At 40.3% G+C, this 60948-nt stretch overlaps 1 protein-coding gene and 1 non-coding gene across 2 annotated transcripts; both read right to left on the reverse strand.

Annotated features, from left to right (window-relative positions):
• Positions 1-23513: 23513 nt before the first annotated feature.
• On the reverse strand, positions 23514-41584 carry ImpE3 (Ecdysone-inducible gene E3). The gene is made up of 3 exons (XM_067159561.2): positions 41537-41584; positions 26070-26237; positions 23514-23845 (listed from the first exon to the last, which is right to left on the reverse strand). Exons 1-3 carry the CDS (start codon positions 41582-41584, stop codon positions 23624-23626), a joined length of 438 nt encoding a protein of 145 aa, XP_067015662.2. The 3' UTR covers positions 23514-23623.
• On the reverse strand, positions 38086-38204 carry LOC137503404 (5S ribosomal RNA). Its single transcript, XR_011019122.1, has one exon. It is a non-coding gene; the product is annotated as a 5S ribosomal RNA (ribosomal RNA).
• Positions 41585-60948: the final 19364 nt, after the last annotated feature.

The raw sequence follows: 60948 nt of genomic DNA on the forward strand, positions 1-60948 counted from the left end.
CATCTTTCAGTGTATTAAGTACATAGCAGGAGGCGGGAAGCGCCTCTTTCCTCGGCAGCGATCTACTACCAGGTAATGGCCTATTAATATCTTCTTTTCTTGCTAGGTCGGCAGTTTAACTCTCGCGGCGGGTTCGAAGCGTTTTCCATCATGTAACCTTTTCCTAAAATGTAACTACTCTTTTCTTCTATTCTCTTGTAAAGATACATTATGGGATAGAGAGTGCTAACCCTCTCGAGTTCCCACTCACATCGTCTTGAGGTGAACTTATTTTTCTCAACCAATTCTCCCGTAATGTAATGTAAATTGCCATTAAGTCACCTCTGTAGTATGGGATTAGCCCTTGTATTAACGGCCTAGTGCCAAGTAGGTCTTAAGCAAAGTGTATTAGGAGTGCAAGTTCGCCTCCTCTCAAGTTGTATTTTGAGGTCATGTATTAATCTTTTCTCACCTAATAGACCTCAGTAGGTTGGGTATTTTACCCCTGTGTATATGTCCTTTGAGGACAACTTGAAAGTTGAGTTTGGTGTGGCCTGGGAGAGGCTTAACTTTAAGAGCGAGTGGCTCGTTTCTAAGACTGAGAGTTGTATGCCTCGAGGAGGCTTTGCTGTGTAATTTGGAGCAAGGGCTCCAGGGTTTGATTGGGGTCTTCTGCCCCTTTTGTTGAAATTGGTATATCGTAAAGTTGAGCTAGTTGCTCAAGAATTGTGTTTTCAGGGCTCGAAGCCCAAATTCTTTAATCCCTGTAATTGTACATTTCAAGTTGTATTTCGGCTACTAAGTACCTGTTCTATTTGTTGTTACCTAATTTTGAAAAGAAAATATAACCTAATTAAATTTTAAAATTTAATTTCTCTTTAGTAGCTTGAGACCTATTCACCACCCAGCACCTTCTTTCATGCTTAACTACCACAAAACCCGGTAACAAGTGGTAGCAGAGCGTGGTTGAATGGGTCTCAATTTAGCCCCTTTTGACGGCTAAACATTGCTTTGATTCGAACTCTAATAATTGTCTCAGTTGCTGGAATTTTTTGAGTTTTTCAAAATTGTTCTGTCATCATGCCCGGCCCTCGCGATGTTCTCCTACTTAACTATTTGCGCAAAGAGGAGTTGATATACGAGTTAACTATCAGAAATGTGCAATCTGGAGGCACGGTTGCAATCGACACCAACAAGCTTAGAGAGTCCCTTGATTTGCCCATTTCCATCCCCAATTTGGGAGAGAAAGAAATTGATGATTCTCTTTCCACGATCGTCGAGAATATTACTGGGCTAGCATCTGTAGTCAGCTTTTTTGATGAAAACGATCCGTCTCCTAATCAAATTAAGCGTGTGCAAGGCAGGCTATATCACTTTTCAAATAGAGTTAATGATCTGTTGTCTCTGAAGGTGAATGACGTTCAGAGGAAGCAAGCTAATACGCTCCTTGAAACTATCTCTGAATTGTCTAGTAAAGTCACTCAATTGTTAACTGGGGAAGTTCCTCCCAAATCTGATCAGCCCACCGTTGTGAATGTAAGTAGTGAGGAAGATCCTGCTAAGGGAGAAGGCAATAGGATAACCGTTGCTGCTCAAACTATCTCTGCCCCATTGGACAACGAGTCTGAACGCCGCACATCGTTGAACAATGTACGTGCTGAATTAACTTCCTTGCCATTGAAACCTTTACCTACTATGTCGCCCGGGTTTAGCAGCTTGCCTCATCCATTGGCAATGTTGCTCAGAGGTATATCCAAGTTTTCCGTTAATACCACCAGTGACGTAATTTCATTTTTAAGATTTCTAGTGGAATTTCAGGATCATGCTCTTGTTTTTTCTCTTTCGCCATGTCAAATTTTGCAAATTATCTATCCGTATGCTATTGGTATTCTCTCTGATAAAATCGTAAGAGCCATTGCCGAGCAATCATCTATTGAGGATTTCCATGCCCATTTGCTAGCTAACTTCATCCCGGCTAGGGCCAGGTCCTCCCTGATTCAGAAGTACTATTACCGTGTACAGCGCTTGGATGAAAACTTGGCTGACTTCATCCAAGACATTAAGTTTTATACTAGGGTGTTTGCTCTTCACTTCCCTGAGGATCAAATTGTACAAGCTATTGTGGAAGGTATTTCACCATCCTATAGGTCATATTTGTGTTTCGCGGCGTGCCCGCAAACGTTCTCGGAACTTGAAGCATTGGCAGTCTCAGCGGAAGGAGTTAGATACGCCGATTCTTTGCGTGTCGCGAAAGAACCCCCGCCTTCCTTTAGTAACACTCGGCCTCCACCTCGCCGACCAGTCAATCCCCGTAAATGTTATGCTTGCGGGTCGCCTGACCATCTGCGGAATAAGTGTCCTCTGATCAAGTCAAGTGGGACAAGGAATGGAGCAGGGTCATCACAAGGCTGTTTTAAGTGTGGGGCCTTCTCACATATCGCCAAGAATTGCCCAAACTCAAATAGCACCCCCTCCTGCTCAACTTCTGGTGCAAATTCCAGCTATGCCAATAATAAAAAGTGACTAGTGGCGTCGGCTGAGCCGACTAATCCATCTTCCCGAGACTCAGCCCCTAGTAAACAGGTTGTAAATGCAGAGAACGACCAGCCTTCAAATTCATCGTTTGAATGCCCTAAAGAGTGTCTTAGGATTGCGGCGGATACCCCCGCACCTGTTCCTTTTCTTAAGATTGAGTTAAATAACGAGCCTATAACAGCTCTCTTAGATTCAGGCAGTGTTTGTTCCATTATTTCGGCTGATTGGTATTCTAAATTGAAATCTGTTTGTAAACTCCCTGACTATGTCTCTTCTCCTGTTCAATACGTTTCGGCTAATTCATCTCCATTAGAAATTCTAGGTTCCTTACTGGTCAAAATTCGTGTTTTTAAGTTTACATGGAAAGTTAAATTGTTTGTGGCTAAGCAATTGTCTTGCCCCATTATATTGGGAGCTGACTTTATTTCTCACACTGGTCTTGTGCTCGATCTGCAGTCTAGGTCGTGCACATTCAAATTTGCTTCTAGTTGTAAAATCCCACTATTAAAGTGTAATTCTGTGTCATGTTCATCTATTTCGCCTACCCAGGATGAGATGTTGTTAGACCTTAGACATCTACCTGAGGAGCAGGCTGATAGTATTCGCAAACTGTGTCAGTCGTTTCCCGAGGTGTTCTCTGATACTCTTGGTGTTACTGACCTTATTGAATACAAAATTGAGGTCACGGATTCTATTCCTGTCCGTTTTCCACCGTATAGGCTATCTCCACCTAAAATGAAGGCTCTGAAAGAAATCATCGATCAGATGTTGAAGGATGGTATTATTAGGCCCTCTAAGTCAGCGTATTCTTCGCCTATTTTTCTAGTACCGAAACCTCAAGGAGGCTTCAGGCCTGTCATTGATTACAGGGCTCTCAATCGGAAGGTGGTGTTGCAATCTGTGCCCCTTCCCGACCTTCATTCTTGCTTTTCATGGTTTCGTAAGGCCAAGTTCTTCACCATCTTGGACTTGAATCAGGCCTATAATCAAATTCCCCTTGCCGAAGAGTCTAAACATCTTACAGCGTTTGCCACGGACTGGAATTTATATGAATACAACCGCGTGCCTTTCGGGCTCCCCACGGGGGCAGCTGTGCTCACTAGGCTACTAGATAGGGTCTTCTCCGACATCAAATTTGAGTACTTATATCACTACTTGGATGATGTCGTCGTATTTTCCGAAACCTTTGAAGAACATCTAGATCATTTGCGAGAAGTTCTCAATCGCCTTCGTAAGGCTGGGTTAACTGTTAAGTTGTCCAAGGTTGCCTTTGCTAAGCCCTCTATGTCATTCCTAGGGCATATTGTGTCACCTGATGGTGTAGCAGTCGATCATTCTAGAACACAGGCCATCCGTGATTTTAAACCTCCCAAGGACATTAAAGGTATCGCCAGGTTCATTGGCATGGTGAATTTCTTCAGGAAGTTCATTCCTAATTTTGCTAATAGAGCGGCGCCCTTAAACCTTCTTCGTAGGAAAGGCATCAAATTCGAGTGGGGACCTTCTCAACAAGCCGCTTTCGAAGATCTTAAATTAGCTCTCTGTAATGCCCCTGTACTTGCTATGCCGGATTTCTCGAAGAAATTCATCGTCCAAACGGACGCGTCGTCGTCAGCTGTAGCTGCAGTCCTTCTTCAAGAGACTGAACTAGGGAGGCGTCCCATCGCCTATGCATCTAGGACTCTATCGGTTCAAGAAGCAAAGTACTCCATATATGAGCTTGAAGGTTTGGCAGTCTTATTCGCCTTAGAAAAGTTCCGTCTCTATCTGGAACACGTCAAATTCGATCTGGAGACAGATAATCAAGCCTTAAGCTGGGTCTTAGGTAGGCCGCGTCGTACAGGTCGTATAGCCCGTTGGGCCATCCGTATTTCTGCCTTCCAATTCGATGTACGGCATATCAGAGGTACTGAAAATGTGGTTGCTGATGGACTCAGCCGTATGTTTTCAAACGACGTTGAGAACCATGAACCGGTCGACCGTTCATCTCCTCCCGAGTCCACACTATTTGATGTTAATGCCATTTTAACTGATGCCCCCATGCTCTTTAGGGATATCGAGAAATACCAACGTGAAGATCCGACGCTGGCTCCGATAATGGAAACCCTTTCTTCTGGGGAGCATGTCATCCCTTATGTTCTGAGGAATGGTGTTTTATGTTGCCCTTCGAGGCATGACAAGATGATGAAAGTTGTCGTTCCAGCTGTTCTCGTGCCTATGATCTTCAAATACTATCATGAGACCCCATTGGGGGGGCATCTGGGTATCTTTAAAACTCGTGAAAAGATTCGTGAAATGTTCATCTGGAAAGGTATGGACGGTGAAATTCGGGAACTTGTAAAAGCTTGTAAATCTTGTTTGATCAGTAAACCCACCATGTCCACTAAAGTAGGCCTTTTGTCTTCTCATCAAGCGTCGCGCCCCATGGAACGCCTGTATATCGATTATGTGGGACCCTTCCCCCAGTCAAAGGGTAATGCCAACAAGTTTATCTTTGTATGTGTAGATGGTTTTACTAGATTTTCCTGGTTATTTCCGACTAAGCTGGCTACCGCTCAGTCCACCATTACCTGCTTAAATTCTATTTTTGCTTCTTTTGGTCCGTGTCAATATATCGTATCTGATAATGCTAAGGCTTTTACATCTAATTTATTTCGTAAATTCTGTTTTGACTTATCAATATCTCATGTAACTACTTCTGCTTATTACCCGCAACCATCTCTGGCTGAACGAGTTAACCGTAATCTCAGGTCCGCACTCATTGCCTATCATCATGAAGATCCTTCCAGGTGGGACACGTCCCTGCATTGGATAGCTTTTGCTTTGAATTCGGCGGTTCATGAATCTCACAAGTTTACTCCAGCTTCCTTGATGTTCAAGTTTGTTCCCAACTCGCCGCTCTCTAACCTCTGGTCTTTGAATGACATTCTACCCGAGACAATAGATCCGGATAACATTAAAGATCTTTGGAAGAAGGCTAAAGCCAATCTTAAAGTGTCTCATGAAAAGGTTAGGGAAAGGTATGATCGTGGACGGAGACCCACCACTTTGAAGGTAGGTGACCAGGTTATGGTCAAAAATTTTGTTCCCGCGGGCAAGCTTGCCCCCAGATTTCATGGGCCTTGTATCATTCTCGATTTTCTTACGCCGGTTACCTTATTGTTAAGTAATCCAGCCACCGAGAGGATATTTAGAGTTCACCTGTCCCAGGTGAAACCGGTGTAATTTCTGTGTTAACTTGCTTCATAGTATTTTGAAAGGATATGAAGGTTATATTTTTTTTTTGAGTTTCACTTTTAAGGCATTCTGCCCCTTCTGTAATATTTTGGTTTTAGATGTAAGCCTTATGTAAAACCTGCCCCGACCCGTTAAACTGCCATCCTGTTCTTGCCACGGCCATTACCACGATCCCGTCTCCTGCTCCACCTTACACTGTGGCTTCATAATAGTAAATGCCATAGATATCTACACGCCGCTGGCCCCTCAACCTCTCCACAAGCCTGTACCCTCAAAGAAGATGATTGTCCAACACAATTCTGCCGCCTAGCTTTAATGTTTCAGCGCCCCCGCAGCCGCGCAGCGCCGTGCAGCGACTGGGGAGGGGGATGGGCCCCCTCCTCTCCAGCGAGGACGACATGTGCACGGCGAGCCGGAGCTCACCTCCCGGCCAAGGCTGATGTGCGGCGCACGACCTGCTACATGCCCGCAGCCTGTATCTGTTCACCGCGGGCGCGGCGTACTTCAACACCTCTGCTCCCCTCATAGTGCGGGCGAGCGGTATCTCAGGGTACTTGAGGGGTCCGAGCGGCCCCCGTTGGACGCAAGCTGCAATGGCCGGTCCGGCCATTCGACTCAATCTACATCAACTACATGGACAGTCACCTTAAGCGATAACTACATATGGGAATTTAACAACAATATTTGGTGGACATTGCAAAACTTTTCTTCACTTTTAAGCATTAAAGGTTTATCTTCAGAAATTCAACTACTACAACAGAAAAACTTTACTGCACCTGCAACAACAAATTTTGAAATTGCAACCAACCAAATTACTAAAATCTTATAAATGCTTCCGCAATTAATCTTAATATACACATCAAAACTTGGACCTTATTTTGGAAACAAAGCTTATGTTCTTCTGTGTTACCCCTTGGAGGAACTTTTGGGGGGGGAGGTCTGTACCGGGCGGTACACCTCTACACCGTTTATTTAAAAGTTGCGCCAGTTGAAACTCCTCTTCTGGAGGAAGGTTGAACTTTATCTATTCTATTAATTCTCTACTTACTCAGAAGATGTCACCACATGGAAAATTTTGAGTTTTTGAACTGTGTCACTTTTGAGGTGTTTTTGTTCCGCTTGAAGTAAGAAGTGCGAACTTTCTCTTCTAGAGGACACTACTGAAGATCAACAATAGTGCGACCTAGTGCGAAATCAAAGAACTATTTTGTTGGAGAAATTTTTATTTCAAAAGTTTGTTTCTTGTTAAATTTCTTTCTGTCATGGTTTAAGTTGGCTGTATACCCCTCTTTTTCCCCTTATTTTGGATCTAGCCAATCCCGAATTTCTTTAATTAATTTTCCACCAATAATGTGTTTCTTTTTCCTCTATGTAGGGGTTTCTTTTCCCGAACCAATAAAAACTTTGAGGGAGGGTGTTTTATTTCCCCTAACGCCTAGAATCTTCCGCGAGAGGTTATAAACTGCTGATTTTGGGGTCTCCGGGCCACTTCTGTTCCATCTTTCAGTGTATTAAGTACATAGCAGGAGGCGGGAAGCGCCTCTTTCCTCGGCAGCGATCTACTACCAGGTAATGGCCTATTAATATCTTCTTTTCTTGCTAGGTCGGCAGTTTAACTCTCGCGGCGGGTTCGAAGCGTTTTCCATCATGTAACCTTTTCCTAAAATGTAACTACTCTTTTCTTCTATTCTCTTGTAAAGATACATTATGGGATAGAGAGTGCTAACCCTCTCGAGTTCCCACTCACATCGTCTTGAGGTGAACTTATTTTTCTCAACCAATTCTCCCGTAATGTAATGTAAATTGCCATTAAGTCACCTCTGTAGTATGGGATTAGCCCTTGTATTAACGGCCTAGTGCCAAGTAGGTCTTAAGCAAAGTGTATTAGGAGTGCAAGTTCGCCTCCTCTCAAGTTGTATTTTGAGGTCATGTATTAATCTTTTCTCACCTAATAGACCTCAGTAGGTTGGGTATTTTACCCCTGTGTATATGTCCTTTGAGGACAACTTGAAAGTTGAGTTTGGTGTGGCCTGGGAGAGGCTTAACTTTAAGAGCGAGTGGCTCGTTTCTAAGACTGAGAGTTGTATGCCTCGAGGAGGCTTTGCTGTGTAATTTGGAGCAAGGGCTCCAGGGTTTGATTGGGGTCTTCTGCCCCTTTTGTTGAAATTGGTATATCGTAAAGTTGAGCTAGTTGCTCAAGAATTGTGTTTTCAGGGCTCGAAGCCCAAATTCTTTAATCCCTGTAATTGTACATTTCAAGTTGTATTTCGGCTACTAAGTACCTGTTCTATTTGTTGTTACCTAATTTTGAAAAGAAAATATAACCTAATTAAATTTTAAAATTTAATTTCTCTTTAGTAGCTTGAGACCTATTCACCACCCAGCACCTTCTTTCATGCTTAACTACCACAAAACCCGGTAACAATTATTATGATTATTATTATTATTATTTTACTTTATTTCCTGTTCTTGGCTGAATGATCAATGCAAAGGCCTTCGATCGTGAATTTTAATCTTACATTGTTAATACCATTGAGTCGAGGATTTCGTACTTGTGCTCTTTCCAACATCCATGCAACTCATACATCACACACAGCATTATCCTTCATCACAAATAACGCACACCTTGCTGTACACGACAGATGCCGCCCACCTTTGTCGGAGGTTCTGCCGTACAAGGCTAGCAATAGCAATAATTAGAATAGCGAGAATGATAGCTGGTACAAAAAGATGGGAACAATGCCAGGATGTTACTCGGTATGAGGAGATGAAGGCTAAGTTAGGAATGAACTTGACTTCTGAAGCATTATGCATTAACCGGCCTCGGTGGTGGTGTGACGTGGGGCGAATGGAGGAGGAAAGGTTACCGAGGAGAACAACGGGCTCGGCCATGGATGGTAAGAGAAGTAGAGGGAGACCAAGAAGACGAGGGTTAGACTCAGTGTCTAACGATTTAGAGAAAAGAGGTTTAGAACTAACTGAGGTCACAAAGCTAGTTACAAATAGAGGATTGTGGAGGCGTTTAGTAAATTTTCATAGGTTTGCAGACTGAACGCTGAAAAGCATGAGACTATTTATAATATGTATGTATTGAACCCGTTAGCAAATAGGTGCCGTAGGTGTAGAACTAAACAAGGCTACAGAGCTAGTTACAAACAGAGGATTGTGGTGGCATTTTTAAATGCACGGAGGCTTGCAGACTGAACGCTAAAAGGCGTAACAGTCAATAATGAAGATTTATGTATGTACAGGATGGTCGGAAACACCGTGATCCTGGCATATGAGCGTTAGAAGGTTCGTCATACTGATAAATAATTTGAAAGAAATAAGACAGTATCTCGCACCATTGTCATACTATCAGCTGCTGAAGTTAGCCAATCAGATCATTTCGCGGGCGAATTCAAATGGGCACTGCTGCTAAATCTGCACGTGACTTAAGAACGGCGCGAGTACTATTCCACCACCACCACCACCACCACCACCACCTGTTGTAAGGGGTGACTTAAAGTACGGGGCTCTCATCTTGGTTAGCGAGCACGGTTGCTGTGGTTCCACTTACTTGTGTAAGACTCCCCAGTTTCATATTTCCTATCTGACCTCCTTGGTAATCTGTTCTCCTACTGTGCGGTTAGGGGTACGCAGCTGTAAGCCTGCATCCGGGAGATAGTGGGTTCGAACCCCACTGTCGGCAGCCCTGAAGGTGGTTTTCTATGGTTACTCATTTTCACAACAGGCAAATGCTGGGGCTGTATTATCGGCACACTTTTTCTGGATAGATTTACACCCTAGTGCTGAATCGGTCAACCTCGGCAATCTTCGAGATTCGTACTGGCAACCTTTGAAACACAACCATGAATCGTTTATGTATCGCTGTGCGACGTCTGGCGTACACTTTACGTACTAGTACTGTTGTTGTTTACACAGCAAAGCCCAACTATAGAATTTATTTATTTATTTATTTATTTATTTATTTATTTATTTATTTATTTATTTATTTATTTATTTATTCCTGACTTACATTTGTGGCGAAGTTAGGGCTCACGGCCCTCTCTTACACTTAACCACTATAAACGGAATTTAAAAATGTAATCATAAAAGTAAGACATAGAAATTCTAAAAAGAAATAATACTACAGACAGATAATTCTAAGACTACCGGTAAGTTAGGCCTACATATCAGTACAGCAATTAATGTGATAATTACTAGTACTAATAATAATAACAACAATATTATTATTATTATTAATAATAATAATAATAATAAATGAAGAAAACCCATTCACACAACATACACACAATGACTCACACAACTCAGTTTTATGTTACCAGGAAAAACTTTCTGCAGGCAGATTTGAATTTATGAGGGGAAGTAAGGTGCTAGGAACAAGATTCGCATCGAGAAATGTTATGTAATGTGTGTGTGACACAGTTGTTGGCTTAAGGTAATTACGGTTTAGAAACTTCGTATCGATCGATCATATTATCAGTTCAATTCGGATTTCATTTCCATTCAGTTGGCAGCACTACCGGAACCGGGAGAACTCACTCCTTACTCCTCAGCCACATACACAAATCTATCCAGGAAAAGTGTGCCGATAATACCTTAATTAAGGCCACGGCCGCTTCCTTCCCACTGCTACGCCTTTCCTATCCCATCGTCGCCATAAGACCTATCTGTATCGGTGCGACGTAGTTAAATTCTTAAAAAAATAAAAAAAATCTTGTTCTCCTCGGACCCCGACGGCATTTGGTTTGCGAGACGTAGGGAGTCTTTCACTTTCGCGTTCTTCGTAGCCCTTAATTTTACCGATACCTTCATTTCTCCAATGACCGAGCGAGTTGGCTGTTCGGTTAGGGGCGCGCAGCTATGAGCTTGCATTCGGCGGATAGTGGGTTCGAGCCCCACTGTCCGCAGCCCGGAAGATTTTTCCCGTGGTTTCCCATTTTCACATCAGGCAAATGTTGGGGCTGTACCACGGACGCTTCCTTCCCACTCCTAGCCCTTTCCGATCCCACTGTCGCAATAAGAACTGTCTGTGTCAGTGTGACGTAGAGCAAATTATACATTTAAAAAAAAAATCCAATGGTGCATGGTCTCCGGAAAGGCGTGGTGCAGGTCTTTCGAGTTGACCCCTAATAGGTGACCTGTGCGTCTGTGAGAATGGAACCATATCTAGGATGAATTCCAATGCTGAAGACGGCGTACACACACCCACCTTGCCCACATGCCATCAGAATTACAAATAAAGGTTAAAATCCCCGACCAGACCGGGAATCGCACCCGTTACCCCTTGGGCCAAAGATCAGCACGATAACCATTTAGCCATGGAGCCGGACATTTTTCGAAAAGTCAGGTCTCTTCCGTCAGGATCATGTCTGGTCCACTTCTTGACCTTCGACCTCGGGTTCTGGGTTCGATTCCCGGTCAGGTCATGGGATTTGAATTCTGAACGGTTAATTCACTTGGCTCGGGAACTGGATTTTTACTGCCCCCAACATTCCTGTAACCCACACACCACACGCAATACATTTTTTGTCGTTGTTACCATTAACTTTACGTCGTACCGACACAGGTAGGTCTATGGCGACGATGGTACAGGTACACTACTATGACACCAGCTGAATCGCTCGGTGTGGCTGTGTTTGTTTGATGCTGATTTATCTGCCTGCATTTGGGAAATAGTAGGTTCGAACCGCACTGTTGGCAGGCAGGCCTCACCTGCTATGCTGAACAGGCGCCTTATTGGTGATGAAAAGATTGGAAGCGATAGGCAAAGAAGAGGGAAGGAAGCAGCCTTGGCCGTAAATTAGGTATCATACCGGCATTTGCCTGGAGAAGGCAAACCACTTCGAGGATGGCTGAGGTGGGAATCGAATCCCGCTCTACTCAGTTGATCACCCGAGGATGAGCGGTCCCCTACCATACTTTACAAATTTCGTGACAGAGCTGAGAATCGAACCCGGGCCTCCGGGGGTGACAGCTAATTACACTAACCACAACACAACTGTAATTATTATACTACTGTAATCAATCAATCAATCAATCAATCAATCAATCAATCAATCAATCAATCAATCAATCAATCAATCAATCAATCAATCAATCAATCAATCAATCAATCAATCAATCAATCAATCAATCAATCAATCAATCAATCAATCAATCAATCAATCAATCAATCAATCAATCAATCAATCAATCAATCAATCAATCAATCAATCAATCAATCAATCAATCAATCAATCAATCAATCAATCAATCAATCAATCAATCGATCGATCAATCAATCAATCAATCAATCAATCAATCAATCAATCAATCAATCACTACCGATCTACATTTAAGCCAGTCGTCCAGGTGGCAGATTCCATATCTGTTGCTTTCCTAGCCTTTCCTTAAATGATTGCAAAGAAATTGGAAATTAATTGAACATCTCACTTGGTAAGGTGTTCCAATCCCTAACTCTCCTTCCTATGAAAGAACATTTACCCCAATTTGTACTCTTGAATTCCAACTTTATCTTCATATTGTGATCTTTCCTATTTTGAAAGACACCACTCAAACTTATTCGTCTATTAATATAATTCCACGCCATCTCTCTACTGACAGCTCGGAACATAGCACCTAGTCGACCAGCTCGTCTCTTTTCTCCCAAATCTCCCAGCCCAAACTTTGCAACGCTCCCCTTTTGTCGGAAATCATCCAGAACAAATCGAGCTGCTGTTTATAGGGATGGATGCACCTTAAACTGTAATGAACAGTTTGTAAATTAATACGTAGGTCGAGTCATAAGTCATGGTAGCTATTTTTTTTCCTCGCGAACAGTAGACAACACAGAAAATCTAAGATATGCATTTGGAAACGTACGAGATGATGCCACTAGATGGTGTATGTAAACAACAGTGTAGGTCTAAGGATGCCCCCAAGTTCAGTGTGTGAGTGAGAGCATCAGAAAATGGAAGTCAACAAACAGGAGGAACGATCGTATATTAAAATAGCAGTTCTCCGCGGCAGAAATGCACGCCAATGCCAAGAAGCCATTACGTGGACAACGGTTTGCTAACGGAGAGGACATCGTGACAGCATTTCGGAGAGAGGTGTCACACGTTAGCGATACACATGCAGCGAATGGTATTCAGCGCCTGCCCCACCGCTGGCAACGCACAGTGGAAACCTTTGGTGATTATTTCGAAGGTCTGTAACCCGTGGAGACTTGTCCTTTGTACATAGTCTTGTGTATTTGCCGTCTATACCATAATAAAACAATATTTACCAATAATGGCCTATGTTCTGTCACTTTCCTACGAGAATCTCCTGAAGTCAGAATTTGTCTTCAGGCACTATGCATAAGTACATGCCCTTTATTTCCAAATGCATATCTTAGATTTTCCATGTTGTCTTCTGTTCGCGAGAAAAAAATAGTTGTCATGACTTATGACTCGACCCTTGTACATAAATGAATAATATATTCATACATTTTCTTGTCCAGTGTGAACACAGAACTGTGCAAATCTGACTGTTATCATGACTAGAGCCCGGATTTTTATGCATTAAGAGGTTAGAATGCAAACTTACTGAAGCGAGTAACAAGTATAGTCTACCTTCACAACGATTATGCTATAGGGTTTGCATAAACATTAGGGATACGGCCCATCAGAACCCCTATAATTTATGTTACTCTTGCTATATTACGGACGAGCGGGTGGCCGACACTTCCTACTAACCACATTAATTTGCAGTCTAACCTGTTACTGCATAAAAATCCGGGCTTTAATCATAACTCTAGCCCAAAGTATAGTACCCACTATTTCCATACAGTAGATGTTAACTCATACTTGTTTTTCATAGTTCAGTGTTCATATGTGAACTTGTTTCATTCCTTTCTTCTAGATATCGCACGCTTCAAGTGAGCCTCCTAAAGTGCCGTTCGTGTTGACGCTGACGCTGCGAATAGTAGAGCCCCCTGAAACATCACAAGATAACATGAGAAGCGATGGTCATGATAATGAAGAAGGCCGTGGTTCCGTCATACTTAACGATACAGCAGTGCCAGATAGATCTACAAACCCATCTTCTGAACCTCGGTTTGATCATTCAACGATGTTAAAAGCAGTCGAGTCATTGAATGAAACTTTCCAGTCTTTAAAGGAGCTTGTAGACGTGAGAATGGTGTCCCAGAGTGTGATGTCACATCCGGAAAGTGGTATGGTTATTGAGGAAGTCGTGTTGGAAGGTGCAGTTTCTAGGAATCGTCGATCATTGAAATCTGTAGACCTTTCCCCTTCTTCTCTTGGTGTATTCTTCCTGGAACTTGCTGGAAGTTTCGTCGGTCTTGCATGGGGAGCGTATAGCCACTGGATGACTGGTTAAGTATGAGTGAAGCATTGGGCAGTATCATTTTGCGTCTATATTCGGCTATGAAATTGAAAAATAAATACGTATATAGGAAAGAAATACTTTAAGCATTAAAAAGTGTATGCCTTAGACTATTGAAAAAAAAATCACAAACGCCATTTCTTTAAAATAACTCTTATTTCAATTGTGATGATTCCTACAAATTTCTGGGGAAATTACCTCTAAATGTGTATACACATTTTGTTTGTTATTGTTGTTATTTAGTAAATAAGAAGAAATAAAGACATTTTATGAAATAATGTTTATAATTCTTTTATTTATTTATTTATTTATTTATTTATTTATTTATTTATTTATTTATTTATTTATTTATTTATTTATTTATTGATCTTGTTTTACTTGGCAAAGGTGTCCGACACGTTGGCTGAACGGTCAGCGTACTGGCCTTCGGTTCAGAGGGTCCCAGGTTCGATTCCCGGCCGGGTCGGGGATTTTAACGTTAATTGGTTAATTCCAATGGCACGGGGGCTGGATGTATGTGCTGTCTTCATCATCATTTCATCCTCATCACGACGCGCAGGTCGCCTACGGGAGTCAAATAGAAAGACCTGCACCTGGCGAGCCGAACCCGTCTTGGGATATCCCGGCACTAAAAGCCATACGACATTTCATTTCACTTGGCAAAGGTAAGAATTACATGTGATAAATTTCTTAGTACGATTCGTATTGACTTACAATATCAACAAAAGCAAACCAAACACCATGGCGCCAAGAGCCCCGAAGGGCCATGGCTTGTCAAGCCCGAAGGCCTGCAGATTGCAAGGTGTCTTGTGGTCAGCACGACGAATCCTCTCGGTCGTTTCTCTTGGCTTTCTTAACTGGGGCCGCTATCTCTCCGTCAGATAACTCCTCAATTGTAATCACGTAGCTGAGTGGACCACGAACCAGCCCTCAGATCCAGGTAAAAATCCCTAACCTGGCCGGAATAGAATCCGGGGCCTCCGGATAAGAGGCTTGCGTGCTATCCCTAGACCGCGGGCCCGACGACTTAAAATATAGTTTGGCAGAACTTCTTATAAAGAGATCACAAAACGGCATCCACGTGTTCAATACAGTATATATGACAGTACATGTTACAACCCTAACTGGGCTTTCTTCAGCTGAATAATTTGGACAAAGATAATAGATAAGACAAACTTCTGAAAAATAAACAGAATTGATAGTCACCAGCGTATTAATATTGGTCAACAAATCCGAATATATTAGGATCCTAAAATGGCACAATTGAACTAGAAAGCATAAAACTTCATTTCCTCCAGGCAGCATTTAAACAAGAAAAGCATTCACGATTTCATATTCTTCCGTTCATTGCTTTTTTAAAAGAACTATACAATTTAATTATTTTAAAACGACTTGTGGGCTATTCTGTGTCTATTATTGTTAGAATAAATAAATAAGTAAGTAAATAAATAAATAAATAAATAAATAAATAAATAAATAAATAAATAAATAAATATGTAGAATGGGACATTAACATTTTTATACTGGATATAAATATGTTAATGTCCTATTTTATAGAATACTGTTAAATGGTATCATTTTATGATTCTAATATATTTGGACATATTGAACAACATTAATATATTGGTGATATTCTTCTTTGCCTTATTCCATTCAGACGGGGTCGGATTTTCTGGTAACTCTACTCCAGTAACTTCGATCTTGTGCTGTACTCTATTGATACTATTCAAGTTCTTCCTGATGCAGGTTTTCCATCTTAATTTAGGTCTTCCCAGAGCTGGCTGGCCTGCCTGCCTCTCCACTGTGAGAGCCACATGATCTTCTGGTTTCGCTGAAGGTGACCGAACCCTTTCAGTCGATTTTCCCTCAGTTCCTTAGAGATTTGTGTTCCTCTCAGACGCTGGCCAATGGTGTAATTAGAAATGTTGTCTAACCTGGTTACTCCACGGGTCCATAGGAACATCTTCATCTCAGCCACATGACATTTCTGTTAACCCGCCCCCCCCCCCACTTCACCCAGCCATTGTTGACTCTGTCAGAACGGTTGATTCGGCAACACTGGCTACATACAACGCTGCACCTGCGTACGAGCAGGTTTTGACCACCTGCTCCTAACGTTGTTCAGTTGAGCATCGTGTGTGTGCCGTGTAAGACCTGTTTGACAAAGTGCGTGTTTAGTGCGTTGGTTCTGAACTGCGAACAGGAACATGAACGACCAAAAGATCAATGTATAGTTTTGTTTTAAGCTTGGCAAGACACCGAAAGAAACGCATGCGATGCTGGTACGTGTTTATGAGGATCAAGCACTGTCCTTGAAGTGTGTGTACGAGTGGTTCGTCCGTTTTCGAGGAGGCCGGGAAAGTGTTTCTGACAACCCCCGTAGCGGAAGATCGGCGACCGCCGTCAGTGACGAAAACATTGAGAAGATGAGGACATTAATCACGAACGATCGGCGTTTATCTGTGCGCATGATAGCGGATGAACTGCAGATTAACATTGAATCCATGCGACAAATCGTTACCCAGAAGTTAGGGAAGAGGAAAACGTGTTCTCGTCTTGTGCCATTTCAATTGTCTGACGATTAGAAGCAGGCACGTTTAGAGGCTTCACAGGATTTTGTCGAAACGGCGGATGCGACACCGAATTTCTTGAACTGCTTTGTCAGTGAGGATGAAACCTGGTATCTCAGGTACGACCCTAAAACGAAACGGCAAATAATAGGATGGCGTTCTCCGGAATCCGCTCGTCGGAAAAAGGTCAGAGGCGAAAAGTCACGCACCAAGTTCGCTTTGAAAGGAAAGAGATTTGACGACATTCTTGACATCCAATGAAACGTGATAAGGTTTTTGAACACCATCCCAAAGGAAGCCTTCCTGCAAAGTTTCCAGGACATGTATCGCCGATCTCAGCAGTACATAGTTATGGGAGGGGACTATTTCGTAGGACAGTAAGATCACTCTCGTGCATTGTTCATCTATGTTGATAGTACAGGACTATTCACCGAACTTTATTGTCACAGGTTATATATGATGATAATGGTGATCAATTACTAATTGTCTACTTTTAACATGCTTGTTTTGACTATTAACTTTGTCTACATTATTTAAAGGAAGGAGGCCCATTTAGGGTGAAAACATGTATTGATTGTGAGTGTCATATACAGTGAGGTCAGAAACGACGTGAACCGGGCATATGAGCATTCAAGGGTTGGTCATACTGGTGCATAATTTGAAAAAAATAATATTAGACATTTCGCGCCGTGGTCATTTTGTCAGCTGCTGAAGTTAACCAATCAGATCGCTTCGCGGGTGAATTCAAATGAGCTTTGCGAGGCGGTGTTGCTAAATCTGTTCGTGGCTTGAGAGCTATGCTGAGGAATCAGCATCAAATACAAACACACCGTGGGTTTCAGCCAGTGCGTCCGTAGCGTGCTTGCTGTGGGCTGCCATGTTTTATTACTACCTGTCAGGCTAGAGAGTATAAACTTCCTCTGATCATGGAAGAATATTATTCTGTGCTATATAGTCTTTGATTCTCTGACCTTCTCCAGCTTCTAAATATATTCAACAGATGGAGGAACTTTCCTCATAACTTACATCCTGCTAATAGAGAAAACATCGACGTACTGACAGACGGAAAGGTATTAAGTCGACTAGTCTTTTGTATGACCATTGCCAGTAAAAAAAGCTCTAGGACAACCTCTTGAAAAAGTGGGTGTCTACTGTCACGGCCAATTGTATGTTGCACTATCTAGGGCAAGATCGTTTGAAAATGATAAAATCCAGAAAATCATTTTCAGGGCTACCGAAAGTGGTGTTCGAACCCACCACCTCCCGAATACAAGCTGATTTCTCATCACTGATGATAGCGATGATGATGAAGAAAAGTAAGGAACCTGTCGATGGTTCTAATCAATCAATCAATCAATCAATCAATCAATCAATCAATCAATCAATCAATCAATCAATCAATCAATCAATCAATCAATCAATCAATCAATCAATCAATCAATCAATCAATCAATCAATCAATCAATCAATCAATCAATCAATCAATCAATCAATCAATCGTGATCTGCATTTAGGACAGTTAGCCAGGTGGCAGATTCCCTATCAGTTGGAAATTTATCAGACATCTCCTTTGGTTAAATAATTTCAAACCCTAACTCCAAAAAATTGCCCATGCCAGTATTCGAACTCCGGACCTCCTAGTTTTTAACATTAACCCTGACTTCTTTTCATTATTATTACTTCAAATACACTCCAAGGAATACTAATGTATGTGTATCGCTAGTCCCGCTTCTCTGCGGGGTGTTGTATGAAGTGAGATGAATCTTCGTAGTCTGGTTTTACGACCGGATGCCCTTCCTGACGTCAACCTCATCACAGGAGTTACTGAAATGAAATGAATTACGTGATATATGATAGAAGGAAGTGAAAGGTGGGAGGGGGGCTGTGCTGGCACATAGCCTACTTCTGTCGAAGGACACTAAGGGATCTGTTCAATGCTTAACGTATCCATCCGAAGTACGAATCACCATCAACAGCGTTATATGCCCTCACTCCATATAAACACCACGGAGGGGTTTAGAATTGAAACTAGGCTTTTGTCACGCAATCTAGTGATTAGAAATACCTCTCCTACCCTCCCGGCCAATATTCTGATGAAATTGTTTCGACCAAAGGGACAGGAACTGGTTAACCATAATTTCCACCAGGCGGTCACTCCAAAAAGTACTAACACGCCTATAATCCTATACCCGCTAAGTGGCACCTGTGCTTCTACACGTTCTCTGAAAGCTGATAGCACTAAACATTCCTCAAGCCAGCTGGAGGAAGGCGGGTAAACACACTTCCTCGATAACCGTTCGGTATGTTATCTGATGAAACTGCATTTCTCTTGTAATGCATTCGGAAATATAAAGCTTTTACAGGGCAGATAAGAGAGCTGCGCGCCTTGTACAAACAAGTATTTCGTTTTAACAATGGAATTCATCCCACAAAGGAAGACGATTTCGATTGATTGAAATAGACGAGGAAGAAGAAGAAGATTAACCTCTTGAGTTTTTAAGTTCAATCGTTTGTATTTTCTTTCCGGTTCGTCCATTCTCATCTTATTTCTAGATATAACAGATATCTTAGATTCAGGAAGTCAAACGGGCGGTATCGCGATTGACCGATATACGGCATTTGATAGAGCAGATCATGGGAGAATACTAGCAAAAATGAGTGCAATTGTTACTCCCGTTTTGACTTCAAAGGAGATTATTGGTCTTTTCCTTTTTTCTTTATTCATTTGATTTATTGTTCAACAGGCATTTCTCCCCACTAACATAACATTTCCATTTCTTAATTCTAATGATATAAATAATATTCAATAACATTTAAAATATGAAAACTTATGAACTATGGACAGTGGCAAGCGTATATTTCAACTTAATATTATAATTTCTCCTAAAATATGCATTGTTAATTTAAATTTTTGTGTTAGTTGCTTTACGTCGTTACGACGCAGATAGGTCTTATTGCGACGATGGGACAGGAAAGGTCTAGGAATGGGAAGGAAGCGGCCGTGGCCTTAATTAAGGTACAGCACCAGCATTTGTTTGGTGTGAAAATGGGCTGCTGAAACTGGGGTTCGAACCCACTAACTCCCGGATGCAAGCTCACAGCTGCGCGCCCCTAACCGCGCGGCCAACTAGCTCGGTGTGTCCTGGAACATGTTCAGCTCGTCTGGCGCAATACTTTCTATTTGACATCCATGGGCGACCTGCGCATCTGGATGTGGGGATGATGATAATGAGTTAGAGAGAGGGTGAAACCTAGTGTTAAATAGATCCAAGTGGTCTGCTAAAGGCTTGACGTCGCCATCCGACAGACGAATCCCTATCAACAGTGTCATATGCCCTCACTCCATCCGAACACTGCTGAGAGGTTTGGAATTGAACCCAGGCTTTTGCCACGCAATCTACTGATTATAAGTTGTATACCAGAACCTCTTCCAGCCTGCCGGTCAATATTCTGATGGTGATATATTTTACCACTAACGGGACTCAAACCAGATTATCACAGTTTCAGACCATACACTTGACACATCACCGAGCTCGATAGCTTCAGTCGCTTAAGTGCGGCCAGTATCCAGTAATCGGGAGATAGTGGGTTCGAGCCCCACTCTCGGCAGCCCTGAAGATGGTTTTCAGTGGTTTCCCATTTTCGTCTGATTTGTACGAGGTGCAACGAGAATGTTCCGTCTCTAGACACATCGCGAATATTCCTGTATTCATCATCTGAGCTGTATAAAGGAGACTAGTCGCGAACAGTCTGTCAGAGTTGAAGTCATTGTGTTGGGGTGAGTGTTGGAGATCGGTGCCTGGGCTGAGAACGGATGTAGAACTGTTGGCTGCTTTCAGTGTCCCACCGAAGTCAGAGTCTCGTCGCGTACGGAACGGAATACTGTGTGTACTGCCTTGGAGTACAGTGTTTAGAACAGTAATTTGAGTAGAATTGGAGAAGATTTAACTGTAGCATTGGCTAGCACTGTTGAACTGTTGCTGTTTGGTTGTAAGTACTAAGTATCTCACTGTATATGACTGTGTGAATTACTGGACTGTCTCTAGAGTCGAACCAAGGAACAGTCATCGTTTGTTGTGGGGGTCAGCAGCCCTACCTGTCTGCACGCAGCTGCTGTGTGGGGTGACTGGACTTGGAGGAGAAGTGAAAGTGCAGGCTATGTCTTAAGGTTGGTTGCTATCTGAAAGTAAGGCGAGTCTGTCAGCGAGGATTACACCCGTCTCAGGTCGTGATGAGATTTTACCGAATCGATTCATTTGGTACCCTTCACGTTACTGAATTGATTCAGTGATCCGATACTCGGCACATTAGAGTCACCGTTCCTATTACAGGAACAACATTCAACTCTCACTGTTCCCATCTAGACCTCATTCTATGAACTGCTTTCATATGGATGTCATCCAGCCTTCAGATTCAGGTTTCTCCTGCAGCCAGATCTTCGCATTAAGTATTGATGGACAAAGCCTTTTCCCCACAGTGACAAGTATACAGAATTAGGTGTAAATATATCTGCCCACGAGCAACCGGTGATGTTGTGACCGATGAATGAAGTCTTGTGCAATGATGCTATATATATTGCTATTGGCTTTACGTCACACCGACACAGATAGGTCTTGTGGCGACGATGGAAGAGGAAAGGGCTAGGACTCGGAAGGAAGCGGCCGTGGCCTTAATTAAGGTACAGCCCCAGCATTTGCCTGGTGTGAAAATGGGAAACCGCGGAAAACCATGTTCAGGACTGCCGACATTAGGGTTCGAACCCACTATCTCCCGAACACTGGATACTGGCCGCACTTAAGCGACTGCAGCTATCGAGCTCGGTGGTGCGATATACGAACTAACAGAATGCTGAGCAGTTCCCTCCCAATATAAAACTGATATATCGTAATGGTCATAAGCATGACCCATACTTACAACGTAGACCAGAGAGTTGAATTGAATCAATTGCTGAATACCAAGATTCATTAAACTAATAAATAGGAGAACCTATAATTACCCTATCTACTTTGGAATTATAATTTACTTTCATGACACTGCAAATGAACACAGTTATTTTTTAAACCTTCTTATTAATGGAAATGCATGTGAATGTATTAATTTCAAATGGTCTGAGAACGAGAGTTTGTACGGTTCTTTCAGTGAGCCATGGCTCTTTATGTCTCGCTCGCAGCGCAAATTCGGCTCTCCGCCAATGTTCAGTGATCCAATAATGAACCGCGCGCGTGTGTGTGTTCTGTCTCTCTGATTCGCGAGTGCGCCATTCAGCACTGACTCCTGCGAGTCAGCTGACTCGTGTGCCGCGAGCTGTTCGCCATCACTATGATTTCATTCATTCGGACAGTTCAATGAATCGATACACCGCTTCGAAACATACACTCAGCCAAAACCAGTCTCAAGTAATACCGACGACCTACTGTGTGAAGAGGAAAAACACTTGTAAATAGCCAGCAGTTAATGAGTATGGTCATTCACGGTTTAATAGAAGTGAATAGAATTGTGTGTGTATTTATAAGACATCCTGAAATAAATTAGAACGGTAAAACAGTCTGTGTTTTATTTGTAACAGTCTGATGCAGGATAAATATTAGCAGCCCTGTTGTTGTAACAATCCCAGCAACAGATTGTATGCGAGTCCGTGGGTCACTGTGGATAGTGAAAAATGAAAATGATGTGCAGTTTTTATTTTTGACATAAATATCTCCAAATCTCTAAATTCCACAGACTGTACTTCAAGGCAGTACACACAGTATTCCGTACCGCACGCGACGATACTCTGACTCTAGTGGAACACTGACGTCAACCAGCACTACTACAGATGTCGTCAGTCCAGCCACCGAACTCCAACACTCACCCCAAAACACTGACTCCAACTCTAAATGATTGTTCGCTACTAGCCTCCTTTTTTACAGCTCAGGTAATGTGTACCGGAACATTCGCGATGTGGCTAGAGACGGAACATTTTCGTTGCACCTCCCAGAAATGCACGGAGAAATTTGACATAAATATCTCCTATGGCTCGGAGTCATCCAAAAAATTTGTGTAATGTGACACGACAAAAAATGTGACGGAAGTGTAACCATAGGAACCATGCAGACGGCGACGTAAGGTATGGATGGATGGTCAGATATTGTTACCTAGCAAACGTGCAGGCTATGTATTATGGTTGGTTGCTATCTGAAATTCGTAGCCTTTGCTGGATGGCTATGACCGACAGACATATTTATTATCATTTGTTTTTCGCAATGGGAAAAGTGGCTTCTTTTTTCTATTATCAATATAGACATTGCTTTGCTTTAGATAATCACCACCTGCACTGCACTGGTTTTATGATTACGCCATCTGTGTGGGAAATACAAGAGACTTCTCATCCTTGTTCTGTATAATGCACGGTAATGGATAAAGAGCCATCATTAAATATAATAGATGTGGGTATCATGCTGCTATTACGGCATATCTTACATCCTCCCACATGAACGTCACTGTATTATTACTGAGTTAGATTCGCCTGCACATGAGTGTACTAGTTGCTTTTAGAACGTAAACTTGACATCTCTTCTGCCGGGAGGGGAAAATAAAAGTGGCGCGGAAAATATTTACAATAGGACTGACGTGGGCTTGATTCTTGTTAATTAACATCACCAGGCAAATGCTGGGGCTGTTCCTTAATTAAGGCCACGGCCGATTCCTTCCCATTCCTAACCCTTTCCTATCCCATCGTCGCCATAATACCTACCTCTGTCGGAGCGACGTAAAGCAAATTGTCTTCAATACATACTTTTATACAACACATTCAATCACAACCCTAAAACATTCCATTCGCTTTAAGCCCACATATTCTACAATGATTTATTTGTTTATTTATATACTGTACTGTATATATACAAAAATAATCAATTCAAGAGTAAATAAGACACATGATTTTTCTCTTATTTTTTAGTGTACTGTAGCGGTTCGACTTCAGCCATGGCCGTACTTATCGTTGACTCTGGCTCGTCTAAATCTTTCACGGCCTCCTGAACTGCGGTCTTAGTGTTGCGTCTCTTCATGTCTTCACGATCAAGTATGCGCTGGAGCACCATCTTGAGTTGTTCAGCTGCGGTAAGTTTGGAAGTCTCCTTAAGTTCTTTCATTATAGTGTCAGAGAATCCCTGTAAAACAAATCAAGAATTTTTCAGTTACCAGATGATTTACATGTTTCTTGAAGTCAAAATAAATATTATATTTTCATTATGTTCAAAAACTTAATGGTTCGGAATTTACAGGAGTGTCTTAGATCTGGGTCTGTGAAAGTGGTGATGATAACTGTCTTATTTATTTATTTATTTATTTATCCACCCCAAAATAACCTTTTACAGAGCTTTAGCTCCGTAATAGACAGTGAATATTATGTAAATGTAACATGTAAACTAGGTCAGCAGCGTGATCTGATTCCTGTAACTAAGCAAAAAGCAAAGTCACCTCCGTGGAAGGACTGGAAGATAAAGGCTTCCACCATTGTTAACCTCGGCACGTGATGGGGTAGAGTGGTTAGCTCTACGACCGGCCGCCTTTGCCCCCAGGAATTAACCTAGTACTAATTTTTGGTGTAGGCTGAGTGAACCTCAGGGCCATATGCACCTCCGAAAGTGAAGCCCATTCTATACTTCAGTCCAGAATTAAAATCATCGTTAGAGCTATTTTGGTAAAATGCTCACATATTTTCAGCAATGGTGAATTTCTTTGGAACTTTTACATTATGATTTATGTACGAGGTGTTCAGTTTCTCGTAAGAACAGTGAATAAAAGTGATGCCGTCTTAAAAAGAGAGAGATGGGCCATGAAAAACTGGAAAATGATAAACTCTGTATACTTTACAATAGAAAGTTTGTTTGACGGAAGTCGATTATGAAATATGATGGAGATTAATTTCGTTTAAAGGGAAAACGTAATTGGATTATCAGACATTAACTAACTCTAACCACACTTCTAAGCATGAAACTATTAGATAAGGAAAAGTAAGAAGCATGATATTCTTGAAAAGCTGAAAAGACTCCCTAGGCCTCACAATTCAAGCACCATCAGGGTCGAAAGAGAACAGGAATTTAGAAAGAAAAGGTGAAAAGGAAAACCTTGGGACGTGCAATAATGATGCATTGATAGATTCAGTCGTTACTCATGTGTGCCATATTGATGTCCTACACGATGGAAACAGAGACAGGAGAATAAAAGCGAATAAAAGCGAATAAAAGCGAGGGAGAAGAAACGACAATGGAGGAAATGGTTAGACTTAAAAGAAAGCGAAGGAAAGGATGGTCGGACAGGATAAGAAGAGAGGTTAAACATACAGGAGAATGAAAGAAAGACAAGAAACAGAGAGAAAATGAAGGGAAGAAGGGAAAGAATGAGAATTGAAGTAGTCAGATGATAAATAAGGGAATGAAAGAAGAAGAGGAGAAAGAAAGATAAGTGAAGAGAAGGGATGATAAAGAGGAGAAAACGAAAGTGAAGGAATGGAAGAGGCGATGAAAATAGACATAGATATGAGGGAAAGGAAAGAGAAGCGAAGGGGTGATAAGGAGGGGGAAGGAAAGGCAACTGAAGAGGAGGGATGGTAAAGGTAAGGAAAGAAAACAGAAGAGAAGGTGTGATGAAGGCAGAGAGGAGGGAGAAGGAAAGAAAAAGAAAAGAGATAGAGGTAAACGAAGATAAATTAAGAAAAGAGAGAGATGTAAGAGGAAAGAAATGAAAAAGAGAACTGAAGGAAATAAGTAAGAGAAGACACATGAAGGAAGAGAGGTAAGGGAAGAGAAAGGAAGAAAAGAGAAAAATATAAAGGAAATGAAGGAAAGAGAAGTGGAGAAAGAAGAGAGAGGAAAAGTAAGAGTAATGAAGGAAAGAGAAAGAAGTGAGAGAGTAGAAATGAAGAAAAATGGAGGTAATCGAAGAGAAATGAAGACAAGAGAAATGAAAAAAGAAGTAAAGAAATTAAGAAAAGGGAGAGAGGTAAGGGAAGAGAAATGAAAATAGGTAGGAGAAGAGGAATGAAGAAGAAAGATAGAGGAGTAAGAGAGGAGGAATGAAGAAAAGAGATAAAAGGAAAAGAACAAAGGGGAAATACACGGGAAATGGAGGAAAAAGAGAGAGGTAAGTGAAGAGAAATGGAGAAAACAGAACGAGGTAAGAGAATAGATATGAAGGCAAAGGAAAGAGGTAGGAAAGACAAATTAAGAAAAGAGAAAGAGATAAGAGAAGGGGAATGAAGGAAGGAGATAACTGAAGAGAAATGAAGAAAAGAGGTAAATAAGAGAAATGAAGAAAAGGGAGAGAGGTAAGGGAAGATAAAGAGAGGTAATAGAAAGGGAAGGGGATGTGAAGGGAAGGCTACTTACGCACCTCGAACTTACCGAGCCCCTGAGAACGCGCCTCCATCACCAGGCTCTGTGCTAGTTTAGAGATGTGCTCCTGGTATTCCTTGTGCTCGTCCAGCTGCTGAGCGGCGTTGTCCAGGAGTTGGAGGGCGGCCGGGATGTACGAGTCCGAGTAGGACGGGGCAATGGCACCCTGTGGACAAAACATACTTCATTCTTTATCTCTTTCTGGAAGACATGTTCTTGTAGGAATGAAGGAGGGAATGATACTTAGATTTACATTCTGAGTAGAACTTATTTTCCTTTAGCGATAATCCCTCCTGTTTGCGAGGTCCATTATATGGATCTGCTGTTTCCAGTTAGGTCTCTCTCGGGCCATATCTGGATGTATGGATATTCACACTCTTGAGGTCTTTATGTACAGTGGCGATCGAACGTTGCGTAGGTCGTGACTTTCGTCTTCTGCTTACAACCTCTGGGTCAGAGCCTTTCAAACGCCCGAAATCTCACGTGTGCAAACCGAGGCGCAGAGGTTCTGTGCACCGTGCATCGGTCCGACTCCGCTCGGCTCAGACCAGCGTTATGTCTCGGAGTGACTCGGATAAACTTGGCTTAATTCGGCTCGGATGACGGAGCACTGGGCAGGAAGTGAGAAAGGGGGAAGACAGGTGGAGCGAGCGAGACAGGCGTAGGGAAAGAGAGAGACAGCGCTATTGCTCAAACTCGAGCAGTTGTGATCTGTACTCTAGTCAACCTACCGAAGTCCTCTTTTGCACTTTGCACCGCGCAATGCACCGGTGCATGCACCTTGAGAGGCCCTGCTCTAGGTTGTAGCCTGTCTCGGAAATTGTGTAGGATAATGAACGTGAAACATGCTCAAATCATCGGAGACGACTCTCGAACATTTTGCCGTGGATTGGTGCAACCGTTTTCTGATGCTGTCGTTGGAAACGCGATCTAATTTAGTGATAACCGTTGTCAACCGCAGAATCTTTGTGTCTACTACCTAAGAAGCACCCTTCTTCGTAAGGATTTATGAGTAAAGATTAATGCGGTTAAATTAAGATGGCCCGCAAGTAAATGCGTCTTACAACACGTTCTTGTAATATTTACCACCTTCTTATAGGGTACATAAACACGTAGGTTGTGCCCTTTCGATACACGATGTGTAAAGCTGGCCGGGGGGAGGCCAAAAATGTGAATAATAACAAAAATCTACGAATCAGTTGTAAAGGGACTATGAAATAAGTGAATTGTAAGAAACCACCTAGCTTTTGCAGATGATCTAGTCATTCTAAGAAAAACCCCAGAAGAAGGAAGGATGAAATTGGAACACTTTGAAAAGTGTGCCTCCAAAATAGGAGTACAAGTTTCCTATGAAAATCTAGAATGGATCACTAGTCTCAACAATGCAGTGCAGAAATTTCATATATCTAACAACAAAAGAATCAAACGATTCAAGAAAGAGCAATAATAGCAACAGCGGTAGTGAAGAGGAGCATGAAGGCAAGAATTCACAAAATAGAGGAAGCTTATCACGCAGCGATGAATATACACAACAAAAGTCAGTATCTAGAAATACTAAATGAAGGCACTTCGAAACGGTAATCCTTCCAGCAGCTTTGTATGAAACTGAGTGTTTGAATATCTTCTCAGATGGAAGAATAAGCAAAATAGAAAAGAAAATCCTAAGGGAAATTATAGCACCTATTTGGAAGAATGGCATATAGAAAAAGAGACAAGAACACTATTTATGCAAAGCATCAGAATAAAATAGATATGTTTTCTAAAAAAAGAATTTTAAGATTTTTTGGTCACGTGTACAATAATGGCAGATTTAACAAAACAACTTTTTGAACGCTGCAAATAAAGAAATTAAACCAGCATTTTTCAAAGAAGCCGAAGAAGATTTGATACTACTCATTACTAAAAAGGAACAAATTGCAAATTGAAACAAATTTAAGAAAGCAATATTTGATGGTAAATTTCCAGAGAATGCCAAAAATTAATAAGGTAGTAAATGGAAGGATGGAAGGAAAGTAAGAAGGAAGGAAGGAAGGAAGGAAAGAGGGAAGAAAGAAATAAAACAACACGAAGAAAGGATGAAGAATTTTATGGAAAAAAGAAGAAAACTGCTTGATGTAGTCCTAAGATGAATGAATGGATGAATAAATAATAATAAACCCTCAGTTACCGTGAGCAGGTATTTTGATTGACGCCATCGTAGGTTGCTTGCGTGTCAATTTAGACATTCCTTTTGATTCGTATCAGATGGTAAAGAAACAACAAAACAACAACTCTATTCTTTTGCACTCCCTCCGTGTCTGTCATTAGAAAATGTACGATTTGATCCAATCCCACATATATTGGCACAACTTGGCCGACTATAAATTCAAAATAAATCGAATTTTAATTTATATTGTCGGGTAAACACTGGATGAGCTAGGTGAGATTTTGTACGTGCAGACACCGTACGACATAAAGTGACGAGCACATTACTTTTTCCACCCTTCACCTCTACCAGGTATCAACACGGGATCTTCAGACCTGAATGCCGATGGTCTAAATATCTGGTGGAGATACAAGTTCGTACAACTGGAATATTCGGCGTAGGAAGTCCACATTCCGCACTACTGTACAGCAACGATAACACAATTTGTCCTTGCACTTGAGTGGCTAGGAGTTAAGCAGGCAGGCAACTTGTCCGTCCATGCCGTTAAGTGGCTATGCATACCTTCCAGGCGTTCTAAATGGCTATACGAACGAACATAAATACATCACTTTTATAACTGTCCGCCTCTGTGGTGTAGTGGTTAGCGTGATTAGCTGCCACCCCCGCAGGTCCGGGTTCGATTCCTGACTCTGCCACGAAATTTGAAAAGTGCTACGAGGGCTGGAACAGGGTCCACTCAGCCTCGGGAGGTCAACTGAGTAGAGGTGGGTTCTATTCCCTCCTCAGCCATCCTGGAAGTGGTTTTCCGTGGTTTCCCCACTTCTCCTCCAGGCAAATGCTGGGATGGTACCTAACTTAAGGCCACGGTCGCTTCCTTCCCTCTTCCTTGCCTGTCCCATCCAATCTTCCCATCCCTCCACAAGGCCACTGTTCATCATAGCAGGTGAGGCCGCCTGGGCGAGATACTGGTCATTCTCCCCAGATGTATCCCCGACCCAAAGTCTGAATCTTGAGGACACTGCCCTTGAGGGTGTAGAGGTGGTATCCCTCGCTGAGTCCGAGGGAAAAACCGACCCTGGAGGGTAAACAGATTACGAACGAACTTTTATAAATAATAATTAAACAAGGAATTTATAGTCCCCAATTAATTCTCGTTGGGAGCTGACGGCTAACGAAGATAAGAAAACAACAGTCTAATGGATAACAAGACATTTTCTGTCGTAGATCATAGGGTTATCAAGAAGTTTTTTTTTTTTTTACAGGGAAAGCTGTTATGAACATATTCATTCACTTTGCTTTCTTTAAGATTTCTCTGTGCACCTTTAGCTGCTAGTGTGCGTTAATAGTTCAGTAAATTGACACAAAAGTTGGTAGAATGGTAAAATTGTAAAGATATTTCGTAATGAGTGCCAGCATTGTGTTTCAGATCTGAATGATTTCAGAGTTTCCAGGGTCTCCTTACGAACCCTGCGACTAGAAGACTTACAATACACTTCCAGAACACGGCCAACTGTACAGAACTAAGCCTCCTGTAATGTTCTTGCTAGGTTATTCAAAGCTCTTGACCAACCAAGTTATTTCTAGCAGCCATATTTCCTAACGAATTTCCTACTACATCCCACACTACAAAAATGACGGGCATCTTCAAAGAGAGAGACTGAGGTATTCTTTTAGACGCTACAAACAATCTTTTGCATTCCCTGTAAATTTATTTTCAGAAATGTATGATTTGATCACTTCCTGCGTATAATGGCACAACTTTGTCCGAACATAAATTGATTCATTAATAATATTAAATATTATGAATAGAATACAAAAGTTGTTTAAATCACTTTGTATTCACAAACATTAGCACGTAAAACATAAGAAATACATTTTATGCAAGAATAAAATGTGGTGTTACAGAATAATGTTGAAGGTGCGATGGGTGGATCGAATTACGAATGAAGAGATGCTGAATCGAATTGGTGAGAGGAGATCGATTTGGCTAAAATTGACCAGAAGAAGAGATAGAATTATAGGACACATCATAAGACACCTAGGACTTGTTCAGCTTGTTTGTAAGGAAAGTGTAAGTGGTAGGCACGGCAGGTGTAGACCACGGTATGAATATAACCATCAAGTTAGAGCAGATGTAGGGTGTAGTAGTTACGCATAAATGAAAAGGTTAGCGCAGGATAGGGTGGCATGAAGAGCTGCATCAAAACAGTTTTTGTACTGATGACCTAAACAAAAAACACAACAACAACAACAACAAGAACCACCAAGGAAACGAAGGATTTGTACTTAAAAGCCTGTCCTTGATACTTTATGTCTGTAACAGTACACATACTCTTAGTGCATAGTACGGAGATAATCAAATGACATATTTTAGCAATAGGGCATCTCTCTGAAGAGGCTGAAAACAAAGACCTCGGGTGTTTCATAGAAGAGCATGCTAGAAAAATTTCCAGAATTGCTACAGATGAACTTGTGCTGAAAACGTCACTCATCACTTCAGACCCAGTAATTTCCTCACACGAGCAGTTAATGCTGTTTGAAGTCAGCGGCAAATACAGGAGAAAAATGTGCACCTTGTGTTGCAATGTTATGGACTACACTTCCCAGTAAATGCAGTTCGCCGGAAGCAGTTCAAGGTCTTGCTGTTGAAGGGATAGGCCAGGTCCCATTTCTTTCACTGCATAAGCTGTTGGACAGTGGCCACAAGAGACGGTATTTACTGCGTATTTCATTTTCGTTCATCACCTATATAACGATATTACATTTACGAAATATGGATTATGAGGACAGTGAACGTGTCATTCTGGAAGCGGAGAAGTATCCATGTTTGTACAATGCGCGCAGTAGCGGCGCTAAGATGCTCGCTCCCAACCGCCCGCCGCAATAATTGAAAATGGCCCCCTCACTTCCTGATGAGAAAAGTTACATGTTTATTTCGTAGTGCGAGATTGTGTGTCATTACTAAAGCCCGGATTTTTATGCAGTAACAGGTTAGATTGCAAACTAAGTTGGTTAGTAGGAGTTGTCGGCTACCCGCTCTTCCATAATGTAGCAAGAGTAACATAAATTATAGGGGCTCTGATGGGCCGTACCCCTCATGTTTATGCAAACCACATAGCATGATCGTTGTGAAGGTAGACTATACTTGCTACTCCCTTCAGTAAGTTTGCATTCTAACCTATTAATGCATAAAAATCCGGGCTCTAGTCATTACAATGAACATCAACGATGACGACATTTCTCCACTTATAACTGACAGTAGATCGTGAAGAGTGTTCAGTGACGTTCGGTATTATTAAAAAAAATGTCTGGGTGAAGCTTCAGGTTCTCATGAATAAGGACAAATTTACCCTTCGTTGACCTTTCACTGATAATAGGATGAATCCACCATTTTCTTTTTGTCAACGTCGCTTCAGTCGTACAAGTAACATGGATAAAGCAACATTCGCTGCAAGATTCATAACTGAACTAGATCTTCGGGAACAACAAATGATCCTTGCTTTGCATCAACTGTGCTACAAGTGCATTTGCTCCCGCCGTGTGGCATTTAGCGACAGCAATTGCCGTGGAACAGTTTTCGATGCTTGCTGCAACTGTATTTACTGTCTCGTGTGGCCTTAGCACATTTTTTCTCCTGTATTTGCTGCTGACTTCCGACAGCATTAACTGCTCGTGTGGTCGTAGCCCAAGACGACTGGCACCAAGTAGGAAGGGGAGCTTATCTCTACAGATCCGCATCGTCTTAAGAACACCAACATCAACCGGTACTGCTGGATTTTATGACAAGTAGAGCACTTGTAGTGACACATACAGTGCAGGGTTGCCAATTCTTTTTTTGAAAAAGAAGGATGCCATACTTTCCAGTGTAGACTCCTTTGAATGTAACTTAGATTTCCAGTCTGTCGAACACAAGTTAAAAATAAATATTACACTATAACATACCGGTAAAAACATATTATTAAACAAGGAATAAAAATACACACTATTAAAAAAGAATGACACGTTTCATTCTTAAAAGGACATCATCAGATTCTATCAAGTCGCAATCAATATTTGGAAATATTTGTGTTTATTTCTGTCTAAATAACTAGGAATTTGAAATTTCGAACTTATCTTAATGAAATCCTGCTTTGTCTCCACTCCAACAAGACTTCATTAACATAGGTTCCAAATTTCAAATTTGTCTCCTCTCCAGCACGACTTCATTAAGATAAGGTCCGAATTTCAAAATTTGACTCCACTCTAGCAGGATTTGAATAAGATAAGTTCCAAATTTCAAATTTGTCTCCACTCCAGCAGGACTTCATTAAGATAAGGTCCGAATTTCAAATTTTTCTCCACTCCAGCACGACTTCAATAAGATAATTTCCGAATTTAAAATTTGTCTCCACTCCAGCAGGACTTCATTAAGATAAGTTCCAAATTTCAAATTTATCTCCACTCCAGCAGGAATTCGGTAAGATAAGTTCCAGATTTAACATTTTTCTCCACTCCAGCAGGACTTCATTAGGATAAGTTCCAAATTTCAAATTTTTCTCCACTCCAGCATGACTTCAATAAGATAAGTTCCAGATTTCAAACTTGTCTCCACTCCAGCATGACTTCAATAAGATAAGTTCCAGATTTCAAATTTGTCTCCACTCCAGCATGACTTCAATAAGATAAGTTCCAGATTTCAAACTTGTCTCCACTTCAGCAGGACTTAAATAAGTTCCAAATTTCAAATTTGTCTACACTCGAGCAGGAGTTCATTAATATAAGTTCCAGATTTCAAACTTGTCTCCACTCCAGCAAGACTTCAATAAGATAAGTTCCAGATTTCAAACTTGTCTCCATTCCAGCAAGACTTCATTAAGATAAGTTCCAGATTTCAAACTTGTCTCCACTACAGCAGGACTTCAATAAGATAAGTTCCAAATTTCAAATTTGTCTCTACTCCAGCACGACTTCAATAAGATAACTTACAAATTTCAAATTTGTCTCTACTCCAGCACGACTTCAATAAGATAACTTACAAATTTCAAATTTGTCTCTACTACAGCACGACTTCAATAAGATAACTTACAAATTTCAAATTTGTCTCTACTCCAGCACGACTTCAATAAGATAACTTAAAAATTTCAAATTTGTCTCCACTACAGCACGACTTCAATAAGACAAGTTCCAAATTTCAAATTAGTAGGTGTTTGGACAGAAATAAACATAAATATTTCCAAATAATGAGTGTGACTTGATAGAATGTGATGATGTTTTTAAGAACGAAACATTTCATTCTTTGTTTAAGAGTGTGGTTTTTACAGGTATGTTATAGTGCAATATTTATATTAAACTTGTGAGTTCGACAGACTGAAAATCTTTTAAGTTACATTATATGGGTTGCCAATTTAGTCACTATATGGCTAGATCTAGCCATTTCGAGTATTGAGTTAGTGAAAATTTTTCGAAAAAGCGGCATTTTGGACTTTCCCAAAAATTGGATAAGTATTTCTAGCCACATTTACTTCAGACGTTTTTATTCTGAATTTCAATGTATTTATAGATTTTAAAACTGCTAGTTAGGGAATTTTTTAAATACGAATGACAATAATAAAAGTCACATTATGGGGACACCGGAAACCAGATTATGCAGAAAAATTGTAGAGCAACTCTGGTATCTTAAGCAACAGGAGGATGGATTAAGGAAATTAGAAAGGTTGTGGAAGAACTAAAAATAACTATGGATGATTTACAAAAGAAAACAGAAATTTAAAGAAACTGAAAACATAACAATAAGACAAATACACCAACGACACGCAATGAAAAGGGTATTTTTTAGATGAGGTCCGCCAGAAAAGGTCAGAACGAATGGAAAGCTACTGGAGAATCGGCAAAAAGAATCTATCAAAGAAGAAAACCAGAAAATGATCGACTGAAGTGGCCTAATGAGCCCGTAAAAGCAGCAGTAGCAGCAGAAGAAGAAGAAGAAGAATAAATTAAACATCCTTGTTTCGCAAATAACCATCAAAAATCCCGAATCAACATTTACTGCATAGCATATATTTTTTATTTAGTTGAGAATTAATGAAAAATACTAACTTCAAATTCTCATGACAACAAAGACAAATTTAAGAGATAGGTGTGTGAATTTAACAAAAAAAAAAGAACTTCAGCAAATTCACAATCGGCTGCGTTTTACAGCCGGATACCCTTTCTGACATCAGCCCTGTATGGAGGGATGTAATAACTCTTGCGTGTTTCTGTGGTGGTTGGTCGTCTGGTGTGTTATTTGAATAGGAAGAAGAAAATGTTGGGACAAATACCCCGTCCCCAAGCTAGAAAATTAGTCATACGCGATTAACATCCCCGACTCGGCCGGGAATCGAACCAGGAACCCTCTGAATCGAAGGCCTCAACGCTGACGATCCAGCCAACGAGTCGGACATTCTCAGCGTATTTCTTTAATTTAATGTGATATAAGAGTATTTTCTTTTCGTAATAGAGGTAGAAAATTTGATTGACTTTTCGCGGCGTGTAAGATTTTATTGTTAAAATTGCATTAATTTTCTCTTACACAGTCGTGATCACATCAATTTTGTCTCACACTGAAAACACTTATAATATTTAACTTGATTAATCTGCCTTTAAAATTTCAAGAAGCCTCCGTGACTCCGGTGGCAGTGCGTCAGCCTCTCACCGCTGGGTTCCTTGGTTCAAATCCCGGGCACTCCATGTGAGGTTTGTGCTGGACAAAGTGGAGGTGGGACAGGTTCTTCTCCGGATACTCCGGGTTTCCCTGTCATCTTTCATTCCAGCAACACTCTCCATTATAATTTCATTTCATCCATCAGTCATATATCATTGCCTCAAAGGAGTGCGACAGGCCTCGGCAGCCGGCACAATTACTATCCTCGCCGCAAGATGGGAGGAGGGGTCCATGCATTGCATCCCTGACGCGGTCACTGACTGGAAAACAGGTTGTAGGTTTTCATTTTCAATCTGCCTTTATTTAAAAAAACAGAATTTTTATAGATAACATTATTCTAGTTGATATGAACAAACAACATGCATTAAGGTAACAAAATAATCATTGGGGTAAGCATAAAATATTTCTAGGGCTGAATAATTGCTTAAAATTAATGTTATGTCTTAAAATGTATGTGTCGCTACCACTCCCTTGACACGGGATGTTTGTTTTTATTCGTAGAGATTTTAAGATTAATAAATACACTGGTATGGATTATCACAGTAATGTTATTTTTGTTCCTCTGGAATGGGCTCATTGCACACTGTGCGACGATGGGTTTCGAACCCGCTTACTTCCCGAATACGGAATTTGGCTCCATAGCCTTAGCACGTTAACATGTCAGCCACTGTGCTCGGTTTGTTTATAATAATATATTTAATTCAAGTCCGCCTCTGTGGTGATTAGAAGGTCTTATGAGGGCTGGAACAGGATCTACTCAGCCTCGGGATGTCGACTGAGCAGAGGTGGGTTCGATTCCCACCTCAGCCATCTTCAAAGTAGTTTTCCGTGGTTTCTCACTTCTCCAGGCAAATACCGGAATGGTACCTAACTTAAGGCCACGGCCGCTTCCTTCCTCCTTCCTTGTCTATCACTTCCAATCTTCCCATCCCCTCACAAGGCCCCTGCTCAGCATAGCAGGTGAGGCCACTTGGGCGAGGTACTGATGCTCCTCGCCAGTTGTATCCACCGATCCAATGTCTCACGTTTCAGGACACTGCTCTTGAGGCGGTAGAGGTGGGATCTCTCGCTGAGTCCGAAGTAAAACCAGCCCTGGAGGGTAAAAGGATTAAGAAAGAAAGAAAGAAAGTGAGATGTTTACGTCCGGAATTTCTAAACGAGTAACATAAACTTATCACTTTAGTGGCTCTTGTGTACAATATTTTATTTCATACCATGATGAATTTATTTTAAATTAAATTAATTATAAGTACTTTTGATTCGTCGCGACGTAAATCGTCCTTGTTTGCTCCATGCATTGACGGTTTTTTGTTTTGTGTTACTGTGAAAGGTATAAGAGATGTTTACATGTTGTTATATTGTAATAAAACATAAACATTAATGTTATTTGAAGCATTTGGCAGTCCACTAAGCTACAAGAGTCGTAAACAATGTACTTAATGAAGGTAATACAAATATTTTGATATACTGTAATATATGCGATATTTATATACATTGCATTATGCACACTCACCTGTCGATTTAGCGTAATCGGATCAACCACGTTGCGGCTTAACCGCGATATCAAAAAAATGCAGGAGTGTTACGTGTTATAGTAATACAGAATTACAAAGGGTCGGGATGATATTGCCAGGAAGATGCTCTCATCACAGAATAATTTGTTTTGAGAAACTTGAGAAGCCAAATAAAGAAAGGTGTTTCTCGGTAGAAGAGTAGAAAACCTTGAGTGATTATTATTAGAAACAGTAAACTTAGGTAGTCTGAATACTTTTTTGCCTTATTAGTTTCAACGAAAAGTGCTGTTTATTTTTCCATTTATTAATTGCGCTAAGTGATACTTTTACTGCAACGTATTGGGTTAGTTAATAAAAAACAATATATTAGTATTATTTATTATCATTAGAGCCCGGATTTGTATGCACTAATAAGGTTAGAATGCAAACTTACTGAAGCGAGTAGCAAGTATAGTCTAACTTCATATCGACTGTGCTGTGAGGCTTGCATAAACGTTAGGGTGCGAAATCTGACAAGTCCATCTGAAACCCGGGCGAAAACGTAAATTACTTGAAGCTCTCCACCGCTGTCATTGCTCTAAGTAGGTGGAACTTAAACCACTCATGTACTTCTTGGAGAGTGTGTGTTTCCGATAGGTATCAATAGGACAATGTTCACTTAAGCAATGTACAAACCGAAAAATTTGTTCAGTCAACACTTAACCCTGGTAGAGGAAGGTTTCACTAATAAAGCAATAAATCAGGACAAATCGCGCCTCGCATGGCCTTTATTAAGAAAATGACAGTCTCTCATAAACTCCTCAGATGATTGGAATAACGTTTTAATGTTTATCATTCTCGTTATAACAACAAAATTCAAACAAAAAGATCTAAAATTTACATTTTTCTCGGGGAGGGATTAGTTAAATTACAGGGGAATTTTATACCCTCTTCTCCCCCCCCCACCCCGCCGGATACTGCTCTGAAAAAACACTAGTAGTTAAGCCCTATGTTGCTTCTCCCCTCCACCACTTCTTTCTGATTTTGCACCCTGGTACGGCCCCTTCAGAACCCCTAGAATTTATGTTACTCCTGTCACAATACGGAAGAGCGGGTGGCCGACACCTCCTACTAAACAAATTAGTTTGCAATCTAACCCGTTACTGCATAAGCGTCCGGGCTTTAATTATCATTTTAAATGTACTTTCAATACGCCTGTTCTATTTTTAACTTTTTGCGGGTTAACCGCGATTTTACTTATCCGGGAAGCCTTAACCCTTACATTATCGCGTTTAATCGAGAGTTGAGTGTACACCTAGTACTGTGATGGCGGTAGATTGTTTGGGCTGGGAATGCTGAGACGCCATATGAATACGAAACTACGGTGCTGCAATCAGGTGGAGAAACAAGTCAACAAGATTAAGTTCGGGGTTCCTTGATTCATGATCTCTCTGACTATCCGTGTTTACATTACTGTGTGGCGGAATTCGACCAATCAGAGACGATTTCTAATAGAAACAGTGCGGAAACTAATTTCGATACGGTAGAGTATCATTTTCCGTACTCTCGTAAGAATGATCAGAAGGCAATTACGTCATAGTATTAAATAAAATATTGAGAGATAGGTTTATCTCTTTTGTAGTGATATTTGTTCGTCCACCTCTGTAGATCTTTTGCCACTAAAATGGAATTGAGCCAATGACACGTGGTGTTCCCAAGCGGTCACCCATCCAAGTACCGACCACGCCCAATGTTGCTTAACTGCGGTGATCGGACGAGAACCGGTGTATTCAACATGGTATGGCCGTTGACTAAGTTTATCTTACTCATTTGGAAATTTCGCCCTCGCCGTAAATATCTCATTCTAAAGGAAATACATCACTTTCCGTTAATATTGGGTAAATATACAGTACATATTGATGTGATGCCTTTGCTGGCGGGACCTAGTGTTTACAGTGCACTAAGTCTTCTGGAATAGGCTAGAGAAATTTAGTTACTTTCATTGACCTGTCTCAGTCTTATCCTTGGCTTTAACAATGTGAAAGTGACTGAGGCATGAGCGATGCTAGTAATGCCATACCTTATGCAGCCAATCCCTGTTGTGAATGGTGTGAAAATGTTGCTCATAGGGTCGGATGATGCATGCATTTCACTGGGCTTGGCAGTCTGATATGTAATAGCAACTTATGAATCGGTGAGGGAAGCAATGGGAAACTACCACACTCCTCATTTCCCTAGTACGCCTCTTCATTGATGCCTAGGCCATCTATGCCAGCCGATTATGGAGCTGTTGAGGATTCAACCACCCTTAGGGCTGAGGACTGAACATTCCTACATACATACTGAACCCATGACCTTTGTGGATCTTAAAGGGTTCAATACATATAAACGTGGCAGCTTTCTGCTATAGGTCATTCCATGTTAAGAAAACAGTTTTGCTCTTATGACAACAAGGTTGCCATATCGAACGTCTCTGCTCAACAGTATTATGGGAAAACCGTGGCATATATTATAATGGTGAAACTCAGTATTTAAGTTCAAAATAAAAGTAGGAAGAAAGTAAACTGTACATTATGTGTTTGAAATCTAGGGTACAGGTATTGTAGGGAGAGCTTCTTCCAGTTTTTACAGCAGCATAGATAAACTACTGCACATAAAATATCTCAGTATTGAAGTTCAAGGCAAACTGACAACAGACAATTTTATAGGTCATTGTGAGGGATGCACTTGCCCAAGCAACGCCGGGTACTACTGTGCCGTAATATCGCCCCACGAAAAGAATGGTAACAATTGAATGCGCTTGTGAATAAGTGGTAAGAATGTGGCAAAAATAAAATGCGCTTAAGGAACAAAAGCTAAATAACAAAACCAGGCACAGATAAACATCGTAGCGAATTTCTGTATCAGTAAAAGTCATGTCGTCCGCCTCTGTGGTGTAGTGGTTAGTGTGATTAGCTGCCATCCCCGGAGGTCCGGGTTCGATTCCCGGCTCTGCCACGAAATTTGAAAAGTGGTACGAGGGCTTGAACGGGGTCCACTCAGCCTCGGGAGGTCAACTGAGTAGAGGGGGTTCGATTCCCACCTCAGCCATCCTCGAGGTGGTTTTCCGTGGTTTCCCGCTTCTCCTCCAGGCGAATGCCGGGATGGTACATAACTTTTAAGGCCACGGCCGCTTCCTTCCCTCTTCCTTGTCTATCCCTTCCAATCTTCCCATCCCCCACAAGGCCCCTGTTCAGCATAGCAGGTGACGCCGCCTGGGCCTCCCCAGATGTATCCCCCGAACCAGAGTCTGAAGCTCCAGGACACTGCCCTTGAGGCGGTAGAGGTGGGATCCCTCGCTGAGTCCGAGGGAAAAACCAACCCTGGAGGATAAGCAGATTAAGAAGAACAACTGTTGTACAGTACAAGAATATTTGAACATATAAAAACCAAAACCAAAGCCCATGGCACTAGAGCCCTTGAAGGGCCTTGACTTACCAAGCGACTGCTCCTCAGCCGGAAGGCCTGCAGATTACAAGATGTCGTGTGGTCAGCCCGAAGAATCCTGTCGGCCGTTATTCTTGGCTTTCGAGACCGGGGTCACTACCTCACCGCCAGATAGCTCCTCAATTCTAATCGCGTAGCCTGAGTGGACCTCGAACCAGCCCTCAGGTCTAGGTAAAAATCCTTGAACTGGCCGGGAATCGAATCCGGGGCCTCCACGTAAGAGGCAGGCACGCTACCTCTACACCACGAGGCCGGCTATTTGAATACATACACATATATAGATGACTTCTCCTCAACAGTGATAAGCTGTCGACGATTCACAGCGTAACGGCACGCGTAACATGCAACTCAGAAGGGAAATCAACAACAAAGCGATGGCTGTTCCCGCCAATGGCTTCCTCCCTGCGAATGTTTTTATTAAATAGAGTATGTTATTATTTTAATAACTCAAGGGGCAAAAACATGCCTCAACCATTTTTTCTTTCATTTTACTATATAATTGTGCATTATGCAACTCACCTATAATGGCAGTAATTAAGACACGAGTATGTTTATGAAACGAGCAAAGCCAGTTTTATAATTTCCATACGAGTGTCTTAATTATTGCCATTATAGGCGAGTTGCATATGACTGTTTATGTTCGACGATAATTAAAACTTAATTTTTTTAAATATTCATAAATTTCTGTCCAGATGTCGGTTGACAGTTGAGTTTACTGAACAGACCGCAGAGCGCATATGCTGGGTTATTGATTATCCGTGACTGGATCAGAGACCTTGACAATGTCATATGTTTTCAAAGCTCTGATAGAAGGTTATCATGACCTAGCTTTAGTTCAAATAGAAATTGTTTATTGTACAGTTGGTGAAGTTAATTTGCCGGGAATGTGCCGTGTAGTTGTGGAATATTGGAAGTAGAAGGAGCATTGATGTTAATATGTGTATCCGACATGATTGATTTTGAAAACAAGTGCGAACCTAGTCAAACAGTTGTATCATAATGAAAATCTGAACTCTGATTGGTGGAGAACCTGTATAATAATGAAAATCTGAACTCTGATTGGTGGAGAATCTGTATAATAATGAAAATCTGAAGTCTGATTGGTGGAGAACCTGTATCATAATGAAAATCTGAACTCTGATTGGTGGAGAATCTGTATAATAATGAAAATCTGAACTCTGATTGGTGGAGAGCCTGTATAATAATGAAAATCTGAACTCTGATTGGTGGAGAACCTGTATCATAATGAAAATCTGAACTCTGATTGGTGGAGAACCTGTATCATAATGAAACTTGAACTATAATGAGCCTCATTAAGATTCAGTTTTCTGGCATATAATATTTATATATCGGCATCGTCGAGTATAAAGTACATTACGATATTCCTTAATCACGAGGAATTATGAATGTCTAAGAGGGGGTGTGTTCACTCCTTATAGATCCGTAAGAGCAATACTCTTTTAATAACACGGAATGAGCTGTAGGATGTCATTCGTATTTTACTGTAGTTTTATCGGCTGTTTGTAAATAATGTATTGAATTGACTATAACGTATCTTTCATTTCACTACAAGTCAGACAATGTAACGTAATCTCTGTGGGACACTCCCTATCTTGTCCTAACTTGTACAGTATTTTTCAAAGCCCCCTCTGACTTACCATAATCCCGACTGCGGCAAGAACGCTGACGAAGGAGTTCCAGAACATGGTAGACTGAGTAACACGTCAGAGGTAAGGCCCTCTTTAAAGGTCCTGCTAATGAGCTGCTATCAGTGGTGAAAGTCTATCAGCATTCTAGTCTCGTCCTACTGTATCAGTGTTTACGACTTCTTTGACCACAGGGGTGGGAAATATTTACAACACTCAGATCACCGCACACCTCGCTTCCCACACAGTGTTTCCTCTAATTGCCATGCTGAGCAGCTGACTGAGTTTGCTCCTTGCTTACAATTTCACTTCACTGTCTCTTGCTGTTCCTGAGTCGAATTTTCCATGCTCTACGCAGAAATCAGGCTATGCGAATCCGCTTGGCACGGAAGTGTGTCAGTTGTGAATAACAGTTTAACCTTGAACATTCAGCACACCTATTCCTTTGTGATTATAATTATTCAGTCATTTCTTTGATAGTTTCACAATTCGGTTTTAATATGAATACGTTTTTGGGGCCAGATGTTTGTCTGGAATTTGCGTCATCAAGTATTTCCTGACACCTTTGTAACCATGGCAACTAGTGGTGGCCTATGTACACGAGGTCAATAGCGACATCTTCTCACTGTGTGCTTTCTTCCTCTAACTAAGAGCTTGAGAAAATCTCGTATCTATTGAACCCGTTCTATTCCTCAGTCCAGGATTAAAATCCTTGAACTGGCCGGAAAACGTATCCAGGACCTTGGAATAAGAGACAGGAAGGTTACCTTTACACAACAGGGCTGGATAATAAAATAATAATAATAATAATAATAATAATAACAAAAGATACATACGACAAGAAATCCTTTTCATGGGGGTACAAAATTAAACATAATACAACAATGATTAAACCAGAAACCCTTAACATGAATTTCAAAGGCCAGATGGAGAACCTCAAGCTAAAAGAAAGGAACATTTTAAGAAAGATCATAGGACCAAACTTTCAGGATAATATAAATCAAGAATGAAACACTCTACAAGAAAATTGAAAATCTCTCAGATACTATGCGAAAAATAAGCATACATTTTAATGGTCATCTTTTCAGAATGAACTCTAATAGATTAACCAAACAAATCTTTGACTTCTTCCGTAATCGTAATACAACAATTTGTTTTACGTCGCACCGACACAGATAGGTCTTATTGCGACGATGGGATAGGAAAGGCCTAGAAATGGAAAGGAAGTGGCCGCGGTCTTAATTAAGCATTTGCCTGGTGTGAAAATGGGAAACCACGCAAAACCATCTTCAGGGCTGCTGACAGTGGGGTTCGAAACCACTCTCTCCCGGATGCAAGCTCACAGCTGCAAATGCCGGGGCTGTACCTTAATTAAGGCCACGGCCACTTCCTTCCCATTCCTAGGCCTTTCCTATCCCACCGTCGCCATAAGACCTATCTGTGTCGGTGTGTCGTAAAGCAAATAGCAAAATAATAATAATAATAATAATAATAATAATAATAATAATAATAATAATAATAATAATAATAATAATAATATTAATAATAATAATAATAATAATAATAATAATAATAATAATAATACTAATAATGTCTTCTTTGGGGTAAGGGTGTTTCTGTGGTGGTTGGAAGTGTTTGAGTTTGGTCTGAATATGAAGAGGAAAGTGTTGGAACAAGCACAAAAACCCAGACCCCGAGTCAGAAATATTAATCAAAGACGATTAAAATCCCAGACCCGGCCGGGAATAGAAACCGGGACCCTCTGAACTGTAGGCCTCAACGCTGATCATTTAGCCAATGAACGAGGTTATAAAGAAAGGATTACAGAGCTCTGCACATGGTTATGAGGGTATTTAGGGTTTTAGCATTATGTAAAGGAGAGGGCATATAAGTCTCTGGTAAGACCTCAAATAGAGTATGGTTCCAGTGGATGGGACCCACACCAGGATTATCTGATACGAGAACTGGAAAAAATTTAAAGGAAAGTAGTTGGATGTATTCTGGGTGATTTCCCACAAAAGAGTAGTGTTACGGTATTACGAAAGTCTTCTTCTTCTTCTGCCGCTATTCCCACACTTGTGGGGTCGCGGGTGCGAACTGTGTTGCACATGTAGATTTGGACTTGTTTTACGGCCGGATGCCCTTCCTGACGCCAACTTTATATGGAAGGATATCATCACTATTGCGTGTTTCTGTGGTGGTTGGAAGTGTTTGATTGTGGTCTGAATATGAAGAGGAAAGTGTTGGAACAAGCACAAAAACCCAGTCCCCGAGTCAGAAATATTAATCAAAGGCGATTAAAATCCCAGACCCGGCCGGGAATAGAACCCGGGACCCTCTGAACTGTAGGCCTCAACGCTGATCATTCAGCCAATGAGTCGGACTTTGGTATTACGAAAGTGCTTGCATTAATTACAATTAATTACAATGTGGAGTGTAAGATTATGATGCCATTATATCGTAACCAGTTCAGTCTAGATCTGAATATTGATTTTCAATTTCTATTTGCGTTCTTTATTTGAAGAGGATACTCTGTAATGTAAGGATTAGGACCCGAGGGGTGAAACAATTGAATATAGAACACATTGTTAGATTCAAACCATTTTTAATTTCACAAACGTATTTAATTGACATGGTTTTAACAAAACATTACACTCTTAACAAATTTTTGGTTTTCAAATCAGTCTAACACATAACGAATATTCTGAAAATTATTTCTAAGTCTTAAATTGTTTCCAATTTGTTATCTCTCTCTGTGCAAATATTTCATAATTTAGATTATTTTCATACACTATTACTATATATTTCATAGTCTTAAAATGCAAAATGTATTTTTCTGTGAGTTCTAAGCTAGTATGAGATGCAATCAGTAGATGTACAGACAAAACAAATTACTCTTATAATGATATAAAACAATATTAATTTATATTTGATATTGCATATTTCATGCTGATATTGACACTAAATTCTAAAACAAAGAATCATAAGTTGTTTTATTACACTGAAAATGGTGTGTTTTGAAGCGGATATTTGATGTCTTAGTTTTTGCAAAGGCTGGCCATTATTGATCAGAAACTGAGCAGACTAGAAGCAACTTATAATTATTTACACTCTTAAACCGAAGAATTTCTTTTAATAATACAAGACTGTATATATACAAACCTTTCTTAGTTGTCAGCATATCCAGAGAAACAATACGAAGAGAAAAAGACAAGAACCGTGTCCTCTAATAGTCATCAGGTAATAATGAACCACTACTCCGTCAACAAATACACATTCCACATACAAAGTTTAACAATGTCAAACACGTAGAATTCTTCAGATCGGGCGAGGTGTGAGCTTGTATCCGGGAGATAGTGGGTTCGAACCCCACTGTCAGCAGCCCTGAAGATGGTTTCCCGTGGTTTCCCATTTTCACACCAGGCTGTGCCTTGATTAAGACCAAGTTTGCTTTCTTCCCACTCCTAGCCCTTTCCTATCCTATCGTCGCCATAAGACCTATCTGAGTCGGTGTGACGTAAAGCGAATTGTAAAAGAATTGATCACCTCATAAAGTTTAAGTCTTAACTTAGAAAGGTTGATCTCTCCAGATATTAATATTTTTCACTGCTGCTGAGATACTGTGATGCAACTTCAGATTGGAATTTTTCTTTCCGCTGTTCGTCGCAAAACTCTCCGTAGCAAGACATCGATTTTTCTCTTTCATCTAATGTTTTTGAATGGACATTTGTTGTATATTTGTGACATCCACGTAAACAGTGAACAATTAACTTATTCATAAGGGAATAATGTGGCCTATCATAAGTAAACTAAATTTCGTAAATGAGCCATGGTTTTTGTTAATCTTGTAATCCCATGTAATGAACAATTAATCAAAAAATTACTGTCTTTATTAAATACCTACATAGGAGTACATTTTAGAATTGATTACAGAAAATGTGTTGTACCTATCTGATGACATACACCATTCAAGAAGGAATTACTTTAAAATGAAGTCACACAGGATTATAGTTCGGCCTCTGGCAAAACAACAAAAGTGCAAGTTATTAATTTATCAGGAGAGTTGAATGGCTTATTTATAAACTGCGATTTTGAGAAATTTACTCGTCATAAATATTACATTTTGAAGCTTTGCCTTAGCTTTTTCGGTGGGTTACTTTCATACATGTTAGTGTGCTAGAAGCCGTACCAAAATTTGACAGAACTGAATTTACATGAGAGAAAGAAAGACACGTGATTTGTCAAGATGAGAGTTTTTTCAACTTCTATGATGTCTGCTGATTTAGCAGTGTTGTGAATGCATATATTGGTGACATTGTAACGAGAATTCGTTTAGTGAATCTGACAGATTTTCCCACAAATTAGTTCGCACTATTAAAAATCAAAGCATTAAAATTACAGTTTTCTGACTTCCACTTCATTAGCATACAAATGGTAGTTCGGACAACCTGTAATCGCATAAGAACAAACAAATGCTACAGTATGAAGAAGGACGCAAAACACCACACGACTTTGCAAACTTAACAATGTATCAAACTCAAATGCCCACGATTAATTTGAACATTCCACTGGGCACACACAATACGTTTCTAGGTAGAGATACAAAAAAAACAAAAAAAACAAAACAAAAACAAAAACCAAACCCCATGGCACTACAGCCCTTGAAGGGCCTTGGCCTACCAAGCGACCGCTGCTCAGCCCTAAGGCCTGCAGATTACGAGGCGTCGTGTGGTTAGCACGACGAATCCTCTCGGACCTTATTCTTGGCTTTCTAGACCGGGGCCGATGTCTCACCGTCAGTTAGCTCCTAAATTCTAATTACGTAGGCTGAGTTGACCTCGAACCAGCCCTCAGGTCCAGGTAAAAATCCCTGACCTGACCGGGAATCGAACCCGGGGCCTCCGGGTAAAAAGCAGGCACACTACCCCTACTTCACGGGGGCGGCAGAGATACAAAAACCAGGTTCAAAATGCTAACAATCTAAATATATAAAAATACAAATTATATATACCCTTCAATAACTTTTAGATATACTCCAATATACATGGAACAAGGTATATAGGCTTACTTTACAAAACTCACAGTTTGAATTTAAGAAACTATCCGTTCAGTTGTTTGATCAGTAATGCCCATTTGATACTCTTTTATTATAATTATGACCACTTTTTTCTTATGTTCCTTTCATAGGAAAAGGTAGAATTTCTTCAAACAAAATTTCTAAATCCAAAATGTATGTACTCTTCTTTTGGATCAATTAATGTAGTTTGCAGATTTAATCATTATGACTCTACTTTTTATCTTTGTATCATAAATTGTTTTTGGTGAAGGCAATGGCATGTGAAAGGTTTGTTAACATCAAACTTAATTTGCATACTTTCCGAACACAGCCAACCATTTAAAATACATTTATATATCAAGAAAAATGTTACCGATTGCTTCAAAGTATGTCTTTAGTTGTAAAAATAAAGACAAGATCAGAGGTGATTATGTTTTACATTTTTGCATTCTAAAGAATTAGACTGAAATGTGTCATTGCCAATTTTTAACCAGTTATGACTATGACTTTGTATAATGATGCTTTTTACATGGAACAAAGTCATAAAGTCAAATCGATTGGGATTAATTTCCATTGGTATATTCATCCATGATTATTTAGTTGAGGTGTGCTGTGTTTCTTTTGCTAGCCCTTAATCCAGTTAGATTGCATTACTAATGAATGGATTATGAAGGTATGTTTTCTGAAACTGTAAAAAAGTAACCTTAAATGGCGGGTTACACACACTAGTAATATATTATTCTACGACCCACAGTGTAGCAAAGAGATGGTGAGTGAATGAATACTTACGAGACTAAAGGTATATATAATGACAGGTATTATAGTTATTATTCATAGAAATTTTAGACGGATGATGTCTATGGTATCAATATTTGAACTACTGTGTATCAATATTTAACATCTCCATAACAGTTACATAATATTTTAATGGAATATGTTCAGAAACAAGAAGTTATAAGAATGGATTTTTAAAATTTTCTTTTCTTGATTTTAGACCGTGATGAATATCTGAGGAGTGTCTGTTCCAAAGGCTCTTTTTCCACTTCCAAAAATTAAATCTATATTTCGTCCACATGCATTACAATAGTTCACTATTATCGATTGCTCTTTTATTTTACTATTAATTGTGCTTTTCCCACAACTTTCTTAAAGTGGAAATAACACCTCTTGTACAGACACTGCTCATTTGTCAAAAATTTTTCTACAACATGCATACTTAGTATGAGATGTTTTTCGAATCACTGTAACGAAATACAAACATTCTTAGAACTTTGTTTCTTGGACATACGACCTCTTATTAGGGAATTATTTTTAAAAAAGGACAGAGAGAGAGATGGAGTACATCTTTTATAAAATACGATCTAATATTTGATTTATAATTATTACAAATACACAAAAGTGTGACACTGTTACGTTGATTAATATATAAAACTAATCCAGATAACAATTAAACTCTCTCTTAATTCTTAGCTTATTCGAGTAAATATAATTTATCATTATTCGATTTATAGTTCCTGGAAAATGCTTTCCTTCGCTTTACTCCTAAATATAAAATGTTTAAACGAATTCGTTTCTATTTATCTACAAATCTCCAGTTTTACATCTTGTATTTTTAGCATTTTAAAGTAGGAACAGAAAATACATACTTGTTCTTTGTCCTTGTATCCCAATGTTTAAGAAAACCAGGTCGTAAATATACATCATACAACTTTCACTTAAAGACCCATAAAATGCCACCTAAAGCCGAAAATAGGTATATGTGAAGATAAATAAAACTAATATTTGATAGCGGATAGAAGTTATATATAATATCAGTTTTTTGGTGTAACACAATCGTTATTGAAATTTCGCTCTTAACACGTTGGGCGCCATTTAATTATTTAAAAAAAAATTAGTTCTTAGGACCGAAACTTCATTTCTCCTTCTGAAAGTGGGCACCCGTGTCCGCCATGGCCTAACAGGAAATCCAAAAATAGTCACCGTTGTCCGCTATGGCACTCAACATGTTAATTTTGCACGTAATTTGTTGGACTGTAACAGTTCACTTTTGAATATTGAAACTTGAAGACTGTTACCAGATGTATACAGAGTGGCGCTCGAAAAAGCCGCCCGCCTGGCTGACTGTGACTGTTCGAGTCATTCATATCGTCTAGATTGTTCGCTTGCCGCCGGTGCTTGGAAGTCCGCCTTGCTCGGCTACCCTAGGCTCAGTTGTGCAGTCTAACTCCCATGCCCCTTGGACGTGGAAGATCTTAATAGAAAGCAGTCTCCACTGGTCTCAGATAAACTTCTATGTGACTCAAATTTTGATTCAAAAAAGAAATGAAAGACGTATGGGAGACCAACGCACCTGATAAATGCAAAACTTTAAAATGCACAGTGGAGAAACCGCCAGGTTGAGATTTGCCTCACAATCTTTGGATTTCTACAAACGAGATCCGCACAAATCATGGTAGGAGCGCTGACGTGTCCTTCAATTGAATTCTATAAATTAAATTTAAAAAATGGGTTTAAGGGTCTAAGTACCAAAATGGAAAATTTCAATGCATATGTAAAGAAGAGCTTGTAGCCAAACAGTTGGAGGTAATAGTTTTTTGAACAATCTAAAGAGATCAACATCAAGCATTGGATGTTGACCGAAATCTATCTACGAAGCCTGCCTACATTACCTCTTTGATCACTATCATGTTTCATTGAAAAACTGGTGTGTTATAGGCAGTACGGGTGCTGTGCCGCTTTTGACCTGGAAACATGTGAAAAGCCTTGAATTGTCTTTAACTTGTCTAAATGACTCACTTAAAGTTCTTTGTCACCATTTATACTTCATGTGATAGGGAGTCAATTCTATTACTAAACTGTACATACTAATATTCAACAATGCAAGTAATTGTGTTCTTGTTTCAGGATCCCCGTAGTCAATTATGTTTGTAAGCTAATATATCTTTTGAGGAATAAATAAAACAGCGGAATGCGTGATAATAAAAGTGTCGAAGTTCCACTTTACTTCACTAAATTCAGCTGCCTTCACTGTGATCAGATAACTTTGTAAAGATTTCTGTTGATAAAACTAGAATGCAAAAATTTATTATATATTTATGCCGACATACTTACAACCTTTAATCATATTTAGCTGACAAAAAATCCTTATGTCGTTGTAAATTTGTAAACTAATTTAATGGATAATTTAAAACTTCAGATACCTTTATGAATACTAGACAACTAAATATTTATCAGACTTCCCGGATTAAAATCATACACGAAATGCGTTGAGTTTATTGTAAGGAATACATTTAATGATATTTCTACCTGAGCAACTGCAACATCGCAAAAACGGTAATATCTTGCAACAATGCATAAGCAGAAATCTGAGTGTGTAAACCGCATCGAAAGGACTTGAGGAAAACGATCCCTTATTTTCCAGAAGACCTCAAACTATGTAACTGCACAATCTCACAGTGAAGGTTTGCAGTTTTGTGTGTACTAAAATTGTTGCTGTTACAAAATTACAAATATAATAAGTTTGATAACGAAAGTTGAGACATTGATTAGTTACAAGAACGTAGTACACAGATCCATTCTTAGTTTTCGGGTTTCATTCATACGTTCTGTACTGAAGTATTTTTTTCTTTGCAAACATATTTGCTTAATATGTTTTTATGTATCTATTTTGTTTTTGTAAAACATGTATACAAATTTGTTTTAAAGCTTTGTCGCATAACAAAACTTGTTTCCCTGCTTTTCTTTGATTTAACATTTTACCACTCAGACCATTTTTAGACTGTAGTATTCAATTGGGCTAATTGGGAATGACAGATAGACCATCCGTCCAAGAGTGGTCTCTGAGATCCTATCAAGGATGCATTACTGAACTTATGAACGCAATGAATGATGCAATAGAACATAGGTGGGCAATGAAAGAGCCTTGCTCCTTAATCCAACGGCATGAGCGCGGACTGACCCGAGAGCACTAATAGCTTGTGTTGTAAAGACTATATGTCGATATGCAGAGTCAAAATGCAATGCAATCGTACAGTTCGTTTGTCGCTTACTGTATTCCTAAAGAAGCTATTATTTGCACTACAGTATTTCCATGAGTAAGATACTGTAGTAGTCAAAGGAGTGTTTGTTTATCACATGTCAAAATAATGTTGTTTCCTACGCACAACCTAATGACACGCATGTAATTAAAGGCCACATGACGTTTGTATACAGGATAACTTGTGTTGCTTTCTCACCATACTCTAGTGCACTGAATAGAACGAGACATTAGGCACCATAAACTTGTTAAGAGGGACGTACACTTTTGAACATAGAAAAAACGGGTATATTAAACGTTTTTCCGTAGCAATGGACATGAATACTAAAAGGAAACTTGGTATGACAAACACATTATTCCTTAATAATATGCCTACATATTTAGAAATCATATAAACCTATGCCATTATATAATTAATTATTCAAAATGACGTATCCTGGCCACTATTTTCCCGTTTCCCTGATAATTTTCAAACACATGAATATTGTTCTATGATTCTTTATTATGATTAATAATGTTATAGGTACAGAATGTATTAGAATCAGTGGAGCCCATTAAGTATACATATTTCTTCATGAGTTATTTTCAAATAGTCATTTTTTCATTAATTTGAATTTGAATTTTTAAAATTAACTAATAAAGCTAGGCCAATAATTATTGTATATCTTCTTCTTCTCTATGAAATATACATGCCTGAAAAATTTAATTTTAATATCTTAAAAACTTTGAGAGTTATCAGTGGAACGGTTCTGAAAAATAAAAGTTACGTTTTAGGTTATAACTCCGAAATTATTTGAGAAATTAACAAAAATATTGCACTTTTATAAAAGAAAAGTTCAATTTTAAATGGAAAAATAAATTGAAAAATCGCATTTTTGGTTGGTCAAAGGTATTAGTCCCGCCTTAAAAGTTTAAATATGTCTAAATACTGGCTCTTTCAATGGTTGTAACTGAGAGCCGTGCAAGCAGCTGCTAGGCTGTACTCTGCTCCTTTACCTGCCAAGCTGGAGCGCTGCTTATTGAGCAGAATTGTGCCCGCCTTTGCAATAATTTATAATACAGCGAAAATCTGTTATAACGACCTCGAAGGGGCCGACAATCATCGGTCGTTATAGGCGATAATCGCACAAACCGGTTCTTCGTGCGTGTGCTAAAAATGTCATATCTGTAATTAAGTTTGAGGCTGCACACTTACATGGCTAATTAAGGCGACACTCCGGAGATAAAAATAGATATTTTGGTGAAATTTCTTTTATGAATGAAATTGAAAGGATTGAGTTTCTTGTTTCTTGTCACGAAGTTATTCCGCTGATTTCAAACAATTTATCACTGTAATAATGCTTTGTTTGCCAATTGTAATTTTACATTCAAATCCCATTTTTCTCCCACAATATTCTGCCGAATGTGACAAAATTTGTATGGTATATGTATCATAGCCGTATTAAGAAACCTGCGTATGGAATTTTTGATTGCAGAATTTTTCAAGTAGTAGGGATTTTTAGGTCCAAAATTTTAGAATGTAAAAATTACACAAACTTTAGTACGATACACCTCCTTATATAAATTATGTACAGAAAAATAGATACGTAGTGCTTTTATAGTAAGTATTATCTACCTAATTACGAATTTACATTAATATGTTAATTAAATTTTATGAAAAATGGGATTAACATTTTAAAAATATTTTGGAAAACTATTAATTGTATATGAAATAAATGTTCGTGATATTTCTACTTTTATGTAGGTGACATTCTCACAAAGTTTCGTAAAAATGCATGCATTTGTTAAAAATCGATATTTTGGTAATTTTGTTAAAAAAATTGTATGACTGAAATTGGAAGTATTGAATTTCTGTTTTCTTGTCACGAAGTTATTCCGCTGAATTCAAACAATTTATCAATGTAATAATGCTTTGTTCACCAATTAGAATTTTACATTTAAATCCCATTTTCTCCCATAATATTCTGCCAAGTGTAACAAAATTTGTTAGGTATATGTATCACAGGTATATTAAGAAACTTGCGTATGGAATTTTTGATTGCAGAATTTTTTCAAGTAGTGGAGATTTTTAGGTCCGAAGTCTTAGAACGTAAAAATTAAAATTCAGTACGATATATCTCCTTACATAAATTATGTACAAAAAATAGATACGTAGTGTTTTTAAAATAATTAGTATATTATCTACATAATTACCAATTTACATTAACATGTTAATTAAATTTCATCAAAAAATTGAATTACAAATTTCAAAAAATATTTTGGAAAACTATTAATTGTATACGAAAGGAAGAAATGTTCGTGATATTTCTACTTTTATGTAGGTGACATTACCACAAAGTTTCGTAAAAATCCATGCATTAGGTAAAATATATATTTTTGTCTCTGGAGTGTCACCTTAACAAAATTAAGTTAAACTTCAAGAAACGTACCGATACTGAAATAATAAGTATTGTATATTATAGAACAGTATTAGTGGAGTTGGAGTGCGAGGAACTTCATTGGCTTTCGCTTGAAGAATAGATCCATTGATCGGCACAGTATTTGTTCTTTGCTGCTTATATGGCCCGCTTGATTTTAAAAGAATTTACTTCGGAAAGAGACTATATTTCTCTCTGTCCTTGCAAATTGTAGAAGTCGTTCAGTGTGATACACCAAATTCCTTCCCGATGCTTCCATTTGTTTCCCCATTTTCTAATCCCTACATTATGTGAGACTTTTCTTCAATACTTTCCCCTCTCTTTTGTGACATCTTCACAACAATGCTTGCCTTGACTATTCAACAGACTGATTTGAAAGCTACAATAATAAGCATTGTATTGTTGTCATTAATTCCGAAATACGTAACAAATAAAAATCAACACTGAACGTTATAGTCCATATATTCTCCGAAAATGTGATCAAAATACGCCGTTTTATACGATATGTCGTAATAAGCGATATCGTTCTAAGGGATGTTTTAATACAACACTGGACGTTATATCCGATATATTCTCCGAAAATGTGATCAAAATACGCCGTTTTATACGAGATGTCGTTATAAGCGATATCGTACTAAGGGATGTTTTAATACAACACTGGACGTTATAGCCGATATATTCTCCGAAAATGTGATCAAAATACGCCGTTTTATACGACATGTCGTAATAAGCAATTTTTTAAAAAATACAGTGTTTATATAGGATTTAGACGGCACCGTTATTTTCCCCCATTATATCCACTACGTCGTAAAAAGCGATGTCGCAATAAACGGGTTCTACTGTATTTCTCAACTGAATATTTGCTGTACTGACTTGTATTTATCACTACTTTCAGTCTGATATTTGTGATGTGCCGAACACTAAGTGGATTCAAAATAATGACGTGCTGAAATTAAATAGCGTATGGCTTATAGTGCCGGGAGTGTCCGATAACAAGTTCTGCTCGCCAGATGCAGGTCTCAGGTCTCTTGATCTGACTCCCGTAGACGACCTGCGCATCGTGATGAGGATGAAATGGTGATGAAGACGACATATACACCCAGCCCCCGTGCCAGCGAAATTAAAAAAGTATGGTTAAAATTCCCGATCCTGCCGGGAATCGAACCCGGGCCCCTGTGACCAAAAGATAGCACGCTAACCATTGAGCCATGGAGCCGGACAACGACATGCTGTACGAATTGCAAGAGCGAAATGCCATATTATGAGCGTACACACGGACAGTCTTCATCAAAAGAAATAAGGGAACTTTTTGTTAGTCCGTTTCCTGACCGTGCAATGAACAGATCCAGACATGAACAGGTGCAAACATACCAAACGTAACCGTACTATCGAGCTGCTACGAATAGCAGGCGGCTTTTCCGTGCGCCACTCTGTTGAGAAATCTTAACAATGCGAATCACTATATCATTGTTGCATATGGCTTTGGAAATAGAGTTCAGTGCAGTGAAGGTGTATTTTTCAGGCTTTAATTTCCTCTTGCTTCTCTTCCTTGTGGTCGCTGAGATCTCTGGCTACGAATGGCAACGCGCTATAGCTAGGATTGGGGCTACCTGCAGCTGAGGTGATTCCTAGCAGGTTGGTCAGCCATGTCTTCTTGTTGAGGAAGCTGTAGGGGTTGATGGGGTTTGGGTTGGTGGTCCCGGTTGAATCATAATCAAAGTTGGTTTGTGGCACAGTAGCTGATGTGGCCAGGTAGCTCAACAGAGGTCGTAACAGGTTCGCCAGCGTCTGTGAAAAGAAGATCAGAGATTTTATTAAGATGTGTGCTAGGGTTGAAGGAGAAACAACTTAGCTTCTACAGGCAGACAAGGGGGCTTCCAGTTTGTTCCCTCACACGTCCCTATCAAGCGCAGCTAGTATTTTCGAAGAAAGCCATTCAGTTCCTCTGTCATATTAAACATTAAGGGTTCGATGCGGACTCCCAAGCCGTGAGCTTTGCTCCATAGCAAACTTGTTTAAATATTTGCTCAAAACGCAACATCCAAGGTAATGTGAAAATGAGGAAACGCTAAACAAACACAATGAAATGACATATGTCCGAGGACATGTTCGGATCACCAAGTGAAGGTCTTTTGATTTGACATCCGTAGGCAACCTACGCGTCGTGATGAGGATGAAATGGTAGTGAAGACGTCCCAGAGGAATCAACCAACGATGGTTAAAATTTCTGACCCTGCCGGGAATCGAACCCGGGATCCTCATGACCAAACGCTACCACGCTAACCATTCAATCATGGAGCCGGATAGACAAGCACGGTACTATTACGACAGGTAAGGTAAGAAAGAGGTGTTTTTCCATTGCTTTCCTCACTGCAGTAGAAGGTTCCGCTGCAGCGCTGTTGACCTTAATTTTATTTTTTAATTTGTGGTGTAGTGGCTGGTACTATTACCTGCCGCCCCCGTAGGCCTAGGTTCGATTCCCGGCTCTGCCAGGAGATTTGAAAAGTGGTACGAGTGCTCGAATGGAGTCGGTCCACTCAGCCTCGGGAGGTGAACTGAGAAGAGGGGGTTCGATTCCCTTCTCAAGCATCCTCGAAGTAGTGGGTTTCCAAGGTTTCCCATTTCTCCTCCAGATAAATGTCGGAATGGTCCCTAACTTAAGGCCCCTGTTCTGAATAGCAGGTTAGGCCACCTGGGCGAGGTACTGGTTCTCCTTCCCAGTTCTATCTCCCCGACCTAAAGGCTCACGCTCCACTATTCTGCCCTTGAGGCGGTAGAGGTGGGACGCCTCGCTGAGTCCGAGGGAAAAACCAACCCTGGAGGGTAAACAGATTAAGAAAGGAAGAAATTTGACTTTTAGTACCGGGAGTGTCCAAGGACATGTTCGGCTCCTCAGGTGTAGGTTTTTCTATATGACGCCCATGAGCGACCTGCGCGTGGTGATGTTAACAGTGAAGTAGGCGAAGGGTGAAACCCGATGTCGGCACATAATCATCTCCTGTCGAATGACATCAAGGGGTATGCTCAAGGCTTCACGGACGGACGAATCACCAGCAACAGCATTATATGGCCTCACTCCATATGAGCACTGCGGATTAGTTGAATCGAGGCTTTTGGCACGCAATCTAGTGATTAGATACCACCACTTCTCCTACCCTGCCGGCCAAATTCTGATGGTGAATTTTTTCTACCAACGGGACTCGAACCAGCTTACTTCGGTGTCTGACCGCAAAGACTTGGCGCCTTAATGATTAGCCTATGACCATTGGGCGGGCTTTATTTACCATACGAATATCACTTTCCACCTCATGTAGAGACCCTCAATGTAACATCAAGTCCTTAATTTTTTTTAATAACTGTCATTTTTCTCAGTCTGCCGAAACTAATTTTGAATAAATAAATTTTTAAACTACCTGAAAAAGAAAACATATAGTGACAAGGAAACAGCTTAATTAAAATAGAATAATATGTCTCGTTTCCGAAAGACCGTAATCAGATTCTGTCAAATTATTACTAATATTACCATTATCATCATTATTATTATTATTAATTGCCTTGCCTTTGCTGATGGCTTTGCGCTGCTATCTAGGAATACTGACATAGCAACAGAACAGCTGAATGTACTAAAACTACGAGCAGAAAAAGCAGGACTACATATTTCTTTCGAAAAAAAAACTAAATATATAACAAACATCAAAATAGCCCCTCGGTACCTGAAGACAGAACACAGTAAAATAGAAAGAGTTGATAGCTTTGAGTACCTGGGTGAAATAGTGCAATTGAAAACTAATGAAAGAGAAGCAAGCAACACCAGACGGGAGAAGATGGCTGCGTCTTTTCGTAGGACATATCCTATATCATCATCATCATCATCTGTTTACCCTCCAGGTTCGGTTTTTCCCTCGGACTCAGCGAGGGATCCCACCTCTACCGCCTCAAGGGCAGTGTCCTGGAGCTTCAGACTCTTGGTCGGGGGATACAACTGGGGAGAATGGCCAGTACCTCTCCCAGGCGGCCTCACCTGCCATGCGGAACAGGGGCCTTGTGGAGGGATGGGAAGATTGGAAGGGATAGACAAGGAAGAGGGAAGGAAGCGGCCGTGGCCTTAAGTTAGGAACCATCCCGGCATTCGCCTGGAGGAGAAGTGGGAAACCACGGAAAACCACTTCGAGGATGGCTGAGGTGGGAATCGAACCCACCTCTACTCAGTTGACCTCCCGAGGCTGAGTGGACCCCGTTCCAGCCCTCGTACCACTTTTCAAATTTTCGTGGCAGAGCCGGGAATCGAACCCGGACCTCCGGGGGTGGCAGCTAATCGCGCTAACCACTACACCACAGAGGCGGACACATATCCTATATACAAGAAGAAAACCATCTTCAGACGACGTAAACCGAGGCACTACAAAACTGTGATTAAAACGGAATGTCTGTACGCTAGTGAATGCTTCCAAATGGCAGGGAAAGCGGGACTGAGAGAAGCTGAGAAGTTCGAAAGAAAGATCCTTCGCAAAATAATGGGTCCAAAGATCGTGGATGGGCAGTATAGGTTGCGAGGAAGAGAAGAACTTTACCATGACAATGAAAGGCTAAATGAGTCCATAAGAAAACGGAGACTTAAATCTTATGGGCATTTATTTAAAATGGATGAGAAGAGACTAACGAAAAGGATTTTCACAATACTAGACAGCAGACCTAAAGTGTAGGACAAATGGTTCAGGGAGGTGAGAAAGGATCTCAAACAGGTGGGACTAAATTCTGAAGACATCTCAAACCGAACAAAGTTCAGGTCAGTGATCGACAAATTCCAGGGATTCCATGACGAACCAAAACTTAACCGTGGGTGGACGGAAGACAGAAGACAGGCTGCCAAAGGAAGGATGCTAAAGTTTTGGGCTGTGAAGAAGGCTTCCAGAAATATGTAACTGTTACCCAACGTGGTCTCTAATGGCCGTAAACGAATATACTATGTATTATTATGATCATAATTATTATTATATTAACCCAGGAGAGTTGGGAGTTGACTCTTAGGTATAATATACCGTAAAAGAATCGAGGACTTTGTGAAAAAGAAGCAGCAATCCAGAAAGGAGTGAGGCAAGCCTGCAGTTTGTTCCCCCTCCTTTTCAATGTTGATATGGAACAGACAGTAAAGGAACTCATAGATGAATTTGGAAAGGGAATCACTATCCAAGTGGAGGAAATCAAAACCCTGAGATTTGCCGATGATACTGTTATTTTTTTCTCAGACTGCAGAAGATCTGGAGAAATTGTTGAATGTTATGGGCAGAGTCTTGGAGAAGTAGTAAAAGCAAATCCAAGCCATCTCCGTACAGGCCATGAAGGCCCCTGGAGGGGTGGAAGGTAAAGGCTCCCACTATCCGCAACCTCGGCGCTTGATGGGGTACAGTGGTTAGCTCTACGTCCGGCCGCCTTTGCCCCGAGGAATTAACCTGGTACTCATTTTTGGTGTAGGCTGAGTGAACCTCAGGGCAATGTGCACATCTGGAAGTGGAAATATCGTTTCTTATTTTTTTTACAACTTCCTGGTGGGGAATCGAACCCACGTCCTTCCGGGTGAACCGAGCACACCTTTATCGCCTCGGCCAAGTAGCTCCTTTGGAGAAGCAGTACAGGTTGAAAATAAATAAGTCCAAAACAAAAGTAATGGAGTACAGTCAAACGAAGTCAGGTATTGCAAGAAATATTAGATTAAAAAATTATGTCTTAAAGGAAGTAGGTGAATATTGTTACGTTATAAGTAATGATGGCAGACGTGAGGAGTACATAACAAGGAAGGCTTCTTAAGAAAATAAATTTGCTCACTTCGAACACTGATATAGGAATCAGAAAGATGTTTTATTGAGGACTTTCGTCTGGAGCGGGACACTGTATGGAAATTAAATAGGTACGATAACCAGCTCAGAAAGAAAGAGTTTAAAAGCTTTTGAAATGTGGTGTTACAGAAGAATGCTGAAAATGAGATGGATAGGATAAATAAGTTACAAGATTGTGAGCAACTGCAACGTGACCTCGAAAATGTTGTGAGATGGACAGTACGCAATGGTATGGTGATAAACGGGGTTAAAAGTCAGGTTGTGAGTTTCACAAATAGGAAAAGTCCTCTCAGTTTTAATTACTGCGTTGATGGGGTGAAAGTTCCTTTTGGGGATCATTGTAGGTATCTAGGGGTTAATATACGGAAAGATCTTCATTGGGGAATCACATAATTGGGATTGTAAATAAAGGGTACAGATCTCTGCACATGGTTATGAGGGTGTTTAGGGGTTGTAGTAAGGATGTAAAGGAGAGGGCATATAAGTCTCTGGTAAGACCCCAACTAGAGTATGGTTCCAGTGTATGGGACCCTCACCAGGATTACCTGATTCAAGAACTGGAAAGAATCCAAAGAAAAGCAGCTCGATTTGTTCTGGATGATTTCCGACAAAAGAGTAGCGTTACAAAAATGTTGCAAAGTTTGGGTTGGGAAGAATTGAGAGAAAGAAAAAGAACTGCTCGACTAAGTGGTATGTTCCGAGCTGTCAGCGGAGAGATGGCGTGGAATGACATTAGTAGACGAATAAGTTTGAGTGGCGTTTATAAAAAGTAGGAAAGATCACAATATGAAGATAAAGTTGGAATTCAAGAGGACAAACTGGGGCAAATATTCATTTATAGGAAGGGGAGTTAGGGATTGGAATAACTTACCAAGAGAGACGTTCAATAAATTTCCAATTTCTTTGAAATCATTTAGGAAAAGGCTAGGAAAGCAACAGATAGGGAATCTGCCACCTCGGCGACTGCCCTAAATGCAGATCAGTATTCATTCATTCATTCATTCGTCACCCATCCAAGGACTGACCACGCCCAATGTCGCTTAACTGAGGTGATCGTACGAGAAGCGGCGTATTCAACAATTCTTTTGGAAATATAATTATTTTTAGTTTATTCGCATACTGAGTGCTGCAAACTAGTTTCTTACCACTGGAGTCAGAAATTTCTGGTTTCCAAGTTCATCTTTGTGTAAGATATTGTTCAGCAGACCTCCTTGTTTCGTTGTGGCGCTGGGGGTGGCTGTGTCTGTGATCACAGGGGTGGCATCTTGAGCTCTGCTACACCGCAGAGTTGCCTGTAAAGAAATTATATCAAGCAATGAACACAGAATAAGGAATGAGGGAAATATTTTTAAAATACTTATAGGGTAGCAATCAAAAATGTATTGACTCTGGAGATTTGGCTCTTAGGTATAATATACCGTAAAAACAATTTTTTAAATTTATAAGTTGCTTTAGGTCGCAACTACACAGATAGGTCTTATGGCGACGATGGGACGGGAAAGGGCTAGGAATGGGAAGGAAGCGGCCGTGGCCCTAATTAAGGTACAGTCCCAGCATTTGCCTGGTGTGAAAATGGGAAACCACGGAAAACTATATTCAGGGCTGCCGACAGTGGGATTCAAACCTACTATCTCCCGATTACTGGATACTGGCCGCACTTAAGCGACTGCAGCTATCGAGCTCGTTGTGTCTGTGATGGTGGTGATGACTACGACGTAGCCATACAGGAAATTTTCAGTTTTTTCAAGGTTTCATTTTTAATATTATTGGTTTTTGCGTTTACGGTTTCACAGAGGTGGATAAGTGCCAGAATTTTATCCTGCATGAGTTTTTTTACGTGCTAGTGAATGTATCGACATGAGGTTGTCGTGTTTGATCAAGGTCTAAGCTGTAGGAGGAGGCGTTGTTGAACTCGTGCTAGTCAAAAGACTGGATGAGTGCCTGCTTTGAACAGTGCCTTGTGACTACCACCACTTTCTAAATCTGCCGGCCTAGGTAGCTCAGGTGGTAGAGAGCTGGCTTTCTGAGCCCAACTTTCCAGGTTCGATCCTGGCTCACTCCGGTGGTATTTGAAGGTGCTC

This window comes from Anabrus simplex, chromosome X, assembly GCF_040414725.1.
Source record: "Anabrus simplex isolate iqAnaSimp1 chromosome X, ASM4041472v1, whole genome shotgun sequence".
Classification (NCBI taxonomy): Eukaryota; Metazoa; Arthropoda; class Insecta; order Orthoptera; family Tettigoniidae; genus Anabrus; species Anabrus simplex.

What these genes read in the sequence shown, in the direction of transcription:
- ImpE3 (XM_067159561.2), bottom strand. Translation starts at nt 41,584, where the DNA reads ATGTTCTGGAACTCCTTCGTCAGCGTTCTTGCCGCAGTCGGGATTATG. An exon ending in TTGCCGCAGTCGGGATTATG is followed by an intron (nt 26,238 to 41,536) that starts GTAAGTCAGAGG and finishes TTTTGTCCACAG; the next exon opens with GGTGCCATTGCCCCGTCCTA. An exon ending in AGGGGCTCGGTAAGTTCGAG is followed by an intron (nt 23,846 to 26,069) that starts GTGCGTAAGTAG and finishes TTTGTTTTACAG; the next exon opens with GGATTCTCTGACACTATAAT.